Raw genomic sequence first — 67396 nt, 5'->3', positions numbered from 1 at the left:
CCCAGGCCTGACCTCAGCCCTGCCCCAGCCCTGGCTCCTGCCCCAGCCCTGGCTCCAGCCCCAGCCCCAGCCCTGCCCAAGCTTTGGTTCCATCCCAGCCCCAGCCCTGCGCCAACCCAGCCCCAGCCCAAGGCCCAGCCTCAAGCCTAGTCCTGCCCCAGCCCTGGCACCTATCCAGCCCCAGCCCTACCCCTACCTCAGCCCTAGCCCCAGCCCTGTCCGCAGCCCCAGCCCAGCCCCAGCCCTGCCCCAGTCCCAGCCCTGCCCCAGCCCTGCCCCAGCCTAGCCCCAGCCCCAGCCCAGCCCCTGCCCTGGACCCAGCCCCAGCCCCAGCCCCACCCCAGCCTCATCCCCAGCCACAGCCCTGCCCCAGCCACAGCCCTGCCCCGGCCCAGCCCCAGTCCCAGCCCAGCCCCTGCCCTGGACCCAGCCCCAGCCCAGCCCCAGCCCCAGCCCTAGACCCAGCCCCAGTTGCAGCCCCGGCCCCAGCCCAGCCCTAGCCCAGCCCCAGCCCCACCCTCAGCCCCAGCCCAGCTCCAGCCACAGCCCTGCCCCAGCCCTGGACCCAGCCCCAGCCCCAGCCCCACCCCCGGCCCCAGCCCCGGCCCCAACCCAGCCCTGCCCCAGCCCCAGCCCTAGCCCAGCCCTGTCCTTAGCCCAGCCCCAGGCCCGGACCCAGCCCCGGCCTCAGCCCAGCCCTAACCCAGCCCTGCCCCAGCCCCCGCCCTGCCCCAGCCCCAGCCCTAGCCCAGCCCTGCCCTCAGTCCTGCCCCAGACCCAGCCTGGCCCCAGCCCTGTCCCCAGCCCCAGCCCAGCCCAGCCCCAGGCCTGACCTCAGCCCTGCCCCAGCCCTGGCTCCTGCCCCAGCCCTGGCTCCTGCCCCAGCCCTGGCTCCAGCCCCAGCCCCAGCCCCAGCCCCAGCCCTTCCCAAGCTTTGGTTCCACCCCAGCCCCAGCCCTGCGCCAACCCAGCCCCAGCCCAAGGCCCAGCCTCAAGCCTAGTCCTGCCCCAGCCCTGGCCCCAATCCAGCCCCAGCCCTACCCCTACCTCAGCCCTAGCCCCAGCCCTGTCCGCAGCCCTAGCCCAGCCCTAGCCCAGCCCCAGCCCCACCCTCAGCCCCAGCCCAGCTCCAGCCACAGCCCCCAGCCCCAGCCCTGCCCAAGCCCAACCCCGGCCACAGCCGTGCCCCAGCCCTGGACCCATCCTCATCCCCAGCCCCAACCCCAGCCCCACCCTCGCCACCAGCCCATCCCCAGCCCCAACCTTGGCCCCAGCCCAACCCCAGTTCAAGCCCTGACCCAGCCCTGCCCCAGTCCCCGCCCCAGACCCAGCCACAGCCCCAGCCCTGTGCCAGCCCTACCCCAGCCCAGCCCCGGTCCCAGCCCAGCCCAAGCACTGGCCCAGCCCCAGCCCCAGCCCCATCCTTGCCCCCAGCCCAGCCCTAGCCCGGCCCCAGCTCCAGCCCCAGCCCCAGCCCCAGCCCCACACTCGGCCCCAGCCCAGCCCCTGCCCCAGCCCTGCCCCGGCCCAGCCCCAGCCCCAGCCCAGCCCCTACCCTGGACCCAGACCCAGCCCAGCCCCACCCCTGCCCCAGCCCCAGCCCCAGCCCCAGCCCAGCCCTAGCCCAGCCCCAGCCCCACCCTCAGCCCCCAGCCCAGCTCCAGCCACAGCCCAGCCACAGCCCTGGACCCAGCCCCAGCCCTGCCCCATCCCCAACCCTGCCCCAGCCCTGCCCTCAGACCAGCCCCAGCCACAGCCCGGCCCCAGTTCTGCCCCAGCCCCAGACCCAGCCCCACCCTGCACCCATCCCCAGCCACCACCCAGCCCCAGCCCAGCCCTAGCCCCACCCTGGTCCCACCCAGCCCCAGGCCTGACCTCAGCCCTGCCCCAGCCCTGCCTCCTGCCCTAGCCCTGGCTCCAGCCCCAGCCCCAGCCCTGCCCAAGCTTTGGTTCCATCCCAGCCCCAGCCCTGCGCCAACCCAGCCCCAGCCCAAGGCCCAGCCTCAAGCCTAGTCCTGCCCCAGCCCTGGCCCCTATCCAGCCCCAGCCCTACCCCTACCTCAGCCCTAGCCCCAGCCCTGTCCGCAGCCCCAGCCCAGCCCCAGCCCTGCCCCAGCCTAGCCCCAGCCCCAGCCCAGCCCCTGCCCTGGACTCAGCCCCAGCCCCAGCCCCACCCCAGCCTCATCCCCAGCCACAGCCCTGCCCCAGCCACAGCCCTGCCCCGGCCCAGCCCCAGTCCCAGCCCCACCCCTGCCCTAGACCCAGCCCCAGCCCAGCCCCAGCCCCAGCCCTAGACCCAGCCCCAGTTGCAGCCCCGGCCCCAGCCCAGCCCTAGCCCAGCCCCAGCCCCACCCTCAGCCCCAGCCCAGCTCCAGCCACAGCCCTGCCCCAGCCCTGGACCCAGCCCCAGCCCCAGCCCCACCCCCGGCCCCAGCCCCGGCCCCAACCCAGCCCTGCCCCAGCCCTGACCCAGCCCCAGCCCTAGCCCAGCCCTGCCCTCAGTCCTGCCCCAGACCCAGCCTGGCCCCAGCCCTGTCCCCAGCCCCAGCCCAGCCCAGCCCCAGGCCTGACCTCAGCCCTGTCCCAGCCCTGGCTCCTGCCCCAGCCCTGGCTCCTGCCCCAGCCCTGGCTCCAGCCCCAGCCCCAGCCCTTCCCAAGCTTTGGTTCCACCCCAGCCCCAGCCCTGCGCCAACCCAGCCCCAGCCCAAGGCCCAGCCTCAAGCCTAGTCCTGCCCCAGCCCTGGCCCCAATCCAGCCCCAGCCCTACCCCTACCTCAGCCCTAGCCCCAGCCCTGTCCGCAGCCCCAGCCCAGCCCCAGCCCTGCCCCAGCCTAGCCCCAGCCCCAGCCCAGCCCCTGCCCTGGACCCAGTCCCAGCCCCAGCCCAGCCCCAGCCCAGGCCCAGCCCTAGACCCAGCCCCAGCCCCAGCCCCAGCCCCAGCCCAGCCCCTGCCCTGCACCCAGCCCCGGCCCCACCCCAGCCTCATCCCCAGCCCAGGCCCAGCCCTGCCCCAGCACAAGCCCCAGCCCCAGCCCCATCCGTTCCCGCAGCCCAGCCCAGCCCCATCCCCATCTCTGCCCCCAGCCCAGCCCCAGCCCCAGCCCTGCCCCAGCCCAGCCCCAGCCCCAGCCCCAGCCCAGGCCCAGCCCCAGCCCCAGCCCCAGCCCCAGCCCCGGCCCCAGCTCTGCACCGAACGCAGCCCCAGCCCAGCCCTAGCCCTGCTCCCAGCCCCAGCCCCAGCCCCACACTCGGCCCCAGCCCAGCTCCTACCCCAGCCCTGCCCTGGCCCAGCCCCAGCCCCAGCCCAGCCTCTACCCTGGACCCAGCCCCAGCCCAGCCCCAGCCCAGCCCCAGCCCTGCCCCAGCCCCAGCCCATCCCCTGCCCTGGACCCAGCCCCAGCCCCAGCCCTGCCCATGCCTTGGTTCCAGCCCCAGCCCCAGCCCTGCGCCATCCCAGCCCCAGACCAAGGCCCAGCCTCAAGCCTAGTACTGCCCCAGCCCTGGCCCCAATCCAGCCCCAGCCCCAGCCCCACCCTCGCCACCAGCCCAGCCCCAGTTCCAGCCCTGCCCCTGCCCCGGCCACGGCCCCGGCCCCAGACTCGGCCCCAGCCCAGCCCCAGTCCTAGCCCTGCCCCAGTCCCCGCCCCAGACCCAGCCACAGCCCCAGCCCTGTGCCAGCACTACCCCAACCCAGCCCTGGTCCCAGCCCAGCCCAACCCCTGGCTCAGCCCCCACCCCAGCCCAATCCTTGCCCCCAGCCCAGCCCCAGCCCTGCCCCAGCCTAGCCCCACCCCCGGCCCCAGCCCCGGCCCCAGCCCAGCCCTAGCTTAGCCCTGCCGTAGCCCCCGCCCTGCCCTCAGACCCAACCCCAGCTCTGGCCCCAGCCCTGTCCCCAGCCCCGGCCTCTGCCCTCAGCCCCAGCCCCAGCCCCACCCTCGGACCCAGGCCAGCCCCTGCCCCAGCCCTGCCCCGGCCCAACCCCATCCCCAGTCCAGCCCCTGCCCTGGACCCAGCCCCAGCCCTGCCCCAGCCCAGCCCCAGCCCAGCCCCAGCCCCATTTACAGCCACAGCCCAGCTCCAGCCACAGCCCAGCCACAGCCCTGGACCCAGCCCCAGCCCAGCCCCAGCCCAGCCCCAGCCCCATTCACAGCCACAGCCCAGCTCCAGCCACAGCCCAGCCACAGCCCTGGACCCAGCCCCAGCCCAGCCCCATCCCCAGTCCTGCCCCAGCCCTGCCCTCAGCCCAGCCCCAGCCCCAGCCCCGCCCCAGTCCTGCCCCAGCCCCGGCCCCAGCCCCACCCTGGTCCCAGCCCCAGCCCCAGCCCCAGCCCAGTCCAGCCCTGCCCCAGCCTAGCCCCAGCCCCAATCCAGCCCCTGCCCTGGACCCAGTCCCATCCCCAGCCACCGCCCAGCCTCAGTCCTGCCCCCAGCCCAACCCCAGCTCCACCCTGGACCCAGCCCCAGCCCCAGCCCTGCCCCAGCCTAGCCCCAGCCCCAGCCCAGCCCCACCCTGGACCCAGCCCCAGCCCCAGCCTAGCCCCAGCCTAGCCCCAGCCCCAGCCCAGCCCCACCCTGGACCCAGCCCCAGCCCCAGCCCCAGCCCAGCCCCTGCCCTGCACCCAGCCCCGGCCCCACCCCAGCCTCATCCCCAGCCCAGGCCCAGCCCTGCCCCAGCCCAAGCCCCAGCCCCATCCGTTCCCGCAGCCCAGCCCAGCCCCACCCCATCTCTGCCCCCAGCCCAGCCCCAGCCCCAGCCCCAGCCCAGGCCCAGCCCTGGACCCAGCCCCAGCCCCAGCCCCCTCCCAGTCCCAACCCCGGCCCCAGCCCCGGCCCCAGCCCAGCACCAACCGCAGCCCTGCCCCAGCCCCAGCCCTGCCCCGACCCAGCCCTAGCCCCAGCCCAGCCCCTGCCCTGGACCCAGCCCATGCCCAGGACCCAGCCCTAGCCCAGCCCAGCCCCAGCCCTGCCCCAGCCCAACCCCAGCACCAGCCCAGCCCCCAGCCTCGGCCCTGCCCAAGCCCAACCCCGGCCACAGCCCTGCCCCAGCCCTGGACCCAGCCCCAGCCCCAGCCCCAACCTTGGCCCCAGCCCAGCCCCAGTTCAAGCCCTGACCCTGTCCCCGCCCCAGACCCAGCCACAGCCCCAGCCCTGTGCCAGCCCTACCCCAGCCCAGCCCCAGCCACCACCCAGCCCCAGCCCTGCCCCCAGCCCAGCCCTAGCCCCACCCTGGACCCAGCCCCAGCCCCTGCCCTGCCCCAGCCCTTCCCCAGCCTAGTCCCAGTCCCAGCCCAGCCCGTCCCCTGGACCCAGCCCCAGCCCCACCCCAGCCTCATCCCCAGCCCAGGCCCAGCCCTGCCCCGGCCCAGCCCCAGACCCAGCCCCAGCCCCAGCCCCAGCCCAGCCCCAGACCTGCCCCAGCCTAGCACCAGCCCCAGTCCATACCCTGCCCTGGACCCAGTCCCAGCCCCAGCCCAGCCCCAGCCCAGCCCCAGCCACCACCCAGCCCCAGCCCTGCCCCCAGCCCAGCCCTAGCCCCACCCTGGACCCAGCCCCAGCCCCAGCCCTGCCCCAGCCCTGTCCCAGCCTAGCCCGAGCCCCAGCCCAGCCCCTGCCCTGGACCCAGCCCCAGCCCCACCCCAGCCTCATCCCCAGCCACAGCCCTGCCCCAGCCCCAGCCCTGCCCCAGCCCAGCCCCAGTCCCAGCCCAGCCCCTGCCCTGGACCCAGCCCCAGCCCAGCCCGAGCCCCAGCCCCAGCCCAGCTCCAGCCCTGCCCCAGCCCCAGCCCCAGCCCCAGCCCAACCCCAGCCCTGGACCCAGACCCAGTCGCAGCCCCAGCCCCAGCCCAGCCCCAGCCCCACCCTCAGCCCCAGCCCAGCTCCAGCCACAGCCCAGCCCCTGCCCTGGACCCAGCCCCCGCCAAGCCCCAGCCCCAGCCACAGCCCAGCCTCAGCCCTGGACCCAGCCCCAGCCCAGCCCCAGCCCTAGCCCTGCCCTAGCCCAGCCCCTACCCTGTCCCAGCCCAACCCCAGCCCCAGCCCAGCCCCCAGCCCCGGCCCTGCCCCAGCCCAAACCCCATCCTTGCCCCCAGCCCAGCCCTAGCCCTGCCCCAGTCCCAGCCCCAGCCCAGCCCCACCCAGGACCCAGCCCCAGCCCCAGCCCAGCCCCTGCCCTGGACCCAGCCCCGGCCCCACCCCAGCCTCATCCCCAGCCCAGGCCCAGCCCTGCCCCAGCCCAAGCCCCAGCCCCAGCCCCAGCCGTTCCCGCAGCCCAGCCCAGCCCCATCCCCATCTCTGCCCCCAGCCTAGCCCCAGCCCCAGCCCAGCCCCAGCCCTGCCCCAGCCCCAGCCCCAGCCCCAGCCCCAGCCCAACCCCAGCCCTGGACCCAGCCCCAGTCGCAGCCCCGGCCCCAGCCCAGCCCCAGCCCCACCCTCAGCCCCAGCCCAGCTCCAGCCCCAGCCCAGCCCCAGCCCTGCCCCAGCCCCAGCCCCAGCCCCAGCCCAGCCCTAGCCCAGCCCCAGCCCCACCCTCAGCCCCAGCCCAGCTCCAGCCACAGCCCAGCCACAGCCCCACCCTCAGCCCCAGCCCTGCCCCAGCCTTGCCCTCAGCCCAGCCCCAGCCCCACCCTGGACCCAGCCCCAGGGCCAGCCCTGCCCCAGCCCTGCCCCAGCCTAGCCCCAGCCCCAGTCCATACCCTGCCCTGGACCCAACCCCAGCCCCGCCCCAGCCTCATCCCCAGCCACAGCCCAGCCCCAGCCCTGCCCCAGCCTAGCACCAGCCCCAGTCCATACCCTGCCCTGGACCCAGTCCCAGCCCCAGCCCCAGCCCCAGCCCTGCCCCAGCCTAGCACCAGCCCCAGCCCTAGCCCCACCCTGGACCCAGCCCCAGCCCCAGCCCTGCCCCAGCCCTGTCCCACCCCAGCCTCATCCCCAGCCACAGCCCTGCCCCAGCCCCAGCCCTGCCCCTGCTCAGCCCCAGTCCCAGCCCAGCCGCTGCCCTGGACCCAGCCCCAGCCCAGCCCCAGCCCCAGCCCCAGCCCAGCCCCAGCCACCACCCAGCCCCAGCCCTGCCCCCAGCCCAGCCCCAGCCCCACCCTGGACCCAACCCCAGCCCCGCCCCAGCCTCATCCCCAGCCACAGCCCTGCCCCAGCCCCAGCCCTGCCCCAGCCCAGCCCCAGCCCCAGCCCAGCCCCTGCCCTGGACCCAGCCCCCGCCAAGCCCCAGCCCCAGCCTCAGCCCAGCCTCAGCCCTGGACCCAGCCCCAGCCCAGCCCCAGCCCTAGCCCTGCCCTAGCCCAGCCCCAGCCCTGTCCCAGCCCAACCCCAGCCCCAGCCCAGACCCCAGCCCCGGCCCTGCCCCAGCCCAAACCCCATCCTTGTCCCCAGCCCAGCCCTAGCCCTGCCCCAGTCCCAGCCCCAGCCCAGCCCCACCCAGGACCCAGCCCCAGCCCCAGCCCAGCCCCTGCCCTGGACCCAGCCCCGGCCCCACCCCAGCCTCATCCCCAGCCCAGGCCCAGCCCTGCCCCAGCCCAAGCCCCAGCCCCAGCCCCAGCCCCAGCCCCCGCCGTTCCCGCAGCCCAGCCCAGCCCCATCACCATCTCTGCCCCCAGCCTAGCCCCAGCCCCAGCCCAGCCCCAGCCCTGCCCCAGCCCCAGCCCCAGCCCCAGCCCCAGCCCAACCCCAGCCCTGGACCCAGCCCCAGTCGCAGCCCCGGCCCCAGCCCAGCCCCAGCCCCACCCTCAGCCCCAGCCCAGCTCCAGCCACAGCCCAGACCCAGCCCTGGACCCAACCCCGGACCCAACCCCAGCCCCGCCCCAGCCTCATCCCCAGCCACAGCCCAGCCCCAGCCCCAGCCCAGCCCCTGCCCTGGACCCAGCCCCCGCCAAGCCCCAGCCCCAGCCACAGCCCAGCCTCAGCCCTGGACCCAGCCCCGGCCCAGCCCCAGCCCTAGCCCTGCCCTAGCCCAGCCCCAGCCCTGTCCCAGCCCAACCCCAGCCCCAGCCCAGCCCCCAGCCCCGGCCCTGCCCCAGCCCAAACCCCATCCTTGCCCCCAGCCCAGCCCTAGCCCTGCCCCAGTCCCAGCCCCAGCCCAGCCCCACCCAGGACCCAGCCCCAGCCCCAGCCCGGCCCCAGTTCTGCCCCAGCCCCAGACCCAGCCCCACCCTGCACCCAGCCCCAGCCCCAGCCCAGCCCCAGCCCTGCCCCAGCCTAGCCACAGCCCCAGTCCATACCCTGCCCTGGACCCAGTCCCAGCCCCAGCCCAGCCCCAGCCCAGCCCCAGCCACCACCCAGCCCCAGCCCTGCCCCCAGCCCAGCCCCAGCCCCACCCTGGACCCAGCCCCAGCCCCAGCCCTGCCCCAGCCCTGCCCCAGCCTAGCCCCAGCCCCAGCCCATCCCCTCCCCTGGACCCAACCCCAGCCCCGCCCCAGCCTCATCCCCAGCCACAGCCCAGCCCCGCCCCAGCCCTGCCCCTGCCCTGGACCCAGCCCCCGCCAAGCCCCAGCCCTAGCCCTGCCCTAGCCCAGCCCCAGCCCTTTCCCAGCCTAACCCCAGCCCCAGCCCAGCCCCCAGCCCCGGCCCTGCCCCAGCCCAACCTCGGCCACAGCCCTGCCCCAGCCCTGGACCCAGCCCCAGCCCCAGCCCCAACCTTGGCCCCAGCCCAGCCCCAGTTCAAGCCCTGACCCAGTCCCCGGCCCAGACCCAGCCACAGCCCCAGCCCTGTGCCAGCCCTACCCCAGCCCAGCCCCAGCCACCACCCAGCCCCAGCCCTGCCCCAGCCCAGCCCCAGCCCCACCCTGGACCCAGCCCCAGCCCCTGCCCTGCCCCAGCCCTTCCCCAGCCTAGCCCCAGCCCCAGCCCATCCCGTGCCCTGGACCCAGCCCCAGCCCCACCCCAGCCTCATCCCCAGCCCAGGCCCAGCCCTGCCCCGGCCCAGCCCCAGACCCAGCCCCAGCCGCAGCCCCAGCCCAGCCCCAGCCCTGCCCCAGCCTAGCACCAGCCCCAGTCCATACCCTGCCCTGGACCCAGTCCCAGCCCCAGCCCAGCCCCAGCCCAGCCCCAGCCACCACCCAGCCCCAGCCCTGCCCCCAGCCCAGCCCTAGCCCCACCCTGGACCCAGCCCCAGCCCCAGCCCTGCCCCAGCCCTGCCCCAGCCTAGCCCCAGCCCCAGCCCAGCCCCTGCCCTGGACCCAGCCCCAGCCCCACCCCAGCCTCATCCCCAGCCACAGCCCTGCCCCAGCCCCAGCCCTGCCCCAGCCCAGCCCCAGTCCCAGCCCAGCCCCTGCCCTGGACCCAGCCCCAGCCCTGGACCCAGCCCCAGCCCCAGCCCAGCCCCAGCCACCACCCAGCCCCAGCCCTGCCCCCAGCCCAGCCCCAGCCCCACCCTGGACCCAACCCCAGCCCCGCCCCAGCCTCATCCCCAGCCACAGCCCTGCCCCAGCCCCAGCCCTGCCCCAGCCCAGCCCCAGCCCCAGCCCAGCCCCTGCCCTGGACCCAGCCCCAGCCCAGCCCCAGCCCTAGCCCTGCCCTAGCCCAGCCCCAGCCCTGTCCCAGCCCAACCCCAGCCCCAGCCCAGCCCCCAGCCCCGGCCCTGCCCCAGCCCAACCTCGGCCACAGCCCTGCCCCAGCCCAGGACCCAGCCCCAGCCCCGGCCTCAGCCCAGCCCTAACCTAGCCCTGTCCCAGCCCCAGGCCTAGCCCAGCCATGCCTTAAGCCCAGCCCCAGCCCTGGACCAAGCCCCAGCCCTGAGCCGAACCCAGCCCCAGCCTGGCCCCTGCCCTGCCCTAGCTCTGGCCCTAGCCCTGTCCCCAGCCTCGGCCCGTGCCCCTGCCCCAATCCCAGTCCTGCCCCATCCCAGCCCCCAGCCCCAGCCCTACCCTCAGCCCAACCCTGCCCTCAGCCCAGCCCCAGACCCAGCCTAGCCCCGGCACTGTCCCTAGCCCCAGCCACAGCCCTAGCCCAGCCCTGTCCGCAGCCCCAGCCCCATCCCCAGCCCCAACCTTGGCCCCAGCCCAGCCCCAGTTCCAGCCCTGTGCCAGCCCTACCCCAGCCCAGCCCCGGTCCCAGCCCAGCTCAAACCCTGGCCCAGCCCCAGCCCCAGCCCCATCCTTGCCCCCAGCCCATCCCCTGCCCTGGACCCAGCCCCAGCCCTGCCCATGCCTTGGTTCCAGCCCCAGCCCCAGCCCTGCGCCATCCCAGCCCCAGCCCAAGGCCCAGCCTCAAGCCTAGTACTGCCCCAGCCCTGGCCCCAATCCAGCCCCAGCCCCAGCCCCACCCTCACCACCAGCCCAGCCCAAGCCCCAACCTTGGCCCCAGCCCAGCCCCAGTTCCAGCCCTGCCCCAGCCCTGCCCCTGCCCCGGCCACGGCCCCGGCCCCAGACTCGGCCCCAGCCCTGCCCCAGTCCTAGCCCTGTCCCAGTCCCCGCCCCAGACCCAGCCACAGCCCCAGCCCTGTGCCAGCACTACCCCAACCCAGCCCTGGTCCCAGCCCAGCCCAAGCCCTGGCCCAGCCCCCGCCCCAGCCCAATCCTTGCCCCCAGCCCAGCCCCAGCCCTGCCCCAGCCTAGCCCCAGCCCCAGCCTCTTCCCCAGCCCAGGCCCAGCCCTGCCCCAGCCCCAGCCCCACCCCCGGCCCCAGCCCCGGCCCCAGCCCAGCCCTAGCTTAGCCCTGCCGCAGCCCCTGCCCTGCCCTCAGACCCAGCCCCAGCTCTGGCCCCAGCCCTGTCCCCAGCCCCGGCCTCTGCCCTCAGCCCCAGCCCCAGCCCCACCCTCGGACCCAGGCCAGCCCCTGCCCCAGCCCTGCCCCGGCCCAACCCCATCCCCAGTCCAGCCCCTGCCCTGGACCCAGCCCCAGCCCTGCCCCAGCCCAGCCCCAGCCCAGCCCCAGCCCCATTCACAGCCACAGCCCAGCTCCAGCCACAGCCCAGCCACAGCCCTGGACCCAGCCCCAGCCCAGCCCCATCCCCAGTCCTGCCCCAGCCCTGCCCTCAGCCCAGCCCCAGCCCCAGCCCCGCCCCAGTCCAGCCCCAGCCCCGGCCCCAGCCCCACCCTGGTCCCAGCCCCAGCCCCAGCCCAGTCCAGCCCTGCCCCCGCCTAGCCCCAGCCCCACTCCAGCCCCTGCCCTGGACCCAGTCCCATCCCCAGCCACCGCCCAGCCTCAGTCCTGCCCCCAGCCCAACCCCAGCTCCACCCTGGACCCAGCCCCAGCCCCAGCCCAGCCCCACCCTGGACCCAGCCCCAGCCCCAGCCTAGCCCCAGCCCCAGCCCAGCCCCACCCTGGACCCAGCCCCAGCCCCAGCCCCAGCCCAGCCCCTGCCCTGCACCCAGCCCCGGCCCCACCCCAGCCTCATCCCCAGCCCAGGCCCAGCCCTGCCCCAGCCCAAGCCCCAGCCCCATCCGTTCCCGCAGCCCAGCCCAGCCCCACCCCATCTCTGCCCCCAGCCCAGCCCCAGCCCCAGCCCTGCCCCAGCCCAGCCCCAGCCCCAGCCCAGGCCCAGCCCTGGACCCAGCCCCAGCCCCAGCCCCCTCCCAGTCCCCGCCCCAGCCCCATCCCCAGCCCCAACCCCGGCCCCAGCCCCGGCCCCAGCCCAGCACCAACCGCAGCCCTGCCCCAGCCCCAGCCCTGCCCAGTCCCAGCCCCAGCCCCAGCCCAGCCCCTGCCCTGGACCCAGCCCCTGCCCAGGACCCAGCCGTAGCCCAGCCCAGCCCAGCCCCAGCCCTGCCCCAGCCCAACCCCAGCACCAGCCCAGCCCCCAGCCTCGGCCCTGCCCAAGCCCAACCCCGGCCACAGCCCTGCCCCAGCCCTGGACCCAGCCCCAGCCCCACCCCCAACCTTGGCCTCAGCCCAGCCCCAGTTCAAGCCCTGACCCAGTCCCCGCCCCAGACCCAGCCCCAGCCCAGCCCGTGCCCTGGACCCAGCCACAGACCCACCCCAGCCTCATCCCCAGCCCAGGCCCAGCCCTGCCCCGGCCCAGACCCAGACCCAGCCCCAGCCCTGCCCCAGCCTAGCACCAGCCCCAGTCCAGACCCTGCCCTGGACCCAGTCCCAGCCCCAGCCCAGCCCCAGCCCAGCCCCAGCCACCACCCAGCCCCAGCCCTGCCCCCAGCCCAGCCCTAGCCCCACCCTGGACCCAGCCCCAGCCCCAGCCCTGCCCCAGCCCTGTCCCAGCCTAGCCCCAGCCCCAGCCCAGCCCCTGCCCTGGACCCAGTCCCAGCCCCACCCCAGCCTCATCCCCAGCCACAGCCCTGCCCCAGCCCCAGCCCTGCCCCAGCCCAGCCCCAGCCCTGGACCCAGCCCCAGTCGCAGCCCCGGCCCCAGCCCAGCCCTAGCCCAGCCCCAGCCCCACCCTCAGCCCCAGCCCAGCTCCAGCCACAGCCCAGCCACAGCCCTGGACCCAGCCCCAGCCCAGCCCCAGCCCTAGCCCTGCCCTAGCCCAGCCCCAGCCCTGCCCCAGCCCTACCCCAGCACCAGCCCAGCCCCCAGCCCCAGCCCTGCCCAAGCCCAACCCCGGCCACAGCCGTGCCCCAGCCCTGGACCCATCCTCATCCACTGCCCCAACCCCAGCCCCACCCTCGCCACCAGCCCAGCCCCAGCCCCAACCTTGGCCCCAGCCCAGCCCCAGTTCAAGCCCTGACCCAGCCCTGCCCCAGTCCCCGCCCCAGACCCAGCCACAGCCCCAGCCCTGTGCCAGCCCTACCCCAGCCCAGCCCCGGTCCCAGCCCAGCCCAAGCACTGGCCCAGCCCCAGCCCCAGCCCAAGCCCCAGCCCCAGCCCCATCCTTGCCCCCAGCCCAGCCCTAGCCCGGCCCCAGCTCCAGCCCCAGCCCCAGCCCCAGCCCCACACTCGGCCCCAGCCCAGCCCCTGCCCCAGCCCTGCCCCGGCCCAGCCCCAGCCCCAGCCCAGCCCCTACCCTGGACCCAGACCCAGCCCAGCCCCACCCTCAGCCCCAGCCCAGCTCCAGCCACAGCCCAGCCACAGCCCTGGACCCAGCCCCAGCCCTGCACCATCCCCAGCTCCAGCCCCAGCCCTGCCCTCAGACCAGCCCCAGCCCCAGCCCGGCCCCAGTTCTGCCCCAGCCCCAGACCCAGCCCCACCCTGCACCCATCCCCAGCCACCACCCAGCCCCAGCCCAGCCCTAGCCCCACCCTGGTCCCACCCAGCCCCAGGCCTGACCTCAGCCCTGCCCCAGCCCTGGCTCCTGCCCCAGCCCTGGCTCCAGCCCCAGCCCCAGCCCTGCCCAAGCTTTGGTTCCATCCCAGCCCCAGCCCTGCGCCAACCCAGCCCCAGCCCAAGGCCCAGCCTCAAGCCTAGTCCTGCCCCAGCCCTGGCCCCTATCCAGCCCCAGCCCTACCCCTACCTCAGCCCTAGCCCCAGCCCTGTCCGCAGCCCCAGCCCAGCCCCAGCCCTGCCCCAGCCTAGCCCCATCCCCAGCCCAGCCCCTGCCCTGGACCCAGTCCCAGCCCCAGCCCAGCCCCAGCCCAGCCCCAGTCCCAGCCCTGCCCCAGCCCTGCCCCAGCCTAGCCCCAGCCCCAGCCCAGCCCCTGCCCTGGACCCAGCCCCAGCCCCAGCCCCACCCCAGCCTCATCCCCAGCCACAGCCCTGCCCCAGCCACAGCCCTGCCCCGGCCCAGCCCCAGTCCCAGCCCAGCCCCTGCCCTGGACCCAGCCCCAGCCCAGCCCCAGCCCCAGCCCTAGACCCAGCCCCAGTTGCAGCCCCGGCCCCAGCCCAGCCCTAGCCCAGCCCCAGCCCCACCCTCAGCCCCAGCCCAGCTCCAGCCACAGCCCTGCCCCAGCCCTGGACCCAGCCCCAGCCCCAGCCCCACCCCCGGCCCCAGCCCTGGCCCCAACCCAGCCCTGCCCCAGCCCTGACCCAGCCCCAGCCCTAGCCCAGCCCTGTCCTTAGCCCAGCCCCAGGCCCGGACCCAGCCCCGGCCTCAGCCCAGCCCTAACCCAGCCCTGCCCCAGCCCCCGCCCTGCCCCAGCCCCAGCCCTAGCCCAGCCCTGCCCTCAGTCCTGCCCCAGACCCAGCCTGGCCCCAGCCCTGTCCCCAGCCCCAGCCCAGCCCAGCCCCAGGCCTGACCTCAGCCCTGCCCCAGCCCTGGCTCCTGCCCCAGCCCTGGCTCCAGCCCCAGCCCCAGCCCCACCCCTGGCCCCAGCCCCGGCCCCAACCCAGCCCTGCCCCAGCCCTGACCCAGCCCCAGCCCTAGCCCAGCCCTGTCCTTAGCCCAGCCCCAGGCCTGGACCCAGCCCCGGATTCAGCCCAGCCCTAACCCAGCCCTGCCCCAGCCCCAGCCCTGGCCCCAGCCCCGGCCCCAACCCAGCCCTGCCCTCAGTCCTGCCCCAGACCCAGCCTGGCCCCAGCCCTGTCCCCAGCCCCAGCCCAGCCCAGCCCCAGGCCTGATCTCAGCCCTGCCCCAGCCCTGGCTCCTGCCCCAGCCCTGGCTCCAGCCCCAGCCCCAGCCCTGCCCAAGCTTTGGTTCCATCCCAGCCCTAGCCCTGCGCCAACCCAGCCCCAGCCCAAGCCCCAGCCTCAAGCCTAGTCCTGCCCCAGCCCTGGCCCCTATCCAGCCCCAGCCCTACCCCTACCTCAGCACTAGCCCCAGCCCTGTCCGCAGCCCCAGCCCAGCCCCAGCCCTGCCCCAGCCTAGCCCCAGCCACAGCCCAGCCCCAGCCCTGCCCCCAGCCCAGCCCCAGCCCCACCCTGGACCCAGCCCCAGCCCCAGCCCTGCCCCAGCCCTGCCCCAGCCTAGCCCCAGCCCCAGCCCAGCCTCTGCCCTGGACCCAGCCCCAGCCCCACCCCAGCCTCATCCCTAGCCCAGGCCCAGCCCTGCCCCAGCCCAAGCCCCAGCCCCAGCCCCACCCCAGCCTCATCCCCAGCCCAGGCCCAGCCCTGCCCCAGCCCAAGCCCCACCCTCAGCCTCAGCCCCAGCCCCAGCCCCATCCGTTCCCCCAGCCCTGCCCAGCCCCATCCCCATCCCTGCCCCCAGCCCAGCCTCATCCCCAGCCCAGGCCCAGCCCTGCCCTATCCCCAGCCCCACCCCCGTCCCCAGCCTCTGCCCCAGCAGATGGACAGTATGAACAGCCAATGAAATTGTTTAGAAGGGGTGGACTGTCACCGGCTGAGGCTGTCCCCTTAAGAAAGGGAATATGGTGGACGGAAGTTGGTAAACGGAAAGAATAATCTAAACTAATTTCATTGGAAGAGTGCGGAGGAAGCACCTTCTGAACTGGGAGTGTAGGAAAGATATCCTGGGCACTCCGGCACTGTATCTTGAGTCTTGCTTCCGCCTCTTCTTTGGGTAGCAGCTCTTTCTCTGCTGGGCTTTCTGCCAAGTCTTCGGCCTTGAAACCGATAAGATAGAAGGCCTGTATTGACTCCTTTCCAATTAACACAAACTGCTTCTAACTTTTTTTCCTCTCTTTCTCTTTCTATCCCATTCTGGGGAAAGGGGGGGAGAGAGGGGAGAGCGGAGGTGGGGAACCCCCTCTGCCGAGGGGGGTCACTCTCATTTCTGTGTTACTCTGTTGTATATCTTTGTATATATTGTAGATATTGTAAATTTGTATATATTCCCCTGCATATCCTACATTGCTTTGCAAATATAGCTCCACTGCCTTGCTAATTCAGCTTGTGAGTTTTTTTTTCCTTTCCCTTCAATTTTTCTTTCCCTTTACTTTACAAGGGGTAAGGGAGGAAGCTTCTTGGCCTTACCCTTCCACCCCACCACAGGCAGGGACGACAGCACTCAATATGAGTGATAGTAATCATCCAACTTTATTGTTCCACACTTCATTATTTATAGTCTTATCTTATGCATAGGTAATTTTATTCTAATTTAACACATACTATTGGTTGCTCTCTAAAAGGTTACATCATTGTTTTCACAACTTTGGAATTTCTTCTGCTCGGTCTAATTGCTCTCTTTCCCAGATCTCGCCTCCTCCTTATCTTGCTTGCCTCCCATCTCAGGGGCAGCTGGACTTCAGCATACCAAGCAATCAGCACTTCCCCACATCTCCTACTCCACCGCTATATTATCAACAGAGAATTCTTCAAGGCCTGAATTGCACAGGCGTTCCTGGGACCCAAGGCCCCTCTTGCTCAAAACAAACCCCAACAAATTCCCCCCGTTTTTCTTTTGTGCAAGTAAGGCCTTGGAGGTTATCCTTTGAACACTTTGCATAATACAATTATAAACAAGTTTAACAATAATCAAAATTAGTACAATAATACCTAAAAACCTTAAAGCTTCTTTTATCAATTGTATAACCCACTGTGCCATATTCCCAAACATTGATCTTAACCAATCATCTAAGGGACTTTTTGTAATTGTAACAGCATGTGTATGATTCTTCAGCCACCTAATCTCAGCATGCATCGACACTCCATGATCCGACAAGTTAAAACAACACATTCCTTCAAAATCTTCACATCCATGCCCTTGAGCCAACAACAGAAAATCAATTGCAGCACGATTTTGCAGTAATGCGTGCTTCAATGATTTTTGATCTAACAATAACCCTTCTAACACCTGAGTGGTAACATTTGCATTTTTTACTGACCAACACGCTAATTTTTCTACTGCACTCAAGGCTTTTCCTGCAGCGGCACCTGGCACAATTACACTTACAAAGGCTCTCATTGCATACCCCCATAATGCCACTTGGTCATTACAATTTGATGGTAATTGTTCAATTGTGCGTTTTTTCTGCTGTTTTATTTGCTTTAAAAGTTTTAACCACTGAGTCTGAGAAGGTGCTATTATGGATAAAGACCCCAAATAACAGGGACCCCCCACTGGGTTAGCTGGAATTCCCTGCCAGGCACGATCTCCACAAATCGAAAATATACCTGGTGGCAATGCTTTTGCTATATGATTATTCCATAAAAGGGCTATATTTTTGTTCTTAATTGTTGAAGTCCCTGCACTGAGATCTTGAGCTCCATATGCACCCCACAGTTTTGGCACGATGAGACCTTTTATGGTTGCTTTGTCATTCCATCCACAACAGTCACCATACACGTTATATGGTCTTTTGGGACAAACGTCAGTCCATCCCTGAGAGTTGCTTTGTATCCCAACTGGCACTTTCCCCCAACCTTCTAACACTTGCTCAAAACCTTGCTGTCCTTTAAACACACCTCCAACCACAATACACGTTCAAGTCCAGTTTCTCGATGCATTGCCAACCTGCTGAGAGCCCAATAATCGCAGTTCTTCAGGATCATACGGTAACCGCTGAGTCGGTCCCTTAATCAATAATGCACTACAATTTGCCACTTCACTCTCATTACTACAATTATTACTACTATAATTAACAAACATATTTACATCAAATCTGGGTATCCCTATCAGACACATCTGAAAAGGTTCACCCACAGTCTGAAGGCTCAAACAAAATTCATTACTGCCTGTCCTGTTGGGCCATGTTACCTATACAAGGCACAAAGCTTAAGCTGAACTAGATAGAATGCTCTAACAGACCTGGCATAATGCATGGTCAAAGATAACAGACATTGTAAAGAAGAACTTAGATCTTAGCAGTTCTGATCTTTACATTTCACTCCTCTTACTGACAGAGAAGACTTGATTCTGCATGAACACATTGCACACAGAGATTGAGGCACAAATGCAATCCTTAGCACTGTCTCTTGTAATCTGCTTTAGGGTTATCTTGCATCTTTATTTTCTCTAGGATGGTCAAAAATCATTAATTGTTTAATGGCAGCAAGATTTCTTTCATCTGTAAAGGTAGATCTGGCCAGGCTCTAGCTTCACAGACAGAAAACTTGCAGGCAAGCAGCAAGAGCAAAAGAGCTTCATTGCTTTGCCCAACATAAAATTACCCATAATAATGTGTTTTGCTCATCCTAGTAACACTGATCTCTTATTGGGACCATTGAAAAAACACCTTTTTTGTTTTGCTATGGGCTATTCTCTCTTCCCCCTTTGTATTTATTTATTTGTTTGTTTGTTGATGTTTTCAACCCAAAATGAAAATGCATGTTGTGTTGTTACGAGTTTTGATTTTCCCTCTAGGTGTGTAAAATTATAGCAAACTGGTGAGATAACAGATAAGTCCCTGTGAACATTTTCTCTAATCACACAACAATCAACCAACCATAACATTCAGTCCTAATTCACATGTGTCGTGGGTTTGGAAGGGGTAAGGCCAAGAAGCCTCCTCCCTTCCCCCTTGTAAGGTAAAAGGGAAAAAAAATTGAAGGGAAAGGAAAAAAAAACTCACAAGCTGAATTAGCAAAGCAGTGGAGCTATATTTACAAAGCAATGTAGGATTTGCAGGGGGATATTTACAAATTTACAATATCTACAATATATACAAAGATATACAACAGAGTAACACAGAAATGAGAGTGACCCCCCTCGGACAGAGAGGGGTTCCCCACCTCCGCCCTCCCCTCTCTTCCCCCCCTTTCCCCAGAATGGGATAGAAAGAGAAAGAGAGGAAAAAAAATTAGAAGCAGTTTGTGTTAATTGGAAAGGAGTTAATACAGGCCTTATCAATTTTGTCAGTTTGAAGGCCGGAGCCTTGGCAGAAAGCCCAGCACAGAAAGCTGCTGCACGAAGAAGAGGCGGAAGCAAGACTGAAGATAAGGTGCTGGAAAAACCCAGTATAGTCCCAGCTCAGAAGGTGCTTCCTCCCACTTCACCAATGAAATTAGTTTAGACTATTCCTTCCGTTTACCAACTTCCGTCCACCATATTGCCTTTCTTAAGGGGGCAACGTCAACCGGCCACAGTCCACCCCTTCTAAACAATTTCATTGGCTGTTCATACTGTCCATCCAATCCACAACGATATTTACAGTTCGTGAGTAAAGTTCATAGTCCATTCCGGCTATGCTCAGATGTAGATGATTCAAAAGTCCAAGAAAATCAGAAAATGAGAAAAATGGAAAACAGTTCATTTCTTCACCGACGAAGCAAAGAAAAGGGAAAGAGGGATTCTCAGGGTCTCTTAGTTGACTCAGGGCTCTCAGGGATCTCAGGGTTCGTGCACCGTAGATTCCTCGTTGGTTCTTCCTTTGGACGCGATGTAGCTGTACAGCAGTTTGAAATTAACCTCTTTCAGCTAAAGTTAAATTTCTTTGCGGAATACACTGAATTTCACCATTCTCTTGCATTACCCAATAAGTGTGACCCGGACCTTCAGCTGAAACCACCCCTCGGACAGGTTTAGCCTCTCCTGAGGGTGAAAATAGCCAAACAGTTTTACCTAACAGATTTTTTTCTCTAACAACAGGAACTCTATCACCTTCTACTTTCCGTAGCAAATCTGAATGTGCAGGTCCAGCTCGGTTCACTGAGCCTCTACTATTTACCAGCCAGGTTGCTTGTGCTAAATGTTTTTCCCAGTTTTTCAAAGATCCACCTCCCATGGCTTTGAGAGTGGTCTTCAACAAACCGTTGTAGCGTTCAATCTTCCCTGAAGCTGGTGCATAGTAGGGAATATGGAATATCCACTCAATACCATGCTCTTTTGCCCAGTTCTTTACAAGGTTGTTCTTGAAATGAGTTCCGTTGTCTGACTCAATCCTCTCTGGAGTTCCGTATCTCCACAGGATCTGTCTCTCCAGACCGAGAATGGTGTTGCGTGCAGTTGCATGTGGAACTGGATAAGTTTCCAACCACCCAGTGTTTGCCTCTACCATAGTAAGCACGTATTGCTTACCGGAACGAGAACGTGGTAGAGTGATGTAGTCAATCTGCCAAGCTTCACCATACTTGTACTTGGACCATCTGTCACCATACCACAAGGGCTTAAGTCGTTTTGCCTGCTTAATAGCAGCACAAATGTCACAGTCATGGATGACTTGTGTGATGGCATCCATGGAAATGTCTATGGATCTGTCACGAGCCCATTGGTATGTTGCATCTCTGCCTTGATGTCCTGACGAATCCTGAGCCCACTGAGCTAAGAATATCTCACCTCGGTGTTTCCAGTCGAGATCAAGATTAGAGTCCATGTCTACTTGAGAAACTCTTGCAGCTAGATCTGCCCGATGGTTGTGTTGCTGTTCCTCAGTAGCTTTGCTCTTAGGAATGTGAGCATCGATGTGTCTCACTTTCACTGGAATTCTCTCGATTCGATCAGCAATGTCCTGCCACAGGTTGGCTGCCCAAATGGGTTTTCCTTTCCTCTGCCAACCACTCTTCTTCCAGTTCTTTAGCCAACCCCATAGAGCACTGGCTACCATCCATGAGTGTGTGTAGAGATAAAGCTTTGGCCATCTCTCACGTTCAGCTACGTCGAGAGCTAGCTGGACAGCTTTTACCTCTGCGAACTGACTGGATTCTCCTTCTCCATCTTTCGCCTCTGCAACTTGGCGTGTTGGACTCCACACTGCAGACTTCCACCTTTGCTTGTTTCCAACAAGACGACAGGAACCGTCTGTGAACAAAGCATATTTCTTTTCATCATCAGAAAGGTCATTGTAAGGAGGAGCTTCCTCAGCACGAGTTACTTTCTCCTCTGGAGGTTTGGCACAGTTGATACCTTCAGGCCAACTTGAGATCACCTCCACTAGACCAGGTCTTTCAAGATTTCCCATTCGAGCTCTCTGTGTTATCAGAGCCATCCACTTAGACCAGGTTGAGTCTGTGGCATGATGTGGTGTGGATCCTTTGCCTTTGAACATCCAATTCAAAACTGGTAATCTGGGAGCTAAGAGAAGTTGTGATTCAGTTCCAATCACTTCAGAAGATGCTTTTACTCCTTCATAGGCAGCTAGAATTTCTTTCTCTGTTGGAGTATAATTAGCCTCTGAACCTCTGTAACCTCGACTCCAGAAACCAAGAGGTCGTCCATGTGTCTCACCTGGAGCTTTTTGCCACAAGCACCAGGTTGGACCATTCTCACTTGCAGCCGTGTACAAAATGTTCTTAATGTCTGGACCATCTCGGACAGGTCCCAGACCCATTGCTTGAATTACCTCTTGCTTTATCTGGTCAAAGGGTGCTTGCTGTTCAGGTCCCCAGTGGAAATGGTTTTTCTTTCGAGTCACATCATACAGAGGTTTCACAATCTGACTGTATCCAGGAATGTGCAGTCTCCAAAATCCCACTATCCCCAAGAAACGTAGGGTCTCTTGCTTGTTTGTGGGACTTGCCATGGTAGAGACTCTATTTACCACATCCACTGGAATGTGTCGGCGTCCATCCTGCCACCGCACTCCCAGAAACTGAATCTCTGTGGTAGGTCCTTTCACCTTGTCTCACTTGATGGCAAAACCTGCATCCAGAAGAATGTCAATGATTTTGTTACCTTTCTCAAAGACTTCCTCAGCAGTTTTACCCCAGACGATGATATCATCGATGAACTGGATGTGTTCTGGAGCACCGCCTTTCTCCAGAGCATCGTGGATCACTGCATGACAGATGCTTGAGCTGTGGATCCAGCCCATTGGCAGCCTGTTGAAAGTGTACTGGATTCCTCTCCAGGTGAAAGCAAATTGAGGCCTGCATTCCTCTGCTATGGGAATAGAGAAAAATGCATTAGCAATGTCTATGGTAGCATACCATTTGGCCTCTTTGGATTCCAGCTCATACTGTAGCTCCATCATGTCTGGTACTGCTGCACTCATAGGTGGTGTCACTTCATTCAGGGCTCGGTAGACTACTGTCAGACGCCAGTCTCCATTCTGCTTCCGCACAGGCCACACTGGACTGTTGAAAGGTGAATGAGTTTTGCTGACAACTTTCTGACTCTCCAACTGACGAATCAGATTCTGAATGGGCAACAAAGAGTCACGGTTGGTTCTGTATTGTCTGTGATGCACAGTCTGAGAAGCAACCGGCAATTTAATGTCCTGTATCTTATGTTGTCCCACAACTGCAGATTCATCAGAAAGTTCAGGTCTGGCAGATAGCTTCAATTTTTGTCCATCAATTTCTATTGAAGCTACTCCAAAAGCCCATTTGTAACCTCTAGGGTCTTTGAAACGCCCTTCTCTCAGAAAATCAATTCCCAAAATACAAGGTGCGTCAGGTCCAGTCACAACTGTATGCTTCCTCCATTGTTTCCCAGTTAAACTTATATTAACCTCTACCTTACTTAACTCTTGAGATCCACCAGTGACTCCCAGAATAGTTATGGACTCTGATCCCTGATAATTTGATGGTATTATGGTGCACTGAGCTCCTGTGTCAACCAAGGCCCTGTACTTCCGAAATTGTGAAGTGCCAGGCCACTGGATGTACACATCCCAATAGATTCTGTTATCTCTGTTATCCCTCTCCTCCCCCTGGCGGGAGGCAGGGCACCCCTAATTATGGGGAACATGCGCACATGTGCATTGCACATATTGTGCAGGGTTATAACTTTGCATGTTATAACTGGAGCCACTGTTGGAGCCATAAGAGTCATTCTGGGGAACTGTGGAAGTAACAGCTACCCTTCTGGTATTGCTACCTCGGGTTCTGCCACTTTGCAATTCCCTCAGTCTCCTGAAAAGATTAGAAGTTGGTTGGCCATCCCAGCGGTTCATGTTCTCACCAAACTGATCACGCAGAGTTATCCAAATAGTTCTACGTGATTGCCTTGGTGGTCTGTTTTGGAATGACCTGTTTTGGAATGACCTGTTTTGGAATGTCCTCCTTGGAGGACGTGTATTCCTCACAGATGAAACTTGTACCCACCTGGAGGAAGAATTGAAATTATCCCTTTGTGCCAATTGGGATATGGAATTTCTAAATTCATCTTTTAACTCTCTTATGCAATTCTGAATATCACCAGACATCGTTTTAATGGCTGAAACCAAAGAACCACGTGTCATGCTATCCTCCAATTGTCTCATTTGATCACTGAATTGGCCAACCGTGGGAGAAGCTCCACCATAACTTCTTGACACAATTCTGCTTGCCAGAATGTTTGCATAATTGGAAGGAGCAAGTTTGATGATCTTTTTAGCAAGACCAATACCCACAAGAATATCATCAGGATTCAGAGTTTCATGTTCACCATAGAGTAGCTCTCTAACAGCAAATTCTCTCAAGCGCTTAATTCCCTCATCTATGGTAGTCCAGGGTTTAGGATTCCATGGAAGATCATCTCGGGAAGGGTATCTCAGGGCAACCGCCATTAAAAGGCGTATCCACAGATTAACCTTACCGAGAGCTTCACCTAGATGTCTATCTATTCCATTGTCCCTTGAGAGAGTTCCTAACTGAGCTGCTGACTTGTCTCCAACTGTTAGAGCTGAAGCACCTGTATCATAACACCTACTAAGCCAAGCTAGAACTGGCTCCTTATCTGCCCTGGTGAAATCTTTACGGACATTTCGCAATTCCTCCCGGGGCGAAGAACAGTCTGAAATATCATCTCCATCTTCATCTCCCTGAATTCTTTGTCCGTAAAATCCTGCTGTCATTCTCCTAAGGATCTCTTTAAGCTGAGAACCACCTTTGCCAGCTGCTTTCCTAACTTCATCTCTATCCTGCTTTGATCTCACTAGGTTAGCTAGATCTTTAAAACAAACCTTCTCTTCCTCCTCAGCAGGATCTTTTAGAGTAGAGGGCCCCTCACCAGGATCAGTCTCCTCCTCTTCTTCTCCATCTTTGCCCTTTCCACCTCTAGTCTTTAAAGGAGCCACCTTAACTGGAGCTGTGTTTGAATTTACAGCCACCTTAATGGAAGCTGACAGGTCCTGAGATAAATCAGCTGCTGGGGCAGTGACTTCCGGTCCCACTGAGGGATTGGGCGGAAGTGACGTTGCTCCATTACTGGCCGACGGAGAAGAAGCAGAAGGAGAAGGAGTGGGAGAAGGAGTAGGTGCCATGTTGATACCAGCCGATGCCCTTGGCTGCTTGCCAGAATCAGCAAAGTCATTTAGAGCTGCTTTACCAATTAACTTTTTAGCCTTCTTTTTAACTGACACGGGTTCTCCACAGTCCTCGTCACTAGATGACTCTGGGACTGATCGAGAGCCACGGCGTTTTCTTTTTGATCTAGTTTTAATAACAAAACACGCCCTGGACACCTTTTTCTCTCGCCGTAAAGAAATCAGGAGATACACGATAATTATCACCAGCAGCAGAATTATAGACATGAAATAAATCACCTTTGGATCCCAGGCATCACCTAAAGTTACTCTCTCCTCCGGTGGAATCCTAAAACCCTTTATCTCAATTGGGAGAGTGGTGGAGGTAACATTCCTGTATCTCACTGGCCATAATAAATTAATACATTTTCCATACCATAATTTAACTCTATACATAACCCACATATAAATTGTCCGCACCAAATATTTACCCAGGTAATCCAAAATCAAACCCAAACAATATCTGTAAATCAGAGCCCCAAAAATTGAAAAGAACAATCGCTCCACAAACCACAATACCTTCATGTTTGCTAATTCAGCTGGAAAACACTAAATCAATCAAATAATAAATTGAACTAATTATCTGCCCCACGTTGGGCGCCAATAAAAAAAATGTCGTGGGTTTGGAAGGGGTAATGCCAAGAAGCCTCCTCCCTTCCCCCTTGTAAGGTAAAAGGGAAAAAAAATTGAAGGGAAAGGAAAAAAAACCTCACAAGCTGAATTAGCAAAGCAGTGGAGCTATATTTACAAAGCAATGTAGGATTTGCAGGGGGATATTTACAAATTTACAATATCTACAATATATACAAAGATATACAACAGAGTAACACAGAAATGAGAGTGACCCCCCTCGGACAGAGAGGGGTTCCCCACCTCCGCCCTCCCCTCTCTTCCCCCTTTTTCCCCAGAATGGGATAGAATGAGAAAGAGAGGAAAAAAAAATAGAAGCAGTTTGTGTTAATTGGAAAGGAGTTAATACAGGCCTTATCAATTTTGTCAGTTTGAAGGCCGGAGCCTTGGCAGAAAGCCCAGCACAGAAAGCTGCTGCACGAAGAAGAGGCGGAAGCAAGACTGAAGATAAGGTGCTGGAAAAACCCAGTATAGTCCCAGCTCAGAAGGTGCTTCCTCCCACTTCACCAATGAAATTAGTTTAGACTATTCCTTCCGTTTACCAACTTCCGTCCACCATATTCCCTTTCTTAAGGGGGCAACGTCAACCGGCCACAACATGATGCTGTGGTACATTCTTCTGGTTGATGCTTTTGATCCCAGATTATCATAGCAGCTATTGTGATCGATGTTCGACTGCATGGGAAATGCTGTTTCCTCTTAGTCTTGATTCTTCTGCACATTGCGAAGGAATAGTTGTTAAAATTAAAACCTCTTTACTACAAACCTTAACTACATTACATGGAGCTCCTTTGAAATGCCAAGGCACACAGCTAAGAAGGTTCCAACCAAAAGAGAATCTTACAATGTGAACTCATTACTAAGTACTTACACCTTACTGCAATCACTATGTACTAAGTACCTGTAAATACCAAATGTTTGCCGTTCATTATGCTTACCAGGAAAACTCAGCACAACTCTAAATGACAAATCTCTGAAAGACATTACAATCAGAAATGAAGAAATTAGCACTGTTGCTTTAAATCAGAACAGAGCCATGGTCGGCAATAGCTGTACCAGAAACCGCTGGGGGGGGGGGGGGGGGGTGTAGTGCAGCTGGAGCCGCAGGGGGGGCCGCTGGTGTGTGCCACCGTCGGGGCGGGTCTGCTGGTGCCACAAGGTGTATCGGGGGCGGCCCCGGTTGATCGGTCGATACTTCTCAAACACATCCTTTGGTCGCAATTCAGATACAACTGGCGCTGCATCCCGTTCTGACAAATTCGCTGTAACTGCAGCAGCCATTCGCTGCTCTAACTTACATTTTTTCATGCAGTTTCTGCATTCACACCACGACGTTTGCAGCTTTATAGCAGTTTTATCACCATCAATGACCCAGTCCCACAACTTGTTCCCGTACTCTCTCCAAGAAGCTTCATCAAAATAACTCTCTCCGCTAGGGAAATGCCCTAAAGCGGATCCATGGGCCCAAAGACCAGGCATTACTTTGGGCGATGTCTCTGCCTTACGCTTTTCTAGAAAGCATTGAAATAAGGAGAGCGCTCCCTCTTTGCCCATATTCACCGAGGTCCGCGAACTTCACTGCCACGTTCTGTCACCCGCCGGTGTCCACTGCTCCTTTCCTCAGGCACGCCAATACCTGCCCGCCCGCCAACTCCAGCCCACTGACGTTTTCCACTGGCATGCCAATTTCAGCCCGCTGACTGGCCCGCCCGAGCCTTCCTCCACCGTCGGCTCGCCCGTAATCCCCGGGTGCGGTCTCCACTGTCGTCCCCATCGAAACGCCTCAGAATACCCGCAGAATTGGGTCCCTGCTCAAGTGCCACTTGATGAGAACGGAGGCAGGGACGACAGCACTCAGTATGAGTGATAGTAATCATCCAACTTTATTATTCCACACTTCATTATTTATAGTCTTACCTTATGCATAGTTAATTCTGTTCTAATTTAACACACACTATTGGTTCCTCTCTAGAAGGTTACATCATTGTTTTCACAACTCTGTGGAATTCTTCCTACTCAGTCTAATTGCTCTTTTTCCCAGATCTCGCCTCCTGCTTATCTTGCTTGCCTCCCTTTTCAGGGGCAGCTGGACTTCAGCATACCAGGCAATCAACTCTTTCCCACAGCTCCTACTCCACCGCTCTATTATCAACAGAGAATTCTTCAAGGCCTGAATTGCATGGGTGTTGCTGGGACCCATGTCCCCTTGTCACCAGTTGAGGCTGTCCCCTTAAGAAAGGGAATATGGTGGACGGAAGTTGGTAAACGAAAAGAAGGATCTAAACTAATTTCATTGGTAGATTGGGAGGAAGCACCTTCTGAACTGGGAGTGCAGGAGGCTATCCTGGGCATTCCGGCACTTTTATCTTCAGTCTTTCTTCCGCTCTTCCACCGAGCAGCAGCTCTCTCTGTGCTGGGCTTTTGGCCAAGGATTGACCTTGAAACTGATAAGCTGCAAGGCCTGTATTAACTGCTTTCCAATTAATACATAACTGCTTCTAACTTTTTTCTTTTTCTCTCTCTTACTAACCCGCTCTGGGGAAAGGGGGAGAGAGGGGGAGAGCGGAGGTGGGGAATCCCCTCAGCAGAGGGGGGAACTCTCATTTCTGTGTTACTTTATTGTATATCTTTGTATATATTGTAAATATTGTAAATTTGTATATATTCCCCTGCATATCCTACATTGCTTTGTAAATATACAGCACCCACTGCTTTGCTAATTCAGCTGTGAGGTTTTTTTTCCCTTTCCCTTCAATTTTCTTTCCTTTTACTTTACAGGGGGGAGGGAGGAGGCTTCTTGGCCTTACCCTCCCAACCCTACGACACCCCTCTTGCTCAAAACGATCCCCAACAGTGGTGAATGGTGCCACATCCAGCCGGCAGCCAGGCACCAGTGGTGCCCCCCAGGGATCAGTGCTGGGCCCCATCCTCTTTAACACCTTCACTGATGATCTGGATGAGGGGATTGAGTCAGTCAGCAGCACATTTGCAGATGACACCAAGTTAGGAGCAGATGTTGGTCAGTTAGAGGGTTGAAGGGCTCTGCAGAGGGACCTTGACCGACTGGACAGATGGGCAGAGTCCAACAGGATGGCATTCAACAAGTCCAAGTGCCAGGTGCTGCACTTTGGCCACAGCAACACCAGGCAGAGCTACAGGCTGGGGGCAGAGTGGCTGAGAGCTGCCAAACAGAGAGGGACCTGGGGGTGCTCACTGACATCTACCTGAACATGAGCCAGCAGTGTGCCCAGGTATCCTGGCCTGCATCAGGAATAGTGTGGCCAGCGGGAGCAGGGAAGTCATTGTGCCCCTGTGCTATGCATTGGTTAGGCCACACCTTGAGTCCTGTGTCCAGTTCTGGGCTCCTCAGTTTAGGAAGGAGGTTGACTTGCTGGAAGGGGTCCAGAGAAGGGCAACAAAGTTGGTGAGGGGCTTGGAACACAAGCCTTTGAGGAGAAACTGAGGGAGCTGGGGATGCTTAGCCTGCAGAAGAGGAGGCTCAGGGGTAACCTTATTGCTCTCCACAACTACCTGAAGGGAGGTTGTGGACAGGCAGAGGCTGGTCTCTTCTTTCTAGCAACCAGCCCCAGAACAAGAGGACACAGTCTCAGGCTGCACCAGGGGAGGTTTAGGCTGGAGGTTAGGAGGAAGTTCTACACACAGAGAGTGATTGCCCATTGGAATGGGCTGCCCAAGGAGTTGGTGGAGTCACCATCACTGGAGGTGTTCAAGAGGAGACTTGATAGCTTGCTTGGTGCCATGGGTTAGTTGTTTAGGTGGTGTTGGATGATAGGTTGGACACGATGACCTTGAGGGTCTCTTCCAACCTGGTCTATTCTATCCTATTCTATTCTATTCTATCCTATCCTATTCTATCCTATTCTCTATAATGACTGTTGGAGACCATGTAGACCATGGTAGCCTCTATAGAGGTCTATAGAGCCTCTATAGAGCATTATGGAGACTCTATAGACCCATGGGGGCCCCTATAGAGGCCTATGGAGCCTCTATAGTGTCATATTGAGCCCATATTGAGCCAATGGGAGCAGCTATAGAGCCCGTGGGAACCTCTATAGAGGAATAGAGAGCCTCTGAAGAGCCCTTGGGAGCCTCTAGGGAGGTCCATAGAACCTCTATATTGAGCGTTGGAGCATCTATAGAGGTCTGTGGAGCCTCTATCCTGGCTGTTGGAGGCTCTATATAGACCATGGTAGCTTCTATAGAGGACTATGCAGCCTCTCTATAGACAGTGGGAGCCTCTGTAAAGGCCTATGGAGCCTCTACAGAAGCCTATGGCACCTCTGTAGAGCCCGTGGCAGCCTCTGTAGAGGCCTAGGGAGCGTCTGAAGAGCCTGTGGGAGACTCTATGGAGGCCTGAGGAACCTCTCTATTGACCATTGGAGCTCCTGTAGAGGCTTATGCAGCCTCTGTATACATAGTGGGAGCCTCTCCAGAGGCCTATGGAGCCTCTACAGAAGCCTATGGTGCCTCTGTAGAGCCCCTGGGAGCCTCTCTAGAAGCCTATGGAGCCTCTCTAGACTCTCATGCAGACACTATATACCCCTGGGAGCCTCTCTCTAGACCTTGGGAGCCTCTCTTGTGGCTTAAGGAGCCCACATTGAGCCCATGGGAGCGTCTCTAGAGCCCGTGGGAGCCTCTCTAGAGCCCTAGGAAAGAGCTGTGCAGGAGAAGGTTGGAGCCTGGAGCGGGGCCCAGCTGGGCACTCCTGCCCCCGAGCAGGCACTGCTTGGAGCTTGCTCTGCATCAAGCTGGGAAGGTAAAGAAAGGAACATGAAAGATCAAAGACTGAAAAGCTTGGGGTCTAGGATCTGCCTTGAGAAACTGGGGACCACCTCTCAAGCCTTGCTTGTCACACAAGCCCACAGCCTGGTTCCTGCCCAGTGCTGCAGCAGTAATCCTCAGCAGATGCTCCAAGGACTCTGTTCACAGCCTGCCCTCAGGCTCCAGGCTCAAGGAGGTCTAAGAATTGCCTGGAAGCTTTGTGTGCCAGAGTTCAGTTGAGTGACTCTCACTCCTGCTCCTGAAGAGCTTCTGGCCTTGCCAGAACATAAGGACAGCTTTGAGTCAAGAAACAAAGAGCAGCCCAGAGCAGAACACCTTGTGAGGCCCAGCTGGCACCAAGCAGGATGGCTGAGCTGCAGAGCCAACCACCTGTGCCTTTGTGCCAGGGGTACCTGAGCACTGCCTGCAGCTGCTGGCACTGCCCCTGCTGAACTGCCAGAGCAGGCCAGGAGGGAAAGAGAGCTCCTAAGAAAATGGCAGCTGCAAAGAATGTCCTGCTTGACAGACAAGCAGCTAGGGGAAAAGCTGGCCAGGAGCTCACAGAATCACAGACTGCTAGGGGCTGGCAGGGACCTCTGGAGAGCAGCCAGTGCAGCAGCAGCCAGAGCAGCAGCAGCCAGAGCAGGTCCCACAGGAACGCAGCCAGCTGGCTTTGGAAAGGCTCCAGAGAAAGAGACTCCACCACCTCTCTGGGCAGCCTGCTCCAGGCCTCCAGCACCCTCACCCCAAACAAGTGTCTCCTCCTGTGGAGGTGGCAGCTCCTGTGCTCCAATTGGTGCCTCCTCTTCCCTGGCCTAGCCCTGGGCACCACTGAGAAGAGCCTGGCACCTCCAGCTGACTCCCAGCCCTCAGATATGGATAGACAGTGACCAGGTCCCCTCTCAGCCTTCTCCTTGCCAGACTAAAGAGCTCTCAGTCTTTCTTCAGCACAGAGATAGTCCAGTCCCCTCCTCATCCTCCTAGCTCTCTGCTGGGCTCTGTGGCAGTTTGAGGCTGCTTGCCTTGAAGAACTGCAAAGCTCCAGCAGCTAGAAAGGTCCAGGAGGTGTCCCACAAAGTGTCACCTCTGGATTCCATGCCCAGAAGTCCTGCCCCCCTGGAACACTGCCTGCAAAGGTCCTTTCTTCCCTTTTCCCTTCTTCTCTCCTCCTGGGAAGATGTGCAGGTTCTTAGCTGAGGCCTGCTCAGCATTGGTGCTTCTCCAAGCAGGCCTGGAGCTGCCAGGCTGAGTCTTGTGCTGCGGCACAAGTGGTGGGGGAAGGGAGGGGAGAGAGGCAATGGCAGGGAGGGGGCCGTGGAAGCCTGGGGGTGGGTGGCCTGGTAGAGAGAGAGGTCTGTGTGAAGCTTTGGCTTCAGGAGCTTCTGTGTGGAGTCCAGAGCAGGGATTTCTGTCTATTTGCTCTGCACTACAGCCCTGGAGCAGTGGAGTTTGTGAGCAGCCTCTCCAGTGCAACTTCCCCATCCTATCCCCTCCTCTCTGGGAGCCCAAGCCCTTCTCTTGCCCCTTGTGCAGCAACAGAGCAACCTGCCTGCTCCTGAAAGCACCCCAGGCTCTCTCCAGCAGATCCCTGTCCCTCCTGACCTGGGCAGAGGCAAACCCACACCTGGGAACAAAACTCCCTGAGCAATGCTGCTGGCTTGGCTCAGGCCCTGAGGCCTGGCAGCACAGGAACAAGGGCACTCCTGAGCCACACAGGAGGAGGTTGCTAAGAGGATGTTTGGGGGGGCTGCACAGCTGCCTCCAGAGGAAGTCAGCCTTGGCTCAGAGCAGTTGAAGTGTAAAAACACCAGAGGGGGAAAAGCAGCCAGGCAGAAACTGCTGGGAAAGTCTGCCCTGGAGTCAGCTCTCCTGCTCCAGGCACCAGGGCATGGCAGTGATCACCGCTCCCTTGGCAGCTGAGAGCTGGCCCAGCAGCAGCCTTTAGCAGGCCAGGCTTACCTAGCTTGTGTCCAAGGGAAAACTAAGCCCATGGCTGCTCCCCCTTAAGCCCAGGAGGGGCAGGAAGAAGCCAAAGGAACCCTGCCTGCTGTGGGCACTTGAGAAGCAAAGCCAGAGAGCCAAAGAGAAACCCCTGTGGAAAGAGAGCAGGAGAAAGCTGGAAGGCAGCTGAAGGCAGAGCTGAGAGAACACAGCCCAGGCAGTGCCAGCTGAATACCTCTTGGCAGGATGTCCTGGGTGGACAGGACTAGGCCCAAAACAGGTTTCAGTCAGAGCCCTAAGAAGCTGGGGGAGACAGACCAAAGGAAAGATGTCCCAGCACAAAGCTAGCCAAAGCTGTTTGGCAGGGATCCTGACCACTCAGCGCTGTGCTGATGCCCAGCAGGGGATGGGCTAAGTTTCCAATCGCTTTTCTGCCAGGGGTCAGTTGTGTTTCACAGCAGCAGCTCAACAGAGAGGTTCTTCAGTCACCCGGCCCCTGTTTGCCTTTGGCTCTGGCTCCTCTTCAGCCAGCCAGGTGTGTGCCACTCGCCCATCCCCCTGCACCAGCATCCCCCACCTGTACTCCAGTTTCACTTTCAGTGTCAGGCACTGTGCTTGGGTCCTATTTGTACTGTTCCTTGGCTTTACAGAATTATACCCAGCACAGAGTTCTGGGTGATAAACTTTCCTGCCCGCTGCTCCCAACCCCAGGTCTGGGACTGACTCACAATCTCCGGCCTGAATATTGCTTCACAGTGTCACAGGATCACCAAGGTTGGAAGAGACCTCAAAGATCATCCAGTCCAGCCTGTCACCACAGACCCCATGGCTAGACCATGGCACCAAGTGCCACATCCAATCCCCTCTTACTATGGTAGAGCCAAACACTACGTGGTTGGAAACTCATCCTGTACCTCCTGCTACTGCACCGAACACCATTCTTGGTCTGGAGAGACAAATCCTGTGGAGACATGGAACTCCAGAGAGGATTGAGTCAGACAACAGAACTCACTTCAAAAACAATCTTGTGAAGAACTGGGCCACAGAGCAGGCATGGAGTGGATATTCCACATCCCCTACTATGCACCAGCTGCAGGGAAGATTGAGCACTACAATAGTTTGCTGAAGACCACTCTGGGAGAAACATCTAGCAGCAGCAACCTGGCTGGTAAATAGCAGAGGCTCAGTGAATGGAGCTGGACCTGCACACTCAGGTTTGTCCCGAAAGGTAGAAGGTGATAGAGTTCCTGTTGTTAGAGAAAAGGATCTGTTAGGCAAAACTCTTTGGATATTTTCTCCTTCAGGAGAGGCCAAACCTGTCTAAGGGCTGGTTTCTGCTGAAGGTCCTGGTCACACTTATTGGGTAATGCAAGAGAATGGAGAAATTCAGTGCATTCCCCAAAGAAATCCAACTTTAGCTGAGAGAGTTTCAATTCAGAGTGTTGTACAGATACAACCTTGTGCCCAAAGGAGTAATCCATGAGGCATCTACGGAGCACGAACCCTAAGAGCCCTGAGAGCCCTGAGTCACCTGAGAGTCCCTGCTCCTTTTCTTTGCTGCAATGCAGAGAGACAAACTGTTTTCTCTTTTCTTGGTGCCTGGTTTTTGGACTCCTGAATCATCTCCATCTGAAAGTATCCAGAATGGACTGTGAACTTTATTTACTCATTGTAGCTATTGTTTTAGATGAGATGGATAGTATTAGCAGCCACTGGAATTGTTTAGAAGGGGTGGAGCTCAGTGTGGTGAAGGCACATTATGCCCAGAATTATGCCCAGATATCGATACCTGTCCCAGCATGTGGACAAGTTCCCTCTCCTTTCATGAGGGGAACAAAGGCCGAGGCAGCACAGCCCACCGCACACACCCATGGCAGGGGATGCTGGTGCTAATACCAAGTATGGCGTCATTCTAGCTTCACGCTTCCTGTAGGCTGCAGCCGATTGTTTACGGCATGCCCATTGGCCAAGTCTAGCCGCAAGAAACCTGTAAGTATTACCCCAACTTGTAAATACGTTGCCCTCTTTCACTTTGCTCTCTCTCCTTGCTCCAGCCTAACCTCATGCCATAGCCTGCTCTTAAGCCTGCATCCAGGCAGGCCTGTTGAGCCTTGGCCCTGAGAGTATCTCCTGAGGAGTGACATACGCTGAGCACCTGAGAAGCTACAGCCTTGTATTACCAGTCTCACAGGCCGGAAGACCCTGCCATGTCTTCAAGAGGACTGGACCCCTGAGGGTAAGATCTGCCCAGTTGCCAGGGAAGAGACTAGCCGAGTCCAGCAGTCCAAACATCTGCCTCAGCCTTAAGCAGCAGACTAACAAGCTGCACAACCCTGGGTGTCAGCTCAGAAAGCGGGACCAGTGCTTCATCGCAGGCCTGCATGATGCCACTGTTGTGGGAGAGAAGAGGAGTCCATGCCCTGTGCTCCAAAGCTGGGACCACTCCGATAGGGTCCCGTCCACACCTTCGAGCCAAGCAAAGGGGAAGTCGCCGCTTCATGCAGCCGCACTTCCTCCCCAGGGCTGTCCACGCCGGCCCCGAAGGTCGTTGCCACAGGGCCGACCCCATCCTGGGACCAGCCCTACCGGCCCTGCCAGGCCGATCCCACAGGACCGCTCCCTGCCATCTGAAGGGAGCTGCCATAGTCCTGCCAAGGGAACCTGCCTGCCAGCTAGCCTACATTCCATCTCTTCTCTGCTGCCGTGGGAGGGAGAAGGCTGCCCCCCACTGTCACCATCTGGACCAGTCAGGAGCCAGCCCGGTGACAGCAGACTGCTACAACAAAGGACACAGTGAATCTTCCCCCGTGCTTTCCACTTACTCATTAACATTTGGTTCAAAGCACCCGCGTCTGGCAAAGTCACCTCTGATGCATTGTAATGTCTCTCTCTAGAGTTAGGCAGCTGCCAATGTCCCATCAACTCGCCATCTGGTGGACAAGCAGTGGAATTGCACCCTTCTTTAGATTCATAGACATTAACTCTGTAAATATTCCAATGGAGTCCAAATGATAAATACTAAACCACTTATGGGGTGTATTGCACAACTGTGCACTAGAATATGTACATCAAATAGTGGTTATTAATTATTTTAATAATTAATACAATTAATATTTCTGTGTTCCATATTAATTAATAACCTCTTCATCACACCCCGAGCCAGTGACAACAGCGCTGAGGAAAATCTGCACCTCACGGCTGCTGCTCTCCAAGACAGTGTGAGCTGGTTCTGCCTCTGGCTCCAGCACCTGCAAAGAGAAGAGAAGAGTCACTGAGCAGGGCCCTGAGTGCCAGGCTGATCAGGGAGCCTCCAACAGCAGCCACACAGAGGGGCTAGGAAGGACATTCCCATGGCTCATCCCATGAAGACAGCAGCAGGAGACCCTTCTGCTGTAGGCTGTGTGTCGCCTGCTGACCAAAGCCAGCAGCGCCAGCACTGCAAGCACACACTTGGGAACTGCCACTGGGTACCAGTGCCTGACCTTGCTTTTCCTGGCCCCTATAAACCTAGCAGCCTCCAGTTTCCCTCCTGGAGGCTGTGGGTGGAGAACCCCAAGAATGAACAGCTCTGGAAACTCTTTTTAGGACAAAGGACTTTCCAGAGAGATGTCTGGTGTGGGGCAGCCACCACACTGCTGGGGGCTGGGAAGGGGTATTTGGGGGTGGGAGTGAACTCATTTGGAAAGTCTCTGACTGCTCTGCCTCTGCTAGGCAAAATGATTTGGCTTCCAGGTCTTGCAGTGGTTCAGCAGCTGGGGCAGAGCCATCACCCAAGAGAAGTGTGTTGGGCAAGGAAAGTCAAAGCAGAAGCTGCTGCTGAGATCCCCACAGCCAACAGCAGAGGGTGTTGGAGTTGGAAAAGACCTGGATGATTGTCGAGTCCAACCATCAGCCCTGCTCTCCAGACCCTTGGCCAGCTTTGCTGCCTTGCTCAGTGCAGACAACGCTCAAAGCTCAGCCCCAGGGCGCTGGGGGGCTCCGCAGCACACACAGCAGAGTGCTGCTACTGCTGCTCTGCACCCAAAACAAGAAGCAGGGGATTGAACTCCTTGGGAATTCAAAGGCACTGAATCTAAACCAGATCTGAACTCCAGGGAATGGAGATCTGCTCAGTGCTGACCAACAGCTCAAGTGGGGGGCAGGAGGTTGGGGGGCAAGAGGATGAGGCCAGACTCTTTTCTCAGTCATGCCCAGTGACAGGACAAGAAGCAAGGGGCACAAACTGGAGCCCAGGAGGTTCCATCTGACCAGGAGGAGAAAATTCTTTGCTGTGGGGGTGCTGGAGGCCTGGAGCAGGCTGCCCAGAGAGGCTGTGGAGTCTCCTTCTCTGCAGAGATCTCAACCCCCCCTGGTTATTGTGATCCGGGCAAGCTGCTGTGGGTGTCCCTGCTTTAGCAGGGGGTTGAGACTGGATGACCTCCAGAGGTCCCTTCCAACCCCCACCATGCTGTGCAAGTGGGTTCAAAACTGTGAGCTCCCATCCAACACAGACTGCAACACTTCAGCTCTTGGTTTAGGGTTGGCCTCTCTTGTCCAAGAGACTTCCCCATCTTGTCTGAGCCCTCAGATCCCTGAGCAGCATCCTTTCCTCTAACACATCCTGCTGGTTCCCATTCAGGGGTGGATTCACTGTCAGGAGGAGCAGCTCAGCCAGCAGAGATGGAGATGTGCTGCCACCAGCAGACCTTCCTGTGGCAGCTCAGGGAGCTTTTGCTGCTGTGCTTCTCACCTTCTTCTTGACAGGCCAGGTGGCACCTGGGGCCCTTGTGGTATCCACCCACTTGGTGGCATGCAGGCTGTCATCCCAGTCAGGGACCTCCTCTGGTGGCAGCTGGAAGGAGATCCTGGACACCTGACACTTCACTGGGTGCTTTTTAAAGGTGACCTCAACTTCTGATCGCAAGGTCACTGTGATGTCCTTCACACAGCCAGCATGGAGGTGTCCCACCTAGGGAGAAGCAGACAGCCAAGACCAACCTGGGATCACTGGCAAGGGATCACAGGCTGTGGGCGTGGGGAGCAGCTGTGCCAGCAACACCTCTGTGAGGAGAGGCTGAGAGCCTGGGGAAGAGCAGCCTGAGAGACAATCTCTCAAAGCTTATCAAGAGCTAGAAGGTGGGGCACAAGAGGATGGGGCCAGACTCCTCTCAGTGGTGCCCAGGGACAGGGCAAGGGGCACAAACTGGAACCAAGGAGGTTCCATCTGAGCCAGAGGAGAAAATTCCTTGCTGTGAGGGTGCTGGAGCCCTGGAGCAGGCTGCCCAAAGAGGTTGTGGAGTCTCCTTCTCTGCAGAGATTCAAACACACCCCCCTGGCCATTGTGATCCTGGGCAAGCTGCTGTGGGTGCCCTGCTTTGGCAGGGGGGTTGCACTAGATGACTCCCAGAGGTCCCTTCCAACTCCCACCATGCTGGGATTGTGTCAAACTGCATCTTACTGAGGATTTATCTGGGTTTTGATGGAGAAGAACACCACCAAAAGATGCCATGTCCCACAACATGGAGCTCTTCTGGCCCCAGCAAAGCCAGGGATGGCATCTCCTAGGTGGCACTGAAAGGGGCTCTCACTGCTCCGTGGTGGCTCCCAGAAAGCTGCCAGGCAGGGTCTGAGCAGCAGGGAAAAGCAGAGACAACCAAGCTCACCTGGGGGCAGAAGTGGAAGGGAGGCTCAGGCAGCCACTGGAAGCGCAGGGCCTGCCCCCTGCTGCGGTTGGCGATGGTGAAGGTCACGGTGCAGGGGGTGCCAACGGGACAGAACCCAAACTGGATGTGATCCCCTGGGTCAGCTGTTGGCAATGAGAGAGAGAGCTCTCAGCATGAGGGGAGAGCCCTCTGCCCCCCACAGACACACAGGACTCCAGCTCTACCTTCTCCAAGCCTTCCTTCCCCTGGGACGTGCAGCCCAGGACATGTCTGGGCCTGGGCTGAGATCACAGCGCCAGCTCACCTCCAGATCTGCACCTTCCAGCACCCCCAAGTCCTTCTCTGCAGGGCTGCTCTGGGCCCAGCATGGACCCCTGAGGGACACCAGTCTCCATCTGGACATTGAGCTGTTGATCACTATCCTCTGGCTGTGACTATCCAACCAATTCCTTAGCCACCAAGCAGTCCACCCAGAGAGGACACAAATGATCAGATGTGCTCTTCACAGCACCCCATGGGCTGGCAGACCTCCTTTTAGAGCTCCTCAATCAAAAGCTGCTTCCTTTGAGCCCTCCCTGCTGGCCTGCAAACTTCTCCCTTGACAAGGCACCTTCCCTGGGGCTCCCAAGCAAGGCTGCTCTGCAGGCTACAAAAGGTGACAGCAGCTGGCTGCTAAATCTGGGCCAGCCCTGTGCTGCCACAAGGTGTGCCCAGCCCTGGAGGTTCCTTGCTACACCCTGGCAGCCTCTCCTCTTACCCTCCAGGCTGTCCTCCTCCAGGCTGCTCTCAGGGAGGTTCTGCTCCTCCCTGTCTGCCACTAGTCCCTGGATGTTGTCCAGGGTGAAGTCATCCTCATAGCCTTCCCCCAGCAGCCTGATGGTGGTCTCAGAGGGGTTGTCCAGCACGGACAGGTGGAGCTTCCCTTCCAGGCGTTGGGCCAGGGTGGGCTTGAAAACCACCTCAAACTCTGCTGTCTGCCCACGCTGCAGGAGCAGGGAAGCAGTGTGGGGCTTCCTCTCTGCACAGAGATGGACACCAGGGACAGGTGAGGCACTGCAAACATTTCCATGCTCCAGAAAAGGAACAGGAGCTTGAAAAACAGCTGTCTCTAAGCACAGCCTGGCTCACCAGTGCTTCCAGACCCTCCTCCCATGGTCACAAAGCTGTGACACTACCAGGGCCATCCCTGTTAGTTGTCTTAAGCTCAGCTCAGTGCTCAGCCCTGGCTCAAACTGCAGCCAGATAGCTCCTGCCTTAAGCACAGCTGAGTCAGAGAGCTTTGGGCTTTTGCTGGCTGGCTGTGAGCTCAGGGGCAGCCTCCCTTCAGGCTGGGGACTCCCCATATGCAGCACAGACCTCAGATGCTCCACTGAAGTGGTGTTACCCCCCCCAGGACTCAACCCACCACCTCCATAAGAATGGAAAAGCTTCCTAGAGCTTGCCAGGTAGAAATCAACCCTGCAAAGAGTCCATGTGCAACAGCCCCAGAGAGCCCCAGGACACAAGCTATGGCCAACAGCTGCTTGCTGCTTGGCCAAGCCAGCAGCAGGACACAAGTTTTCCCTCTGTGAGTGACCACATTTCATGGGTGATGAATTCACCTTCCCCAGCAGAGTCCTTCATGCCCACAGCTTGGGAGAGGCATTTGGTGCTGGGCCTGGCTTTCAAGAAGAAAACTCCCTCTTCATCCAGCAGGTCCAGCAGCACCTGGGAAAAGAGCAGGACCAGACTGGGGTGGGCACAGCATGGCCCAGGGCCTGAGCCCACACTGCTGCTGTTCCACCACGGGCAGCCCAGCACGCTGCCCCCCTTCCAACACAGCTCTGAGCACAAGGCTGGAGCGAAACCAGCCCAAAGCCAGGCATCCAGAGACACTGGGAGGGGATGGAAACAGAAGCAGGCAGGACAGGAAGGCTCCAGCCTGACTCTCTGAGTTGTGTTTCCCTGAGAAGGTCCCAAAATCCCCTTTCCCAGAGGAACTCCCTTCCTGGCAAGCAGAAGTCAGCCAGGGGCTTCCAACAGACTTTCTGAGGCCCCTTCCCAGGCTGTTCCCTGAGGCAGGGAAAACACAAACCCCAGGGCTGGGTCAAGGCTGGCAAGGACAGCAGCAGAGCTTGCAAAGGAGGTGGAGGCAAAAGTGAAGGGCTGCTGAGGCACGAGCCTCTGCCCACTGCTTTGCCACAGCAGAAGCTCAGGAGGTCGTCCTCCTGCCACAGAGGGGCTCTGAGCACAAGCCAAGGCTTTCCTTTGGGCTCCAAGGGCACCTGCAGAGCAGTGGGGCCCCTGCCCACCCTCACCGGCTGCGCTGGGCCCTCTCCTGCCCAGCAGCAGCCTTGTTCCCAGAGCAGAGCTCCCTCAGCAGCTGCTCACCTGGGCAGGGACAGGGCCAGAGTTCTGCAGGAGCAGGGGCAGCTTCTCCCAGGCCCCCAGCAGGAGCCTCCTGAAGAGCAGCAGGGGGTTCCCTCTCCTGTCCTTCAGCGCCGGGCGCAGGACCCTCACCTCCGGCAGCTTCCCCTCGCCGCTGATCTCAAAGCTCAGGCTCTGTGCTCTCACTGCTGCAGGGCTGCAGGGGAGGGGCAGCAGAGCCACTGCTCACTTGGCAAGCAGTGGAGCCAGGGCCACCTGCTGCATTTCCCCTGCCTGGGGCTCCTGGCCCCCAGGACACAGCTCCCCCTTGCCCCTCTCCTCCCAGTCCCATCCAAGAGGAATCTGCTCTGCAGAGCCAGAGCCTCCCAGAGCACCAGTTCAAACCATTTCACTTAGAGGAGCCCTGCAGGGCAGCAGAGACATGAGGAGGTGACAGAGGCCATGGGGCAGGTTCCCTGGCTGTGCTGAGGTGAGACAGAAGCAAGGAGCATGAGCAGAGCATGGAAAAGTCTCCAAGGAAGAAGGGGCAAATCAGTGACCCCAGCAGGGAAGGTGATCTCCACAGAGGCTCAGAGCAGGAATTGCTCCTTAGGGCAGCAGACTGATGGATCCACTCCCAGCTCAGCTACTAAAGGGCTGGGCAAGGGCAGGGCAGGCCCAGGACACACACAGGGCCTAGGGCAGAAGAGCTGGGGTCTTTTAGAGGGGATCCAATGGCTCCTTTAGCATCAAAGATCTTCATGCACCCCAGGAGATCCACCAGATCACCTCCTGAGCACAGGAACAAGGAGGCAACAAGGGCAGCTGGCTCAGGGCATGGAAACAATCCTCTGTCCTTGGCATTCTCCAGCTCAGCTGAAGCTGCACACAGCTCCATTGCTTCCTGATTCATCCACTCCCTGTTGGCTCCTTGGCATCAGAGAATCCTGGAATGCTTTGGCTTGGAAGGGACCTTGAAAGCTCATCCAGTCCAAGCCCCCTGCAGGCAGCAGGGCCCTTGGCAACTCCAGCAGTTTGCTCAGAGCCCCAGCCAACTTGACCTGGCATGGTTCCAAGCATGGGGCATTCCCCACCTCTCTGGGCACCCTGGGCCAGTGTCAGTGTCCCACTGCCCTCACAGGCACTGCTGCAGGCTACAGCAGGGCACTGACTCCCCAGCTCTGCTGGATCTCGCAGCTACAGCTTCTGAGTTCTCTGCAGCATCTCTGTCAGCAGGAGAGGCTGAGAGCCCTGGGGCTGCTGAGCCTGGAGAAGAGCAGCCCCAGAGGGGATCCTGGAGGTGAGGGTGCTGGAGCCCTGGAGCAGGCTGCCCAGAGAGCTTGGGGAGTCTTCTCTGCAGAGATTCCACAGTCCCCTGGCCATGGGGATCCTGGGCAAGCTGCTGTGGGTGCCCTGCTCAGGCAGGGGGTGGGGCTGGATGATCCCTAGAGCTCCCTTCCAAGCCCCTCCCTGCTGGGATGCTGTAACGCTGAGTACTCTACCCCAGGCTACTCCAAGAGCTAGAAGCCATCAGGAAGGTCCCCTCCCAAGCTCTCCTGAGGTGAGTTACCTTGTGTGGACATCGAGGGAGGCCTCAAAAGTGCAATAGTAGCTCTGCACCTTCCGTGGAGTGAAAGTGACCGTGGCAAAGGCCTGGGAGCAGCTGGGCACGGACAGCCGGACAGGATCCACCTCAAACACCTGGCCAGAGTGGCTCTTCAGCTTGGGGAAGCCCAGAGAAGGCTGTTAGGAGGAAACTTTTCTCCATGTGCTGCTGTCTCACCCATACAAGGATCATGAGGAACAGCCCCAGACAGTGTGGCCTCCTTCTGGCTTCCCTAGACAGGCTCCATCTGTCTCAGGGGGGGAATCCAAAGCAGTGCTGCCCCAGGGGGCTGCCATCAAGCCCAGGAGTGCAAAGCTTGCTTTCAGCGCTGGTCAGAGCCCCAGCACACATGGGAAGTGGGGACTGCATGGAAAACCCTGCAAAGAACCTGCCCCTGGCCTTTAAAGAGAAGGGGCAAAGAGCAGGGAGCCTAAGGAAAGCAGAGAATGGCTTTGGTTGGAAGAGACCTTTAGGATCATCAAGTCCAACTCTGAGCCCAGCACTGCCAGGTCACCACCAAACCATGGCCCTCAGCACCACAGCTCCACAGCTCTGAAATCCCTCTAGAGATGGGGCTCCACCTCTGCCCTGGGCAGCCTGGGCCAGGCCTTGACAACCCTCAAGGGAAAGAAATTGCTCCTCATGTCCAACCTAACCCTCCCCTGGCACAACCTGAGGCCATGTCCTCTTGTCCTAGCACTTATTCCTTTTGAGAGGAGACCAAGCCCACCCCAAAAGGGTCTGCTTGGAGCCCTGGCTCAAAGCTGAGGAAAAGCTCCTCCTCTGCCTGTGCTTCCAAGAGATGTTCAGAAGGGCTCAGGTCTCACTCCAAAGCCCCAGGGGCCTGGAGCTAAAACCTTGCCTGAGACACACTGAATGCAGCCCAGCTGTCACCTGCCCTGAGCTGCACTAGGCTGGGCAAAAGGAAGCAAGGAAGCTGGAGAACAAGGCAGATGCCACACAGCCTTCAGAGACTCCCCAAGGCCTCCTGTTCTTACCTTGCTGGGGCTGGGTTTGCTGGAGAGGAGCACATCGCAGGGGATTCTGTTCACATTGCAGATCCTGAAGCGTGCCGTGGCCTGGTGCCCAACCAGGACCTTGGTGAAGATGAACTTGTTCTCATCTGTGAGGAACACCCCCTGCTGCTCCTGCACTGTCTGGAGGACCTGGCAGAGGTTGCTGCTGCTGCTGCAGATCTGATGCCCCTCAAAGATGGACTCAAGGTCATCAGCCAGGAATGCTGTGAGCAGAGCAGAGGGAGGGCTGAGGATGGAGAATCCTTCCTGCTGACCTGCCCTGCCCCTGCTGGCCTCTGAGAAGCTCTTTCTGCCCAGGGAGCTGCAAACCCCAGCCTTGGGTGGGGGAGCTGCCTGTGAGGATGCAGCTCAGGCACCCTCAGTCTGAAAGGGTTTCTTTTGATCCTTCCATGCATCCCTCCCAGCCTCTCCCACTGGTGGGCTTGGCAAGAACCTCTGAGGATTCGCAGAGAGATGCAAGGTCAGGCTCAGGCTGTCTGCTCTGTCCCAGGACTGAGGCTGGGTGCCGAGCAGCAGCAGCCTGGCCACAGGAACCCGTGGGCAGCACTCACCTGGAAGGCAGGACTCGGCCAGCAGGGTGTAGGGGATGCCAAGAGGGTTGTCCCCGGGGTCTCTGTTGCTGATGTCGATGAGCAGCTGCTCCTGGCAGGGCCCTGGCAGCTCTGCAGCACAATCTACTGTCACCAGCTGCTGCTCCCCAGGAAGGATGGAGCCAAAGGCAGGGGACACTGTGAACATGCCCAGGGTGAGGCGAGCCTGCAGAAAGAGTCCCAGCAGAGGCTGATGGCAAACAGCCTCACTCTGAGCATCCCAGCAAGGAGGACCCTGGGCCTTGGCCTCCAGCTGGGCCCAGGGCAGGCAGGGATGACACCACGGCCCAGAGCACAACCCAGGATGAGATGAACAAGCTAAGGAGATGTGCAGGCCTAGCCTGAGTGGCTTAGAGAAAGGAGCTGGGTTGTAAAGGGTGAAGGTGGGAGCTGGGGTCCTTCAGCCTCCAGTGTGAAACAAGAGAGCAGAGAGAACTGTGAGAAACCATCAGAGAGGAGAGCAGACTGGGCAGAAGGCAAGGCAAGGTCATCTCCTGTCCCTGGACTGGGAGTTCAGCAGGGACACTCCACAGCTGTGGCACTCACAGCCTTGTTTTGGCCAGCAGCTACCAGGTACAGATCCCTTCCCCTTGGCCCCACAGCTCCAGGGCTGAGCAAGAGCACAGCATTGAGCAGCTCCTTCCTCTGCTCAGGGCTGGCAGAGGATGGGTCTCCCCCATGCAGCCCGTGTCCCATGCCATGGCACAAGCCCCCAGCCTGGGCACAGCAGTGGAGGAGCCTGTCCTGGGGAGCAGGAGCCACCCACCTTCACAGAGGGCTTGGTTTCCTTTGGCAGCAAGGGCTTGCTCTGCTTGGCTGCAGCAGACCTTCCACTGGAGCTCCCCTGCTTGTGGGAGTCGGAGAACTTCCTTTGATGTGCACCCAGAGGAGAGAGCAGAGAACATCCCTCAGGCTGAGCTCCTCCTGCCCTTCTCCACAGCCAAACCTTCCTCCCCAGGGAAGAAAGTCCTCCTGCTCTTCACAGCCCCTGCACCACCTGTGGCTGTAGCTGATGGGCAGAGGGGCTCCAGCAGCAGCTGCATGAGGATGAGCAGGAGGATTCTGTGGCATCTCTCTCCTCCCTGCTCACAAGCCAACTGCACAGGCAGACAATAACCCAGGGCTCACAGGACATGGACTTGTTTAGTTGGGAGAGACCTTTAAGGTCAGCAAGGCCAAGACTGACCCCAGCACTACAGGTCACCACTAAGCCATGGCCCTCAGCACCACACCTCACAGAGTCACAGAGGTGTTGGGGCTGGAACAGACCAAGCACCACATCTAAACGACCTTCAAACACACCCAGGCTTGGTGACTCCACCACCTCCCTGGGCAGCACATTCCTCTCCTGACCACTCTTGCTGGGACACAGTTTTTCCTGATGCCCAGTCTGAACCTACCCAGTCACAGCTTGAGGCTATTCCCTCTTTTCCTGTCACTAATTACCTGTGAGAGGAGACCAGCACCAACCTCTCCACAGCTCTGAAACCCCTCCAGGAGCAGGCACTCCACCACTGCCCTGGGCAGTCTGGGCCAGGCCTTGACAGCCCTCAAGGGGAAGAAATTGTTCTTCATGTGCAGCCTAAACCTCCCCTGGCACAACTTGAGGCTGTGTCCTCTTGTCCTAGCAGTTGTTCCTTGGGAGAAAAGACTAACCTCAGCTGGCTCCAGCCTCCCTTCAGGGAGTTGTAGAGAGCCAGAAGGGCTTCCCTCAGCCTCCTCTTCTCCAGGCTAAACAATGCTAGGTGCCTCAGCTGCTCCTCACAGCCCATGTGCTCCAGACCCTTCCCCAGCTTTGTTGTCCTTCTCTGGCCACCTTCCAGCACCTCAATGCTCTTGGAGTAAGGGGCCCAAACCTGGCCCCAGGACTCACAGTGCAGCCTGGTTGTGTGTCCTGGCTGCCTGCCACACGCCAGCCCTGCTGTGGGGCCTCCTCCAGCAGGAAGGTTGCTGCAGGCCTTCTCACCTTTTCTTTGTGGGCTCAGCTGCAGCCTGCTCTGCTCTGCAGATGAGGAACTGGAAGGGCAGGAGGCCTCTGTTCTGCAGCAGGAAGCTGCAGGCCCTCCTGGTGCCGCTGGCCATGGCCCCGCAGTCGAGCAGCGCCGCAGGGCTGATGCTGTACTGGCTGAGCACAGCTCTGGCTGAGAGCCTCACTGGGATGCTGGCCATGGGCTCCCCTCCTGCCCTCAGCTTGGGCTCCAGCACCTGCAACCAGGGCAGGCCTTGGTAAATCCAGCAGAGCCCAACCTCTGGCTCTGGCCTGTGGCCACAGCCCAGGTGCCCATCAGCTCATCCCCCTGCTCTGAAGTCCTTCTCCAGAACTGCATTTTCAGCCCCTCTTAGAATCATGGAATGGGTTGGCTTGGAGGAGTCATTGGCTCAATTTTCCTGCAGTCAGCAGGAACAGCTGAGGGCAGAGCAGGTGCTTCAGAGCTCCAAACAACCTGACCTGCAGTGCTCCCAGTGATGGGGCAATGACCACCTCCCTGGCCAAGCTGGGCCAGGCTGGCACCACCCTCAGTGTCAGACATTTCTTCCTCCTATCCAGGCTGAATCTTCCTCTTTTAGTTTCAAACCATCACCCCTTGTCCTGTCCCAGCAGGCCCTGATCCAAAGTCTGTCCCCAGCTTTTGGATTGGCCCCCTCCAGCACTGGAAGGGCCAGAGCTGGCTTCTGAAAGCCTTTGCTGTGTGCAAATAACAGAAGGTTCCCCAGCTAAAGCTTGCTTTCCAGCACAGCCATGTCCTCCTGACCCCCTCAGCCCAGCTGTGCTCACCCTGCCTGCCCCAGGCAGCTCACCTGGCACAGCAGGATGGCTTTGTCCTCAATGCTGATCTCCCTCTGGGGGTGGAAGAGCAGCTGGACAGTGACAGGATGCTCAGAGGCAGGCAGCAGGCCCTGCTGGGGCTGCACAGTGAGGTGGGAGGCCAGGTCACGGCTTCCGGGGTCTGTGGGGCGCAGCCTGAACCTGGGGAGGGAAGGAGAAGAAGATCTCTGCAGTGAACAGCCCAGGGGGCAGCAGCACAGCCAGGACCTGGCATGGGACCAGTAAAAACCAACCAAAGAATTCTGCTGTGCTTAGGAGCCCCAGGCCCTGGCAGAGCCAGGCAGTGCTGAGTGCTGGCAGCTCCCCTCCACCCCCAGCGTTTTCATTCCTCCTCTGAAGAGTCTCCTGAAGAGAAAGGACTTAGCCCTGGAAGGACAGCAACAGAGCTCAGCAGGGACTGGCCTCAACTTCAGGGGCACAAAATCCCAGACCCCCAGCATGGGAGGGCTTGGAAAGGACCTCTGGGGATCATCTGGTGCAACCCCCCTGCTAAAGCAGGGCACCCCCAGCAGCTTGCCCAGGAGCACAAGGGCCAGGGGGGGTTGGAATCTCTGCAGAGAAGGAGACTCCACAACCTCTCTGGGCAGCCTGCTCCAGGCCTCCAGCACCCTCACAGCAAAGATTCTCCTCCTGCTCAGATGGAACTTCCTGGGTTCCAGTTTGTGCCCACTGCCCCTTGGCCTGTCCCTGGACACCACTGTCAGGAGTCTGGCTCCAACCTCTTGCCTGCCACAGGTCCTTCATCTCCTGCTGAGCATCGCTCAGCTCCCCTCTGGGGCTGCTCTTCTCTAGGCTCAGCAGCCCCAGGGCTCTCAGCCTTTGCTCCTCACAGAGCTGCTCCAGGCCCCTCAGCACCTTTCTAGTTTCTGCTGGACTCTCTCCAGTGGTTCCCTCTTGCACTGAGGAGCCCAGAGCTGGAGCCAGGACTCCAGAGGTGGTCTCCCTAGGGCAGAGGACAGGCAGAGGAGAATGTCCCCTGACCTGCTGGCCACACTCTTCTTACTGCACCCCAGAGCCCAGGGGCTCTCCTTATGGTGCCTGCTGAGCTGTGCAGAACTGCTGGGCTGGGGCTGGATTCTCCATGGCAATGGAGCCTGGAGCTCAGGACAGTCCCAGTGGTCACACACACCATGAGGCAGCCAGCATGGGAACAGCTTCTAGCCACAGGAGCAGACTGCAGGCCTGGGCAGGTGCTGGCCCCAGGCACTCCCAGAGCAGGCAGCTGGACCAACCTGTATGCAAGCTTGCACTGCCCTTGGTTCCTCAGGGTCAGCACTTGCTTGGCACTCCCCAGGACCTCCAGGACTCCAAAGTTCACACAGCCATCTGCACCTGCAGGACACCCCCAGAGCGAGGGAAGGGATGGGGAGGATGCTGGAGCTGCTGCAGGCTGCACCCAGTCAGGAGACAGAGACTGGGAGAGCTCAGGTGGAACAAAGCTCTGCTCAGCAAGTCTCCAGCCTTGCAAGGTTTCTCTGGCTGCTTTGCTGCCCTTTGCTCTTCTCACTCTGAGAGGATCTGTAGGGCTTAGCAGCCAAGGAGCTCAGCCTCTACCTCCTTGCTTCCAAGCACAGATCAACCACTTGATGTGCTGTACTGAGCCTTCAGGAACTGCCAGCTGCTTGTTCCCACCCCTGGTGTTTCAAAGGGGCACACTTCAAGGTGTGAGAGAGGCAAGGCACTGTGTGACCTGACAGTGCTCTACTCCACACAGCTGGCAAGAGACCTGTGCCATGGATCCATGCCAGGCCTGCATTGCTGTCCCATCCCATCCCATCCCATCCCATCCTACCCCATCCCATCCCATCCCATCCCATCCCATCCCATCCCATCCCATCCCATCCCACCCCATCCCACCCCATCCCACCCCATCCCATCCCACCCCACCCCATCCCATCCCATCCCATCCCACCCCACCCCATCCCATCCCATCCCATCCCATCCCATCCCATCCCCCACTTGCCCCAGCAGTGCAATGCAGCTGAACTCCTTTGCTCTGGGGCCAGCCACTGACCTTCAGGCAGGGTGATGTTCAGAGCAACTTCCTAGGCCTCAGCCACAACTTCAATGCTCTCCACCTGAACAACACCCTGGACATTCTCTGCAGCTGAAACCTGAGGCAGCAAGAAGCAAACCCTAAAGTCCTTCTCCTCAGTGTTCCTGCTAAACAAGAGGAGTCCTTGTCTCTAGCAGCTGTCTTTACCCAGCCTGGGAGGCAGTGTGATGTACAAACACCCACAAGAGTCCTGAGGTGTCCCAGAGCAGGTGGCAATGACAGCCAACTCTCTCTTGGCAGGCAGCAGCCTCACTGCAATGCAGCCTCTAAACCCCAGGGAACAAAGCCTTAATAGCCAGAGGAGGAGACTCCACAACCTCCCTGGCAACCTGCTCCAGGGCTCCAGCACCCTCACACCAAAGATGTTGGAGCCTCCTGGCTTCCAGTTCCTGCCTCTTCCCCCTTGTTCTGTGCTGGCACCACTGCCTGGCTCCATCTTCTTGCCCCCCACCCTCAGCTCCTGCTCAGCACTGAGGTATTCATAAGCAGCATCCTTCAGTGAGGGTCCCTTGGTGCTAAGGGCCCAGACAATGTGGGCTCAAAGGAATCTCCTCAGGGCTCATCCTTTGGCCCTCTTTGCCTTCAGACACAGCCTCCATCCCCCAGGGCCCACAGCACTCTGCCCAGCTCTGCCAGGCAGGGCCCTGTCCCCTCACCTCCAAGCGGAGCTTCTTCTCCACGCCGAGAGCCTTGGTGCTCCTGAAGCACAGCTGCACGGCCAGCTCCGAGCGGGGCCCGACCGTGCCCTGCCTCTGCCGCACCGAGAAGCCCTCGCCGAGGCTCTGCAGCCCGCTGAGCCTCCAGGCCACCGGCAGGGGGCAGCTGTTCCGCAGCAGCAGGCTCCTGCTGTGCTGGCTGCGGAGACACCAAGGCTCAGTGCCAGCTGCTGAGGGGCACAGCGGCAGCCCTGCCGCTGGCAGCAGCCCTCCCCATGGGGCTGAAACCACCCTGCAGGTTTTGCTCTTTGCCACAAGCCTGAGAGGGGAGGCCCTAGGGAGAGCTTGGTGGCAGAAGGGGATCCAACAGCAGGCAGAGCCCCAGGAGCTATTCCACTCTCTGCACCAGCAGAGGAGCAGCAAATGCATCAGGGCCCCCACTGCTGGGGGGCTAGAGCTGGGGACTGTCATGGGACATCCCAGCCAGCAAGGAACGGTGAGCAAGAGGCTGGCAAGTGCTGGGAGCAAGAGGGCTGCTGGCCCAGCCTCCAAGCTGAGGAAAGGGAAGCTGCAGCAGAGCCACCCCCAGCAGAGTGCCCCTGGCCTGACTGACCTGTGCAGAAGCACCCTGTTGAAATGCAGCTGCCTGGGGCTGACCCCCAGCTTCACCTGCACCCCTTGGCAGCACAGGTGGGAGACCACTGGCTCTGGGTTGCCCTTGATGCAGCAGATGAGGCTGTCTTCCACCAGGCCAGGTGAAGTGGGGTATGCCCAGATGCTCAGCTCCTGGCCCCAGCCCCACAAAGAGAAGCACAGAAGAACATTCAGTGAGCAGGAGGGGCAGCTCCTGGGCTCTGCTGCTGCTCCCTGGCCCACCTGCCTGTCTCCTACCTGCTTCTCCTTAGGTCCCAGCTGCATGCTGGCAGGCTCCAAGAGGAAGGTGCCCCCACTGCCACCCCTCTCAAAGGAGAAGTGCAGCTCTGCCTCCCAGGGGCTGACATTGCAGATGGAGAGCTGCTCGCAGTTGTCATCCTGCAGCACAGCCTTGGAGCTGGCCACAGAAAGGGCAAAGGCTGCAGGGGAGCTCTGTCAAGCAGCCTGAGAGAAAGGCTCATGTGGGACACCTTGCATGCTGCCTGTGTTCATTCCCTGCTTCCTTGGATGCCCAGCCCACACTTGGTGTCTCCATCCCAGAGGTGTGCACAGGCCACTTCAAGAGGCCTTCGACAAACCAGGACCTCAAAGGTGCCTGGCAAAACACAAGCACAGCAGGCACCTGGATTCCTCCCCTCCTCTGCTGGCTTTCCCTCCCTGCAGGCTTCCCAGAAAAGTGTGGAGAGAGCTCAGCTTCTCTCTTCCAAAGCAGCCAGGAGACTGCCTGGGCCCAGCTCCTGGGTGAGCCTGAGGCTGAGGGCGGGAAAGCAAAAGGATTCCTTCCCAAGAGGAATCCCAGAGTTAACAAACACCTCCTGGTTCAGGTGTGGGACAGAGGTTGGTGGGAAAAGGTCAAAAAAAGGCAATGCCTCAGCCTGGCCAAATCCTCTTTTGGTTTTTAAACTCTTTTGATTTACCCTCCCTGGGGTGTCAGAATGCCACCAGCTCTCCAGAGCTCCCCTGCAGACAAACCTCCATTCCTAATGCTGAAAGAAGAGGGAAGTGAAAAACAGAAAGATGCCAGCAGCTACAGGGACATTATTTTAAGGCCAGACTCTATCCAGCAGTGGGGATCAGGAAAATGGAAATCCCCTTTGCCCTGCCCTGCAGGTGCTTGTCCCCCAACAGCAGCTCCAACCATCAAGTCTTGCTGACACTGCAGATTTCACGGAGGGTTTCCAGTCCCTCAGCAGAAAAACTTCCTTTGCTCCTTCAGGCTGACCCACAGAGCTCCCAGCACTTGAAACAAACAGCACAAAGCTGCTGAAGCTGAGATGGGGGCTGACAAGTGACCCCAAGCTGCAAGCAGCACCTGGCTCTGGCCACCAAAGCCCCCAGGGGGCAGGAAGATCAGCTCCATCCCCCCCAGCACTCCTGTGCCTGCTAGGTGCTCAAGTTGCCACAGCTGTGCTCCTTCAAAGCCACCAAACTCCCAGCTCTCTGCCCGGGCCTGCCCTGAATCGTGCCCCTGGGTGCATGTTCCTGGAAGCACAAGGTCCTGCAAGCAGCACAGCTGGGGGCTGGGCAGCACCTACCTGTCTCTTGCCTGGGCACACAGCAGCGGCCCCAAGTGGAACATCCCCGTGCTCAGGACATACTGCTTGGAGATGATGGCATCAGCTGCCTTGCTCTGCCTGCAGCCAGGAAACACCTCCCTGGCACAGAGAGAAGGAAGAGTTGTGAGATTCTCTGAGCACAAAACCTGCTCCCAAAGGCTGAACTCTTAGTGCTGGCCGAGGCACAGCACCGCTGCCCAGCTCCAAGCACGGCAAGAGATGCTGGGGGGCTCAGGCAGGTCCCAGGGGCACAAGGGGCAGAGTCTCAGCTCTGAGCTCAGGGGCAGCAGAGCGGGACGGCCCCAGGGGCCAGCCTTACCGTGGCTCCTGGCTGATGCTGGGGTACAGGCAGGTGCCCCTGCAGTGCAGCTGGTAGGGGCGCTTGGTGCCCAGCAGCTCCAAGTGCAGCCTCTGCTCAAAGCTGCCCAGCAGCACGGAGCTGAAGTGGACCTGCAGCACCACCTGGCCCTGGGCAGGCACTACCCAGCGGTAGCTGCTGAGCCTGGCAGGGAAAGAGGAACCTTCAGGCACTGCTGAGGAGCAAAGGAGAGCAGGAGGAGCCATGGTGGAGCTGGGGTGGGAAACCTCCTTGGCAAGCTGGCCCTGAAGCAGAGGGATCCCTCCTCCCTCACAGCTCACCTGGCACAGCTCTCTGGGGGGGGCAGGGTGTCCACGTCTGGGGGGTCCTGTGGCTGGTCCCTGGAGATCTCTCCTGCCACAGCCAGAGCTCTGCTTTCCCCTCACAGCCTCCTGGCTGCTGCTGCCTTTCTCCCTTCTCCAATGGCCTCTGGCTGGGGTGCCCTGCTCCTCTGAGGTCTTCACCCCAAAGGGAGAGAGCAAAGGGAAAGACAGCTGAGACCTGCCCTGAGAGCCAGCACTGCAGGGGAGGTCTCAGCAGAGCAGAGCACAGCACAGGGGCAAAAGCCTCTCCTTTGACCTGCTGCCCACATTGCTGGGGATCAGCCCAGGATAGGGCTTTCAGTGCCAGCTCCTCTCCATCTTTGCACCTCCCAGCTGAAGGTTTGAGGGGCAGAGCAGGGTGTGCTGCTGAGGCTTTGCCTCTCCTCTCAGACTGGCCCTGTGTTTCAAGCAGAGCTCTTTCTTCTGGACAGCCAGAAGGGATCTCTGCAGGCTTGGGCCCTGTCACATCTTCACTGCCCTGCCACTCTCACCCTTTTCCATCCCACCTGCCCCTTTGCCCCCATCCAGCCTGGTCCCTGTCCTGGCACCTTCACTGTGGGCACAGTGGGGACATCCACAACACTTTCAGGAGCCTCCTCCTCTTCTGGCCCTGTGGCAGCTGCTGGCAGGAGCACAAAGTGCTGGAGGACTTCTGCAGGCACCTCCCGCTTGGCTGGGCAGTGAACCACAGAGCAGACAGCAGGGGGAGGAATGGGGGGCCCTGAGGGACCCAGGCCCAGCTCATCCAGGACCTAAAGCAGAAGAGCAAACCTTGGTCATGCTCCTGTGGCCTCTATCCTCACACCTCCTGAAAGACACTGAGCTGTTAGGGAGCTCTGATTGATTGAGGTGGAGCACAGCCCTTGCTCTGCCCAGGGTGGGGAGCAGGCTCCAGAGCAGGGCCAGGACTACAGGTGGCACCTGCAGAGGAATCTGGCCCCATCAATTCACCCCCATGAGCATGGCCTGCAGGATCTCAGCCAGCTGCCAGGAAGCTCCTCCAGCTCCAGCAGGGACAACCTCCAGGGGTGGACAGCCCTGGGGCAGCACTCAGCTGATGAGAGTCATGGCTGAGTGTGGGCAGGGAGGTCCCACCTGCTAGCAGGGCCCCAGGAAGCCTGTTGTGGGGTACAAGGGGATGCAGTGACACAAGGGGGAGAGGCTGGCTCCTGCCACACAGGGCAGCAGCTGTTCTCACCGTGGCAGCCAAGTCATCTGGGGTTGGTTCTGTGGCTGCAGCCTCCCCCAGGACAACTTCTCCATCTCTCTCACTGTCCTTGGCCATCTTTTCTTTCACCTTCCTGAAGGCCTTCTCATATTTCTCATTGCCTGAAGGCAGAAACCCCCCAGAGTGCAGTGTGGGCATCTGAGCTGGGCAGCCCCCTCCCCACACCACCTCTCCCAGAAACACTCCTCCAGCAGCTCAGGGCACAGCATTGGAAGAGACCTCGAGGATCATCCAGCCCAACCTGTCACCACAGACCTCATGGCCAGACCATGGCACCAAGTGCCACATCCAATCCCCTCCTGAACCCCTCCAGGGGTGGGGACTGCACCACCTCCCCAGGCAGCACATCCCAATGACCAATGACTCTCTCAGTGAAGAACCTTCTCCTCACCTCCAGCCTAAACCTCCCCTGGCACAGCTTGAGACTGTGTCCTCTTGTTCTGGTGCTGGGTGCCTGGGAGAAGAGACCAACCCCCACCTGGCTACAACCTCCCTTTAGGTAGCTGCAGAGGGCAATGAGGTCTCCCCTGAGCCTCCTCTTCTCCAGGCTAAACAACCCCAGCTCCCTCAGCCTCTCCTCACAGGGCTGTGCTCAAGGCCTCTCCCCAGCCTTGTTGCCCTTCTCTGGACACCTTTCAAGTCTCTCAATGTCCTTCTTGAACTGAGGGGCCCAGAACTGGACACAGGACTCAAGGTGTGGCCTAAGCAATGCAGAGCACAGGGGCACAATGACCTCCCTGCTCCTGCTGGCCACACCACTCCTAATGCAGGCCAGGATGCCCTTGGCCTTCCTGGCCACCTGGGCACACTGCTGGCTCATGTTCAGGCAGCTGTCAGTCAGCACCCCCAGGTCCCTCTCTGCCTGGCTGCTCTCAGCCACTCTGAGCCCAGCCTGGAGCTCTGCCTGGGGCTGCTGTGGCCAAAGTGCAGCACCCGGCAGTGGGTGCCTATCCTCCTGCTGCATGCTGAGCTTCAGCCCTGCCCAGCTTCCTCCCCCAGAGGAGCAGCTCAGCCCCAGCCAGCTGGTGCAAACCCAGCTCTGCAGGGTGGCTCCTGGGACAGAGCCCACAGGGACTTGCAGAGCCTGGGGAAGCCACCAGTGCTGCTCTGACAGCCTTGGGGGTAGGCCCTGGGGGAAAGCCCAGGGGAGCATCCTGAGGAGCAGCCAGGCAGTGCTCACCTTGGCTGTTCCTGGGCAGGTGCAGGCAGAGCCTGGGAAAGCTTCCCTCTCCTTTCAGGCAGACTTCTTGCAGCTCCAGGTGACCCACTGGGAGCTGGAAAGCCTTGCAGAAGGCCCCAGGCGCTTCTGGCAGCTAAGAGACTTTCAGCACCTGCTGCTGGCCGGCTCCAAGGCTACCCTGCAGGGAGGGAATGCACCAAAGAGGCTTTGATGGAGGGGGTGATGCTCAGCCAGGTTCTCCTCTGGAAGACAGCAGACAGCAGCACCTTCTAGCTGTCTGGTTTCCAAGAGCTTGTCTCCTGCCCCAGGCTGCCAGGTCCCCTCCAGAGTGCCAGCGTGGGGAGAGCTGGAAAGGACCTCTGGAGGTCATCACTCCAACTGCCCTGCTAAAGCAGGGCACCCCCAGCAGCTTGCCCAAGAGCAGCATGGCCAGGGGGAGCTGGAATCCCTCCAGAGCAGGAGGAGGCCTTCCCTCAGCACAGCCTGGCCTTTGCTCAGCACCAGCACAGCTCTGCTGCTCCCAGGCTTTGCCTTCAGCCAGCAGGAGCCAGGCCTGACCAAGCAAAGCTCCAGCAGCAGTGCTGGGCAAGGCAAGGGAAGTGCCCCTGCCCTCTGCAGGGCCAGCAGCTCCTGTCACAGCACCTCAGTGGTGTCCACTAGGCTCCTCAGCTCAAAAGGGACAGGGACCTACTGGAAAGAGTCCAAGGGAGACTACACACATGCTGAGGGCCTGCAGCATCTTTGTGAGGCTCAGAGGCTGAGACTCCTGGGGCTGTTGAGCCTGGAGAAGAGCAGCCCCAGAGAGGGCCTCTGCTCAAAGCTCAGCAAGAGCTAAAGGGCTTGTGGGGGACAAGAGGATGGGGCTGGACTCTTGTCAGTGGTGCCCACTGACAGGACAAGAGGCAAGGGGCATCAGCTGGAACCCAGGGAGTTCCATCTGGCCAGGAGGAGAAAATTCTCTGCTGTGAGGGTGCTGGAGGCCTGGAGCAGGCTGCCCAGAGAAGCTGTGGAGTCTCCTATGGAGAGATGCCAACCCCCCCTGGGCACGCTGCTGGGGGTGCCCTGCTGGAAGGAGGAGGTTGGGCTGGATGACCCCAGAGGCCCCTTGCAAACCACCCCCCCTCCTGGGATCCTGGGAGTGCAGGTGGGTGTCCAGGGCTCTGAGCCCCACCTGGGACTCCCACCAAACCTCCTGCCTGTGCAGTTCAACTCAGGGTGCAGGAGCCTGCCCTGGCTCATGCTGAGCTCCAGAGAAAGGCCACAAGGAGGAGCAGAGGGCTGGAGCTGCTCTGCTATGAGGACAGACTGAGAGAGTTGGGCTTGTGCAGGCTGGAGAGGAGAAGGCTCCAGGGAGACCTTCTGGTGGCCTTCAGGTCTCTGCAGGCAGCTCCAAGAAAGCTGGGGAGGGACTTTTGAGGGTGTCAGGGAGGGACAGGACTGGGGGGGTGGAGCAAAACTAGACAGGGGGAGATTCAGGTTGGGTGTTAGGAAGAAGTTCTTCCCCATGAAGGTGGTGAGAGCCTGGCCCAGGCTGCCCAGGGAGGTGGTGGAAGCCTCCTGCCTGGAGGTGTTTGCAGCCAGGCTGGAGGTGGCTGTGAGCAACCTGCTGTGGTGTGAGGTGTCCCTGCCCATGGCAGGGGGGTTGGAACTGGCTGAGCCTTGAGCTCCCTCCCAAGCCTGACAATTCTGTGAGCTGCAAACACATCTCTGGCCACACAGCAGCAGAGCCTAGGACAAGATCTAGAACAGAAAGTGTCACTGGGGCTTCCAGAAGTGTCTCTGGCTTCCAGAAGAGCTGTCCCAGGCCAGAGCAAAAGGAAGCAGATCCAGAGGCACCTGGCTCTGGGTGACAGGACACATCTGCAGCCTTCCTCAGCTGCCCACTGCACACAGGGCTGCACTTGCAGGTCCCTGCTCCCCTTCAGGCTGCAGGGAGGAGCTGAGGAGTGGGCCAGGACCTGCCCCCTGAGCCCCCACTCCAGCACAGGACACAGCCAGAGCCAGCCCAGCCCCACTGCCAGCACCATCCACGCTGCCACAGCAGCACCAAGCAGAGCTGTGCCTTCAGAAGCTGGCAGGAAGAGGGCATGAGCCTGGCACCTCTTGCAGGAGGCAGGCAGGAGGAAAGATGGAAGCCATTTGGCTTCCTTTGCCCATGGCACCAAGGGCCTGAGAGAGGAATGCTGCTCCAGCCCAGAGACATCCACCCAAGGCTCAGGAGCTGAGGTCACAGAATCCTGGAAGGCTTTGGCTGGGAAGGGACCTTTCAAGGTCACAGAATCACAGGGCTTGGAAGGGACCTCTGGAGATCATCAGAGCAGGGTCACCTAGAGCAGCTTGCACAGGAGTGCAGCCAGGAGGCTTTGGAATGGCTCCAGAGGAGACTCCACAGCCTCTCTGGGCAGCCTGCCCCAGTGCCCCACTGCCCTCAACACACAGAAGTTCCTCCTGCTGTCAGATGGAACTTGGCTGTTGCAGTGTGTGCCCATTGCCCCTTGTCCTCTCCCTGGGCACCACTGACAGAGCCTTGGCCAGAGCCCCCTGGGTCCCCTTGAAGGCTTCAGAAGCACTGAGGGGATCTGCCCTCTGTCTTGTCTTCTCCAGGCTACAAAGCCCCAAGCCCCTCAGCCTTTCTTCACCAGACAGATGTTCCAGTCCCCTCAGAGCCCTTGGCTGGACCCTCTCAAGCAGCTCCCTCAGGTCCTGACCAGCTCCTGCCCCCTGGGGACCACCACTCACTACAGAAGCTCCAGCCAGCCTCTGTGCCAGCAGCTCCTTCAGGCCTGCAGTGAGCAGGGACAGCTGCAGCTAGGGCAGGCTGCTGGGATGCTGCAAACTCCTCTCTGCACTGCTCCAGCCCTGCTCAGCCCTGGCCCCCTCACTGCCCCCCCAGCTGCTGCAGAGGAGCAGAGCTGGAGGGGTGAAGGAGCAGGGAAGGGCTGCTCCAGCTCCTGGCACAGGAGCTTCATGGCCAGGCAAGAGCCAGGCAGTCTCCTGGGCAGCCCTGGCAGGGGCAGGCAGGGCAGTTCCTGTCTGCTCCCACAGGAGGTGACCCAGGACAAGAGCAACTGCTCTCAGGCTGTGCCAGGGGAGGGGGAGGTTGGGCATCAGGCACAATTTCTTCCCCACAAGGGCTGTGAAGGCCTGGCCCAGGCTGCCCAGGGCAGCAGGCAGTCCCCAGCCCCGGAGGGACTGAAAAGCTGTGGAGATGTGGTGCCAAGGGCCAGGGTTTGGGGCTGGCCTGGCAGTGCTGAGCTCCCAGCTGGCCTTGAGGATCTGAAAGGGCTCTTCCAAGCCAAAGGATCCTGTGATTGCATCCCCTCAGCAGAGACAGCTCCCAGCCCTGCCTGCTGCTGGGACAGTTCCCTCCTGCTCTTCTCTTTCTCCCCGGTTTTCCCCTCCAAGCCCAGCCAGGGCAGGCTGGCACAGGGCCAGGGTCAGGCCCTTGTGCTGCCCCCATCCTCACCGTGCTGGGCACCACCAGGGGCACAGCGGGCAGGGGGCTGCGGGCAGTGCCCGTGCCAGGGCTCAGCACCACGAAGGGGAAGGGCAGCTTCCCACAGCTCTGCAGGGGCAGCTCCACCTCTGTGACCACGTCCCACAGCTGCAGAGAGGAGAGAGGAGTGGGCAGTTAGAGACAGGCCTGGCACTGGGCACCTCCTGCAGCTGGCACTGGGGAAGGAGCCAAGGGAGGCAGTGCAGCAGAGCAGCAGAGCAGAGCTGGACACTTGGCTCCCAGCTTCACCTGGGCACCCCCAGCCCCAAGGGACCTCTTGGCCCTGCACAGGAGCTGAGCTTTGGGGCCCTCCCAGCAGGAGCACACCACCACACTGCTCTCTCTTCACACTCCAGCAGCAGCAAGGCCCAGGGCTGCTCACCTGAGCATCTGCAGGCAGGGGCTGCTGCTCCACATCACAGAGAGAGAAGGGCTGCCCTAAGGCCAGGACCATGCTGAGGGGCAGGGGGCAGATGTTCTTCAGAGACAGAGGCTGGGCCAGAGGAGTTAGGACATCCCCTGCCTGCTGCAAGCACAGGAGAGAAGCATCACTCACCCCCAAGTGCCCAGGGCCCTCCTTCCCCACCCGCTGCCTTTCCAAACCCTTCAGCCCCCAGAGCTCCCAACAGCTCCTCTGGACTCTTTGGATAGGTTTCTGCCCTTCTGGAAGGGCTTTCTCCAAGCACAGCAGATGCTGCTGCTGGCTGCAAACCACAGCACTGCCCAGGGGGAACAGCCTCAGGACTGTGCAGGGAACAGGCCCCTGAGAGGAGGCAGCTGCTGCTAAGAGATCCAGCCCATCTGATTGCAGTGGCCTGTCCTCTCCTGGGGACAGCAGCACAAGAGGAGTTCCAGTCACCTACACTCATGCCTCTAGGAGCCTCCTAAGGCCAGGGGTGCTGGGCAGAGGAGACAAGCAAGCAGGATGCAGCAGAGAGCCTGCAGGAGCCTAAGGCTGGCTTTGAGTATGCACAGCCAGCCAGCAACCTCCAGGCTCCTGCTGCCCCTGCTACAGTGCCAAGATGCTCAGGGGCCTGGAGCAGCTCTGGGAGGAGCTGAGAGCCCTGGGGCTCTTGATCCTGGAGAAGAGCAGCCCCAGAGGGGATCTGATCAGTGCTCAGCAAGAGCTAAAGGGTGGGGGACAAGAGCTTGGGGCCACTCTCCTCAGTGGTGCCACACCAACAAGAGCAAAGCAGTGCTGCTGAGGCTGTTGCCAGCCCCAGGGCAGCAAAGAATGAGCTCAGTGCTAACAGCAAAAGCTTGGTCCTGCTGCAGTCAACAGCCAAAGCCCTGGGGACTCAGAGCAGCTCTCTTCCCTCCTCCTTTGAAGCCAAGCACAGCCACAGCTTCCAGCCAGCAGGTCCAGGGCCAGGATGCCAGCCAGACACTCACCTTCTCCACCTGGAAAGTGATTGCTGTGGAGGACATCTGCAGGGCAGGAGCAATGAATTGGCAGCTGAGCTCCACCTGCAGGATCTGGGTGCTCCTGGCCTTGCTGCCCACCGCGGCCTGGCACAGCAGCTGCTCCCTCACCGCCTGCAGGAGAAGCCACAGGGCACATGGGGGCTGCCAGCAGGGTGGCCAGAGGACAGCCTGCCTCTGCCAGCCACCAGCCACGGCCCTGCCACTGCCCCCCTCACTGCTGGTTTCCCCTTGCCCTCCACAGCTTGTGCTGCATCCCCTTTCTCCTGCACTCCAGTGGCCATCAGGCTGCAGCCAACAGCCACAAACAGCTCTGGGGAGGCTTGTGCTGCCAGGGACAATCCCTGCCCCAAAGGGTTCTTCCTTTGATGTGCCCCAGTGCTGAGCACAGTGCTACAGAAAGCTGGAGGAGCTGATGGAATGAAGATGGAGATGGAACTGGGCAGAAAAACAGGAGACAGAAAGGCCAAGGGCAGTCAGCTCTGCCTTGGGAGCTCAGTGGAAATGATTCCTGAGGAGGAACAACCCCTGCCCCAGCACAGCTGAGGCCTTGGCCTGCTGGGAGCTTGCAGCTCTGCAGACAGGGACCTGGGAGTGCTGCTGGAGAGCAAGTTGCCCACGAGCCAGCAAGCTGCCCTTGTGTCCAAGAAGGCCAAGAGGATTCCTGAAGGAGACTGTGGCCAGCAGGCTCTCCTCCCCCTCCATCCTGCCCTGCTGAGGCCACAGCTGGGTCCAGTTTGGGGCTGCCCAGTTCAAAGTAGTCAGGGAACTACTGAAGAGAGCCCAGTGAAGACTACAAAGATGCTGAGGAGCCTGGAGCACCTCTCTGAGGAGGAAAGGCTGAGACCTGGAGCTGCTGAGCCTGGAGCATCACAGAATCACACAGAAGCACAGAAGGCTCTGAGCTGGAAGGGACCTCCAAAGGTCTTCTAGTCCAACCCCCTCAAAAAGAAGAGCAGCCCCAGAGCAGATCTTCTGCATGCTCAGCAAGAGCTAAAGGGTGAGGGGCAAGAGGATGGAGCCTGTGACAGGACAAGGGGCACAGACTGGAACCCAGGAAGCTCCATCTGAGCAGGAAGAGAAAATTCTTCTCAGCGAGGGTGCTGAGGCCTGGAGCAGCCTGCCCAGAGAGGTTGTGGAGTCTCCTTCTCTGCAGAGACTCCAAACACCCCCTAGACACTGGCAACCTGGCCAACCTGCTGTGGGTGCCCCTGCTGTAGCAGGGGGATTGGGCTGGCTGATCCCCAGAGGTCCCTTCCAACCTCCCCCATGCTGGGATTCTGTGACCCACAGGAACCCCCCCCCAGGCAGATGCCTTCAGGTCAAGGAGGGATCACTCCCCACTAGGATGCCTCCTGCCCTCCTTCCCAGAGCTGCTTTGGAAAGAGACCTCCCCAGGACAGAGCTGCCTTGCATGTCCCAGCAAAGTCCTCTCTCAAGCTGGATGGGCTCACAGCCAAGCCTTGCTCTGGACAGCTCCTGGGATCACTTCTCCACTGCTGGCTCTTTCCTCTGCTACAGCACCACAACCCAACTCCTCCCAGAGCTCTTGGCTCTGACTGCAGGGCCAGGCAGGCACAGCTGGCTGCACAGAGCCCCTGCCAGCTTTCCAGGGAGACATTCTCACCACTGCACTCAACAGCTTGGTGCCTTTTGCTCCTCCTCAGCAAAACCTTTGGGCTCAGAACTGCATGGGGACAGCCCCAATACAGCCACCCAGGTGAGCAATGAAGTCTGCTTCAAGCCACTCTTGAGGCAAGCCTTTAGAACACCCTTCAAACCATGAACATCAGCAGGAGCTTCCTCTAGAGCTGTTCCACAGAGAATCATCTCATGGCTTGCCTTGGCTTGGCAGGGACCATTCAAGGTCATCCAGTCCAAGCCCTCTCCACTTCAACCTCTGTGCTGCTGGAGCTCAGCAGTGCACATCAGGGTGCAGCTCCTCTGCAGAGCTGCATTCCCCTGGCAGAAGGCTCCAGGCAGGAGGAGGCCCAGTGACCCATCCAAGGGTGCTGGCAAGACCTGGCTGCCCTTGGCACAGCAGGGCTGGCTGGGAGCCTGGGGCAAGTGTCACTGTTCCCAGGAAAGCAAGTTAAGCTGCCAGTTGCAGTGGTGCCATGGGGATGAACATCCCTGATCAGCAGAGCTGGCACTGGGCTCCTGCCTCTCCTCCAGCACTTGGTGCCAGACAAGGCCTCTGCCCATCTTTGTCTGCAGAGGAGAAATGCTGCAGCTCCAGCCACTGCCTGCCCTGCTGGCTTCCCCCAGACACAGGAAACCTGCCCTCCTGCCTTCCTTTCTGCCTCTGCTCCCAGGCTGTGAGTCACTTCTTCTCTCTGCCCTTCCCTCCTGCCTCAGCACCTGGCACCTTGGCACCTGCCACAGCAGCAGCTGCCTTCAGCCCCTGCTTTGGTAGCAGCAAGTGCTGCAGGATGGAACACAGAGCAGCCCCAGCCACTGATGGTGGCCAGCAAGGAAAGCAGAGGACTCTGCCAGGGGGAACCTGTGGCCTTCAAACAGTCTCTTGCTCACATTCTCAGGCCAGTGCCAGGGGGCTGCAGGACAAGTCCCAGGGGAGGTGATCTGATGGGGAAGGCTCAGCCCTTGTGAGGGACCTCACCTGGGGAGTGCTGGAGAAGCCTTCCAGCATCACCTCCATCGTTTGGCCTGGCCTCAGCTCCATCCTCTTGGGCCGAAGCTGAAACACAGGGCAGGCAGCAGGGGGGCCCTGGGAGGAAGCTTTGCCCTTGGTGCTGCTGAGGGAAGGCAGCCAACGGCGCTGGCCAGGCAGGGAGCAACCTCCCACGGTCCAGCGGAGCCGCTGGGTGCGGCGGCCTCGGTTGGTGACCCTGAAGCTGTAACAGCAGGGAGCCAGGCTGCAAGAGGAGCAGAGATGGAAAAGATCAGGAGAGCTGCTACTGCCCAGCACTCACCCAGCTGCTGCTGCTGCTGTCTGACCACACAGCTGGCAATGGAACCACCTCTGAACTGCTGACCTAGCTCAAACCTTCAGCGGGAGCCAGCCCGTGCCTACCCCTGAGCTTCTCCCCACCCAGCAGCAGCTCTGGTTGTGCCCAGCCAGGGAAAGCTTCCTGAAGCACATCCTCTCAGCTGCTGTGGGCAGAGCAGCACCAGCCCCTGCTGCTTCACACTCAGCAGAGTTCTAGCAAAGGGCTGCCTGAGGGTCAGACTGGATCAGACCCTGAGCTGGCCTGACCTGGCTGCAAGCCCCTATGACAAGAGGGATCTGGAGGTGCTGGAAGGTGTCCAGGGAAGGGCCACGAGGATGAGCAGAGGGCTGGAGCACCTCTCCTATGGGGACAGACTGAAGGAGTTGGGGCTGTTCAGTCTGGGGAAGAGAAGGCTCCCAGGTGACCTCATTGTGGCCTTCCAGGATCTGAAAGGGGCTACAGGAAGGCTGGGGAAGGACTGCTCAGGATCTCAGGCAGTGATAGGACTAGGGGGAATGGAATGAAGCTGGAGGTGGGGAGATTGAGGCTGGAGGGGAGGAGGAAGTTCTTCCCCATGAGAGTGGTGAAGCCCTGGAATGGGTTGTCCAGGGAGGTGGTTGGGGCCCCAGCCCTGGAGGTGTTTAAGACCAGGCTGGATGAGGCTGTGGCCAGGCTGATCTAGTGTGGGGTGTCCCTGCCCATGGCAGGGGGGTTGGAACTAGATGATCCTTGTGGTCCCTTCCAACCCTGACTGATACTGTGATACTATGATACTAAGCAGATGGAGGAAGAGCTCCAGGCCACTGCAGCTTCCCCTGGGCAGCTGCTGCCTCAGTTGGCTTCCTCTGCAGATGCCAGCAGGGAGCTGCAGGGTGTGGACTCCTCAGGGCCTGCCCATGGCAGGAGGGTTGGAACCAGATGATCCCTTCCAAACCAAACCATTCTAGGATCCTATCTGGTGGTCAGGGCACCACTGGCTTCGCTGGTGGGGGGCCCTGGCATCCCTTTCATGCCTCCATCCTTTAGGAAGCATCCAGCCCTCATCAGCCTCTGCTGACCAGAGCAGCTGGGGTTGTGTTTGAGACAGAGCACTGAGCCTAAGAACATGGATCACCAGGAGTGTGGCTGAGAGGAGCAGGGCAGCCAGCCCAGCTCTGGCTGCTGAGGAAGCAGAGCCACAGCCAGAGATGATCAACCAGAGCCAGACAGAAACCCAGGGGAATGTCCCATGGGAATGGAAGTTCCTTCCTGGAAAGAAAGCCCAAGTGCAGCTGGGCAGACATGGCCACCCTTTGCTCCAGGAAACCCCTCCAGGGATGGGGACTCCAGCACTGCCCTGGGCAGCCTGGGCCAGGCCTTGTCCCTTAGGGGAAGAATTTGTTCCTCATGTCCAACCTAAACCTCCCCTGGAGCAACCTGAGGCCATCTTCTCTCCTCCTATCACTTGTTCCTTGGGAGAAGAGCCCAACCCCCACCTGGCTCCAGCCTCCTTCCAGGCTCTTGTAGAGACCTGGCCCTCGGGGGGGATCACTCCTCGGCTGGGCTCAACCCTCCAGCACCAGCCTCTGCCAGACTGCAAGACAAGGCAGAGCCCAGCTGAGGCCAGGAGCCACAGCCCTCGGTCTCTTGTGGGCTGGAGGAGCGAGGATGTGAGGGCAACAAACCAGAAGGGCTTCCTTTGCCTGCAGCTGAGCTAGGGGGGCTGCAAGCAGCACCTCTGCAGGAGCTGACACCCCCCTGTGCCACCCTCCTCTCACAGACTCCCCTCATTAGCCACCACCTCACCAGCCCCAGAGACACTCGGCCTCAGGAGAAGGTTGTTTCCTCCTCCAGCCTCCTTGCAGGGAGTGCTCCCTGGCCAGCAGGACATGCACTGGCATGCAGATCTGCAGCTCCCAAGGCTCCAGCGTGGGGGCAGTGGGACATGCTCCACATTTCAGGGCTGTGCTTGGGACAAGAGGCCCTGCTCAGCCCAAACCCTGCAGCATCCCTGGAGAGGTTTTGCCCTTTGGAACAGGAGGCAGCAATGTGCTGGCAGGCTGGGCACGAGCCAAGCACATTGCATTGGGCAGGAGCCAGGGGGAGGCAGCTGGAGTTTCCAGCCTGGCAGCCCTGAGCTCTCACAGGACAGCTGCTATAAGTCTCCCTCTTTGAGTTTCCAACTATCCCTCTTGGCCTCTCACTACAAGTCCTAGTCAAAAGTCTGTCCCCAGCTTTCTTAGAGGCCTCTTTAAGTACTGACAAGCTGCAAGAAGTTGACTTTCCTCCAGCAAATCCCAGGGAGAAGATCAGAGAGTCACAGAATGCTTTGGCTTGGAAGGGACCTTCAACTAGTTCCAAGCCCCTGACCTGGGCAGGGACAGCTTCAACTAAAGCAGCTTGCTCAGAGCCCTGTCCTCAGTTCAAAGCTGAGGGACCTGGCATTGCTTAGCCTGGAGACAAGGAGGCTGAGGGGAGACCTTCTGGCTCTCTACACCTCCCTGAAAGGAGGCTGGAGCCAGGTGGGGTTCAGTCTCTCCTCCCAGGTACAAGCGATAGGACAAGAGGCAATGCCTCCAGTTGCACCAGGGCAGGTTGAGGGTGGCCATGAGCAACAATTCCTTCCCTTGAGGGCTGCCAAGGCCTGGCCCAGGCTGCCCTAGGCAGGGGTGGAGTCCCCATCCCTGGAGGGATTTCAAAGCCTTGGAGCTGTGGTGCTGAGGGCCACGGTTCAGTGCTGAGCTGGCAGTGCTGGGCTGAGGCTTGGCCTGGAGGATCTGAAAGGTCTTTTCCACCCCAAGGCATTCTGTGATCCCAGAGCTCCAAAGCCATGACTCCCACAGCCAGAGACCTTCCACAAAGGAAAGGGAGAGCTTGGAAACAGGCTCCAGGCTCACTGCTGCTCAAACCTCTCCTCAAGCTCTGGGCTCCTGAGGGCTGCCCCAGCTGAACCTGCCCCCACAGCCAGGCTCCCCTGGCCACCTTCTGATGGAAGATCTTGCTTGCTCTCTCAGGCAGCCAGCTGGAAAGGCTCCAGAGGAGAACTGAGCCCCGGGTGGCCACAGAGCAGCCACTGCCACTGGAAGCCTCTCCAGATACTCAGCACCTCTGCCTGGAAGGCTGCAGGGATGGGGCTCTGATTGCAGAGCTGCAGACACCGGGAGGCCTCCTGCAGAACTTGGATGCTGCCAAAATCGAGCTGGCTGGGCTGCACAGAGACAACTGGGCCCTCTCCAGTGCTCACCAAAGAGACCTTCTGCTCCAGGGAGGAGAGAGGAAAAACACCATGGGGAAAGCTGGCAAGGGTCAGACAGCTCTGAGGCTGCTCCTGCTCGGGGGAGAGCTCTGCCTGCTGGAAGCTGGCAGTGTTGGAAGCCTGAAGCAGGAGGCCTGCAGCAAGGGTGGGCTCTGGAGGGACCCCAGCTGAAAGCCACAAGCTGCTGTTGTCAGGGGGAAAGAAAGCAGCCTGCCCAGGCTGCAGTCTCTCCAGCAGCTCTCCTTCCTCTGCCCTGTGCCTGCTCCCAGCCCTGCTGCTGCTCAGCCTTGCCCCAAACCACTCTCCCTGGCTTCTGCTGCTGCACAGCCAGGCTTGGGCAGCAGCTTTTGGGACACTCCCAAAGCTCCCCCTTGACCAGCAGCCCTAGCTGGCACCAAGCTGGCTCTGCAGAGGAGAGATCATGGAAGCTGCTGCTCTGCTTTGTGCTCTGGGGTAATCCTGGCACCACCTGAGGAACAGAGCTGATGGCAGCACTCCAGCAGCCTTTTGGTCTCTTGAGCCAAAGCAGTGTTCTTGCAGAAGCAGCAAAGAGCACTGGAGGTGGCAGCTGGATGCCTTTGCTGCAGCACCTTCTCACTCATTCCAGAGCCAGCCTTTGCTTCAGCAGCACTCTGGGCTGTCCCTGGCTGCTCCTCCCGAGGACCCCCAAGGAAGCAGCAGTTGTTGCTCCTCTCCTAAGAGCAGAGGAGGAGAGGCAGGGACAGTGCTGGCTCCTTCCCCCATCTGCCCTGTCCCCAGTGCACTGCTGTGGCACACACTCTGATCACCCTCCCAGAGGGCACCACGCTGCCTCTCCTCTCCCCCTCACCCAGTGCCAGGGATCCCTGTGGTACAAGCCCCCTTTGCCCTGCAAGAAGCCCTGTACACCTCAGGCTCCAGCAAGCCCTGTGGCACGGAGCAGGCCCCTCCAGCACTCCCCAGGGGGTGTCCTGCACGCCCAAAGACGGCCACACGGGCAGGAGTGTGCTGCTCTCCTGGCACCTGGGCCCCCAGGGTCAGTGGCACCTCCACGGAGCTGTGAGGCTGAATGAGCCCACAGGGCACGGGGCTGGAGCCCAGCACAGCAGCATCCTCCTGGTGCTTCTGGCAGGGGCAGGGGCACAGAAGGGGCTGGGCTGAAAGGGATCTTTCAAGCTCCTCCAGCCCAAGCCCCCTGCACTGAGCAGGGACAGCTGCAACTGGAGCAGGCTGCTCAGCACCCCTGACAGCCTGGCCAGGCTCCAGGGAGGGGCATCTCTCACCTCCCTGGGCAGCCTGGGCAGGCTCTCACTACCTCCAGAGTGAAAAAATGTCTTCCTCTTATCCAGTCTACATCTCCCTCTCTTAGTTCAAGCCATCCCCTCTCCCAACAGGCTCTGAAAAGCCACCAGAAGCTCTCCCTGGAGCCTTCTCCTCTCCAGGCTGAGCAGCCCCAACTCTCCCAGCCTGGCCTCACAGCAGAGGGCTCCCAGGCCTCCCAGCATTGCTGTGGCCTCCTCCAGCCCCACTCCAACAGGTCCCTGGCTGTGCTGAGGCCTCCAGAGCTGCCCCAGCACTGCAGGGGGGGCTCAGCAGAGCACAGCAGAGGGGCAGAATCTCCTCCCTGCCCCTGCTGCCCACTGCTGGGGACCAGCCCAGGGCACAGCTGGCTCTGGGCTGGTACTGCACAATGCCAGCTCAGGAGCAGCTTGGCAGCCCTCAGTATCCTCAGGGGCTTCTCCATAGGGCTGCTCTCCAGCCTGGGTTGATCCTGGCAATCAAAGGTTACTGCAGAGGGAACTTGTAGAAAAATGTCAACCCTTAAGGTGTGCACAGCAGCAACTCACAAAGAGTTTGAAATCCCTGGCAGGAAGGCACAGAATGAAAGGCAAGACTTGGATGGCCTCAGCATCCTCAGGGGGTCCCAAAGCTGCTGCACTCACAACTCTCCCTGCTTGGGCTGGCAGAGCAGCTTCTCACCACCCTCTGAGTTCTCCTGCATGACAGCACCCCAGAGCCAGAGCCCAAACTGCTTCCCAAGGAGCTGAAATTGCTGCCTGAAGTTGATCCTCAGGAAGGTTCCCATTTCCCTGCTTCCTGAGCTTACATTTGGGCAGCTGAGAGAGACTGAATCTTGGCTCTCTTGATGGGACTCAACAAAGGTAAAATCACCTTTGCTGCTTGCCCAGGCAATGGCTGATGTGTATTGGGAGCAGCCACTGGGATGCCTCTCAGGAAGGTGCAGAGATAAGCAGACTGCAGCTGTCCTGGAAACGGGCAGAGGCCACTGCTATCCCTGCTCTCTGGAACACACACCTCTGAAAAGCTGTTCCACAGATCTGAGCAACTACTGGCTCAGGAGGAGGCCAAGAGAGGAGAAGGCAAAGACAGGAGAAGGCAAAGACAGGAGAAGGCCAAGAGAGGAGAAGGCCAAGAGAGGAGAAGGCCAAGACAGGAGAAGGCCAAGACAGGAGAAGGCCAAGACAGGAGAAGGCAAAGACAGGAGAGGGCAAAGGCAGAAGAAGGCCAAGACAGGAGAAGGCCAAGGCAGGAGAAGGCCAAGAGAGGAGAAGGCCAAGAGAGGAGAAGGCCAAGAGAGGAGAAGGCAAAGACAGAAGAGGGCAAAGACAGAAGAATGCAAAGACAGGAGAGGGCAAAGACAGGAGAAGGCCAAGGCAGGAGAAGGCCAAGGCAGGAGAAGGCAAAGGCAGGAGAAGGCAAAGGCAGGAGAAGGCAAAGGCAGGAGAAGGCCAAGGCAGGAGAAGGCAAAGGCAGGAGAAGGCAAAGACAGGAGAAGGCCAAGGCAGGAGAAGGCAAAGACAGGAGAAGGCCAAGGCAGGAGAAGGCCAAGGCAGGAGAAGGCCAAGAGAGGAGAAGGCCAAGGCAGGAGAAGGCCAAGAGAGGAGAAGGTCAAGGCAGGAGAAGGCCAAGGCAGGAGAAGGCAAAGACAGAAGAAGGCCAAGGCAGGAGAAGGCCAAGAGAGGAGAAGGCCAAGGCAGGAGAAGGCCAAGAGAGGAGAAGGTCAAGGCAGGAGAAGGCCAAGGCAGGAGAAGGCAAAGGCAGGAGA

The 67396-nt window shown here is 60.1% G+C and overlaps 2 protein-coding genes and 1 long non-coding RNA gene across 3 annotated transcripts; all 3 read right to left on the bottom strand.

Moving 5' to 3' along the window:
- Positions 1-34309: 34309 nt before the first annotated feature.
- On the bottom strand, positions 34310-45271 carry LOC137459859 (hydrocephalus-inducing protein-like). The gene is made up of 12 exons (XM_068170571.1): positions 45208-45271; positions 44375-44613; positions 43175-43277; positions 42370-42574; positions 41780-42021; positions 40746-40897; positions 39200-39392; positions 38431-38536; positions 37587-37847; positions 36830-36972; positions 35917-36135; positions 34310-34435 (listed from the first exon to the last, which is right to left on the bottom strand). Exons 2-12 carry the CDS (start codon positions 44575-44577, stop codon positions 34316-34318), a joined length of 1947 nt encoding a protein of 648 aa, XP_068026672.1. The 5' UTR covers positions 44578-44613; positions 45208-45271; the 3' UTR covers positions 34310-34315.
- A 7-nt stretch (positions 45272-45278) lies between these two features.
- Positions 45279-50543, bottom strand: LOC137459862 (uncharacterized). The gene is made up of 3 exons (XR_010992537.1): positions 50477-50543; positions 50137-50256; positions 45279-45376 (listed from the first exon to the last, which is right to left on the bottom strand). It is a non-coding gene; the product is annotated as an uncharacterized lncRNA (long non-coding RNA).
- Positions 50544-50572: 29 nt separating this feature from the next.
- Positions 50573-53311, bottom strand: LOC137459858 (hydrocephalus-inducing protein-like). The gene is made up of 5 exons (XM_068170570.1): positions 53247-53311; positions 52037-52167; positions 51387-51590; positions 50797-50973; positions 50573-50659 (listed from the first exon to the last, which is right to left on the bottom strand). Exons 2-5 carry the CDS (start codon positions 52121-52123, stop codon positions 50573-50575), a joined length of 555 nt encoding a protein of 184 aa, XP_068026671.1. The 5' UTR covers positions 52124-52167; positions 53247-53311.
- Positions 53312-67396: the final 14085 nt, after the last annotated feature.

Source organism: Melanerpes formicivorus, unplaced genomic scaffold, assembly GCF_026170545.1.
Source record: "Melanerpes formicivorus ecotype bairdi unplaced genomic scaffold, bMelFor1.0.p_v2 SCAF_426, whole genome shotgun sequence".
NCBI classification, from domain to species: Eukaryota; Metazoa; Chordata; class Aves; order Piciformes; family Picidae; genus Melanerpes; species Melanerpes formicivorus.
Note: the sequence above shows the minus strand (reverse complement) of the source record. Positions and strands in the feature narration are given on the sequence as shown.

What these genes read in the sequence shown, in the direction of transcription:
- LOC137459859 (XM_068170571.1), bottom strand. Translation starts at nt 44,577, where the DNA reads ATGGCCAGCATCCCAGTGAGGCTCTCAGCCAGAGCTGTGCTCAGCCAG. An exon ending in GCAAACCCAGCCCCAGCAAG is followed by an intron (nt 40,898 to 41,779) that starts GTAAGAACAGGA and finishes GGCTTCCCCAAG; the next exon opens with CTGAAGAGCCACTCTGGCCA. An exon ending in TCCCTCGATGTCCACACAAG is followed by an intron (nt 39,393 to 40,745) that starts GTAACTCACCTC and finishes CCTCCCCTGCAG; the next exon opens with CCCTGCAGCAGTGAGAGCAC.
- LOC137459858 (XM_068170570.1), bottom strand. Translation starts at nt 52,123, where the DNA reads ATGGCCAAGGACAGTGAGAGAGATGGAGAAGTTGTCCTGGGGGAGGCT. An exon ending in CAGATGACTTGGCTGCCACG is followed by an intron (nt 51,591 to 52,036) that starts GTGAGAACAGCT and finishes CTTCTGCTTTAG; the next exon opens with GTCCTGGATGAGCTGGGCCT. An exon ending in CCCCCAGAGAGCTGTGCCAG is followed by an intron (nt 50,660 to 50,796) that starts GTGAGCTGTGAG and finishes TTTCCCTGCCAG; the next exon opens with GCTCAGCAGCTACCGCTGGG.